General features: G+C 48.1%; 4 protein-coding genes across 8 annotated transcripts in view; 2 read left to right on the forward strand and 2 right to left on the reverse strand.

Annotated features, from left to right (window-relative positions):
• The window catches only part of IGFALS (insulin like growth factor binding protein acid labile subunit), an 8458-nt gene extending 3734 nt beyond the window's left edge, over positions 1–4724 (forward strand). Inside the window, exon 1 of the mRNA XM_030545568.1 lies at positions 1–4724. This exon is cut by the window's left edge and continues 3734 nt beyond it. Within this exon, the coding sequence (XP_030401428.1) occupies positions 1716–3704 (1989 nt within the window). The 5' untranslated portion in view covers positions 1–1715 and the 3' untranslated portion in view covers positions 3705–4724.
• Positions 4725–11032: 6308 nt separating this feature from the next.
• On the reverse strand, positions 11033–22644 carry NUBP2 (nucleotide binding protein 2). Of its 2 annotated transcripts, XM_030545573.1 has the most exons (7): positions 22552–22644; positions 16978–17096; positions 15459–15657; positions 13725–13879; positions 13313–13423; positions 12782–12851; positions 11033–12048 (listed from the first exon to the last, which is right to left on the reverse strand). In XM_030545573.1, exons 1-7 carry the CDS (start codon positions 22565–22567, stop codon positions 11903–11905), a joined length of 816 nt encoding a protein of 271 aa, XP_030401433.1. In that variant the 5' UTR covers positions 22568–22644; the 3' UTR covers positions 11033–11902. The 2 variants fall into 2 exon arrangements, with proteins under 2 accessions (XP_030401433.1, XP_030401434.1); XM_030545574.1 differs by lacking the exon at positions 13313–13423.
• Positions 22645–22760: 116 nt separating this feature from the next.
• On the forward strand, positions 22761–40568 carry SPSB3 (splA/ryanodine receptor domain and SOCS box containing 3). Of its 4 annotated transcripts, none has more exons than XM_030545572.1 (7): positions 22761–22841; positions 30563–30711; positions 33479–33656; positions 34889–35076; positions 37780–37882; positions 38710–38835; positions 39535–40568. In XM_030545572.1, the coding sequence occupies exons 2-7, from the start codon at positions 30583–30585 to the stop codon at positions 39885–39887; spliced, it is 1077 nt and encodes a 358-aa protein (XP_030401432.1). In that variant the 5' UTR covers positions 22761–22841; positions 30563–30582; the 3' UTR covers positions 39888–40568. The 4 variants fall into 4 exon arrangements, with proteins under 4 accessions (XP_030401432.1, XP_030401429.1, XP_030401430.1 ...); XM_030545569.1 differs by lacking the exon at positions 22761–22841 and adding an exon at positions 22874–23058; XM_030545570.1 differs by lacking the exon at positions 22761–22841 and adding an exon at positions 23021–23065.
• A 7109-nt stretch (positions 40569–47677) lies between these two features.
• EME2 (essential meiotic structure-specific endonuclease subunit 2) lies at positions 47678–60320 on the reverse strand. The gene is given in 6 exon segments (XM_030545567.1): positions 47678–47848; positions 49514–49534; positions 49536–49565; positions 49567–49708; positions 50727–50840; positions 60232–60320. Coding segments are annotated over 6 exon segments (567 nt in total).
• Between the last annotated feature and the right edge of the window lie 10060 nt (positions 60321–70380).

The following is a 70380-nucleotide window of genomic DNA, read 5'->3' on the forward strand; positions in this document are numbered from 1 at the left end:
GAAGTAAGCTCCTCTGAAAAGAGTGTTTTCTAAAAGAAATGAGATAGCCTCAATGCCCAGGACTGTGATGCTACAGCACAACATGGTGTGTGCTCATGTGAATTGTACTGAACAATTTATCTTTATTATGCACTGCTTCCTGCACTAGCCTATATTTTTTCCTCCTTCATTACACTTAAGTGTGAAGCATGAACTAGGTGCAGAAGCAATCAGACCAGGAAGCGCAGGGTAGGAAAGGAGCTTCAGAAATGGAGTTTGCTGCTTAGCAGTGGGGGGGTAGAGAGAGGGAGGAGTTGATGATGAAGATCAAGTTCAGACCTTGCTCAAAATGGTTGCAACTGTGTTGACCTCAGTGGCTGTATCTCCACTGACACCAGGTCTGAATTTGGCACTTTGTCTTGTATAAGCTTTGCTCACTTTCCAGGACATACCCATGGCCTTCCATGCTGATAAAGCCACCACTATTTCCCCCTGTAAGCGCAATGGCTGCAGCTAAGGGAGCAGTTCTTTCTCTTTGCTGAATTACGTGTCCTTGAACAGAAAAAGGCGGCTGGTTGAGAAAACAGATTAGGGTGCTTGTCAGCCAGTGTCAGTGTTCTGGGCTTGGATCTACAGCAGGTTGAGTTACTCATAAAAGATTTCCTAGTGCCAGCCTAAACTCTTGACAGACAACTGACAGCCTCTGTTAAAGAGTCCAGCCCTGTAGGCACAGCTCCCACTGACATCGAAGAAGGGTTTGTGACCACCTGCTCCAGTCCTGAATTGGTCAGGAAAAGAGGGGGGCTGCAGGTCCAGATTGAGCTGTGCTGGCAGAGCTGCTTGGGGGCCCAAGAATAGTACAGCAAGGATGATGGTGAGGACTGAGATGCTTTGGCAGACATGCCTGGAATGGAATCCCCGTAGGCAACACTTTCCACTCCACAGTGCAGGAGGAGAGATGAACCACTAAGTGCACTGGTCTGTTATTGGCTAGTCAAAGGAGATGCATTGATCAAGCTCTAGAAACCATGTCCTGTCCTCTTAGAGGATGTGAGCCTGTATGAGGGCAGAGCAAGGACAGCTTTAATGAAAGTCATTGTCACTGGTCCTCCAGGAATTGTTTCTAGGGTGTAAAAGAAATGGCAGACTCTTGTTTTAAAAGCTCAGTGGAGTAGGGAGAGGAAACCAGCCTCTGGTCACAGACTGATTCTCTGAGTCAGCAATTTGCCCATGTCTGGGGGGGAAGCAATTACCTGACATACCAAAAGGGAATATTACCCAGACATTGCAATCCCACTCTTGTCAAGGTGAAGAGTCAATTCAGCCAAATGATAACAGATTGTAAATAGATACAGACAGAAGGACGTGAACAACCTGACTAAGTTAGCCCAGACACACAACATGCTCCTAAAGGTGCACTTCTCGGCTTACGTGCTAAGAATGTCACTCCCACATTTCAAAATGATGGCCCCAATTCACTGTTGCCTTGCCCCTTGTGCAGTCATTTATACCAGTACAAAGAGGGTCAAGAAAGTCTGTGCTGGTGTAAATGAGTACACAAGTTCAGGGCAATGGTGAGTCTGGCCTATATAACTGAACAGAGAGAAAATCCAAGTCACTCTACAGATCCTTGACCTAACTCTGCTCTTAGTGAGATCAATGGCAAAACATTCACCAACTTCAGCAGGATTAGTTCCCGCAACCATCAGCAGGCATTGAAGAAAGACAATAATACAATGTTCTTCCATGCTATGGTTGCTCAGTCTCCAAGATTGTGCCTTACATGGTACTGTATTTGGGGCACATTGAGTATACCTAGCCATGTCATCTTTCCATCGTTTCCTCTTGCTGTGTGTTGTCAGCTAATGATTTCCATTTGTTTTGTCTTAATCTCCTCCTCCACTCTCCCAGCAGACACTGCCCTCTTGTTTCTCTTGGTCTTGGTGCTGGCAGCAGGGTCCCAATCTCCCAGCAGAGAAGCGCCCAAGGAGCAGCCTGACACAGAGCTCCTAAAATGCCCCAGCTCATGTGCCTGCAGCTATGATGACTACAGCGAGGAGCTCAACATCTTCTGCAGCTCCCGGAACCTCACGCACCTCCCAGAAGACATTCCTAGCAACGTTAAGTCATTATGGCTGGATGGGAACAACTTCCTTTCTCTGCCAGCTATGGCCTTCAGGAACCTTTCCAACCTGGACTTCCTTAACCTGCAGAGCAGTCAGCTGGCAAGCATTGAGCAGCATGCCTTCCATGGCTTAAAGGGCCTCTACCACCTGCACCTGGAACGGAACAGGCTGAAGCATTTGGCACCAAACACTTTCCTTCACACACAGAACCTCGCCTCCTTGAGCCTCAACAACAACCACTTCAACAAGATCGAGGAAGGCCTGTTTGCTGGGCTCTCCAATCTCTGGTACCTGAACCTCGGGTGGAACTCACTCGTGGTGCTGCCTGACAGAGTGTTCCATAACCTGCCTAACCTGAGGGAACTGATCCTGGCTGGGAACAAGCTGCCCTACTTGCAGCACCAAATCTTCTGCAGTCTCAGTGAGCTGAAGGAGCTGGATTTGAGTGGGAACTTGCTCAAGGGCATCAAGCTCAATATCTTTGTCAAGCTGCAGAAACTACAGAAGCTCTACCTGAACCACAACCAGATCAATGCAATCGCCCCACGTGCATTCATGGGAATGAAGTCCCTCAGGTGGCTAGACCTCTCCCACAATCGTCTCATCTTGCTCTTTGAAGAAACATTCCTGGGCCTTTTGAGCCTGCACGTGTTGCGTTTATCCAGTAATTCGATCACCAGCCTGAGGCCAAGGACTTTCAAAGATCTCCAGTTCCTGGAGGAGCTGCAACTGGGACACAACAGGATCAGGAGCCTGGCAGAAAGGACTTTTGATGGGCTAGGCCAGCTGGAGGTCCTTACGCTGAACAACAACCAGATTCAAGAGATCAGGGTCGGAGCATTCCTTGGACTCTTTAATGTCGCAGTGATGAACTTGTCTGGTAACTGCCTCAAGGCACTTCCCGACTATGTCTTTAAGAGCCTAACCAAACTACATAGTCTTCACCTGGAAAACAGCTGTCTCAGCAGAATCAGGCCACAAACTTTCTCCAGCCTTTCCTGCCTCCGGAGGCTCTTCTTGCAGCACAACACCATATCCATGATTGAAGACCAGAGTTTGAATGACCTGCATGATCTTTTGGAGCTGGACCTTAAGCACAACAGGCTAACCCATCTCTCCCCCAACATGTTTATAGGCCTGAATAACCTGGAATACCTTCTCCTTTCCTCCAACCAGCTCCTGGAGATCTCTCACAACGCTTTCAGCCCACTTCAGCGTCTCTTCTGGCTTGACCTCTCCAACAACCATTTGGAGATGCTGGACAACACCACAATTACCCCCTTAGCAAACTTGCGGTATCTTAGCATCAGAAACAATTCTCTGGAAACCTTCTCAGTTGGTTCTCTGGGCCCTTCACCTGTGCTGGAGCAGCTGTGGTTGGAAGGAAACAAGTGGCACTGTAATTGCTCACTGAAGGAACTGAGAGACTTTTCCTTGCAGCATCCCACAGTGGTTCCACGTTTTGTACAGTCCCTTACGGAGGTGGACGATTCCCACACACCCGTGTACGTGTACAACAACCTGACCTGCCTAAGCCCACCAGACCTGGCAGGCCTTGACCTGAGGGAAATCAGTGAAGATCACTTTGCTCACTGCTAACTAACACGCTTCCTCTTTACAGAGGACTTTCTGCTTTCTATAGTTGGCAGCATTAGATACATATTTGCACAAATTCAGGTAGAATCTGGAGAACTACTTTCCTACAGCTAATAAGTAAAAACATATAGCTATCTGGCATCTCAACCACCTTCCCTGAACTCTTTAGCAAGCTCATCAGGGTAGCAGTCCAAAATAGTGTGTTCCACCATTCACCATTACTCAAAGAGACCAGTACGATTGCACACCACTCTTTAGCTTTCTCTCCCTATGCTGTACCATTACTATATTTGTATAGCTGCAGTTTTCAACAGAACCAGCATACTAGCTTTGGCTGAACAGCCAGGGTAAACAGGTTCTTTGGACTTTGCAATTACCTTTGGGCTATTTGAACTTAGCATTGTGATTCAGAGCCAGCATTCCTTTGGCCAGCTCTGAAAAGTGAAGGAAAGAATGGGTGTGTGAGAAGGTATGAGTGGACAGGAGCCTTCTCCGAGGACTGTCTTTTCCAATTCCAAAATTAAAACTGATTTTAAAAAACCCAAACGATCATAGTACAATAAGAGTCGGACTGAAAAGCCAACCTGAAAGGGTATTGCCCACTAAGGACCAGCATTTGGGTCTCACTCCTGAGCTGGGAGCAAAGGATAGGCACTCTGTCTAGCCACCAAGGAGCGAGGAACATCTCATATCAGTTTTTTTTTTAGCAACCACTCTTGGTTAGCAGAGGTGCTGTTGTCAATGGATCATGGAGACAACCCTCAATAATGGAAAGAATATCACTGCAAAATAAGGACCTCAGGCTGGGGAGAGCAAATGGAGAAACCAAGATCCTCTTGAGCTAGGGGAGGAAAGTCTGGGCCACAGTGCTCATTAGTGGGAATGCTGATAAAGTTAAGTATCATTGCCCCAGAATCACCCCAGCTGTGACTAGGTAATGCAAGCAGGGACTTCATCCCATCTGTACTGCAATAGCTTGGATCAGTGGTTGTCAACCTCTTCCATTCTGTGTGACCCTGCGCTGCAATGCAAAAAAGTTTCATTAACCCATAAAGCATTCTGTGATTGTACAACACCAAACACAATGGGACCTGATCCATAACTAGGGCCCCAGGTGCTAACATAATGGAAATAATAAAGGGAGGATGACCATGACCCCCAAAAACCTGTTCTTGAATTTCCATTGAGAACCCACGGCTCACACGAGAGGAAGTTAAGGGCAGAGCCTCATCTGTAATATCTGGTCACTGAAGCCAGGTATCGTGTAAAGCTTAGGGAAAAGGCTTGGAAAACAGACACCCGACCTGTAGTTTTAGGAGAGCAGAGCACACACGACAAGCTTTTAACAAGCAATGGCAGATTTAGACAGGTTTAAGAAAAACCATGCACATCAACTCCCTGATAAACCACAGCAGGCAAATAAACCTTTGGAGCTACTGCAGCTCATCTTGTAAGTGATTTTTTTTTTTGATTTTGTGCCTCACCTAGTTAGAATTCTTATAAAAGACAGACTTGTGCTCGTGAGCAGCAGACACTGTTTAAAGTCTCAGTCTCTTGCCATTTTCTGCCTACCTTAAAAACCTCCATCCTAAGCAAAGCTAGAGCTTGTTACAGAGAAACTGCTTTCAGACTTCATTATTTAAGTTTGATAGATGGTTTTTTTCAAAGTGGCAAAGTGACTTAGGTGCCCAAATCCTATTGATTTTAGTGGGACTTGTGTTCACAAGTCATTTAGGCATTTCTGAGAATCCTATCCTGAGTTCAACTGCAAACAAAAAGATGAGTGGTCTGATCCTGCTCCCACTGGAGTCCATGAGAGTTTGCAAAATCAGCTTCTCAAGGAATCACACTTGCAGATTGCCAGGCAGATACCAGATCACCTTGGTTGCACCCGACGGGCTATAAAAAGGTGGAAACTGTTATGAAATTAACTCAGCCAACCAGAGCATAGGGATACTTGTCTCATTACTGCCCACAGGTGTTTAATTATGCAAATCCCTGCACTTTGATTGGTTAAGGAAGGTGCGAGTTGCAATAATAGGTTTTTTTTTTATAACTGCAATGTGCTCTAATAGAGTGCAGGTATCTGCAATGCTGTTTCTCCTAGCTGCTCACAGAACTCCACCTGCACATACTCTACACAAATGGCTGGCTCACCCCTGTAAACAAGTACCCTGCCCCCTTCACTCAGCTGCTTCTTACTCCTGACAAAAGCTAAACCCACTCCCCAGTCCTTTACCCTGTTGGTTTATTTCAGGGAGTGCTCATTATGTACTTGGCCCTTTTTACGCAGCAGGCCCAGGTCACGCCCCAAGAACAAAGATGTACAACATACTGAATAAGCAAAGTGGTCAAGGTGGTGGCTTGACAATCTCTTGGTAATAGAAAGAAATGCCCACTATTGACATGTGCAGGATTCTGAAGGAGATGAGAAACTTGTACCTAATGGAGTGGGAGACAATGGGAATATTCACAAAGGGAGCAACATACACAGAACAAATAAAGAGGAGGATCTTAGCAGCAGTGTTTTGTCTAGAACAGAGGGAACCATGTGTGTGCCAGGAAAGCCAGAGAGGTTTCAGTAGACAAGGCAAAAGATGGCAAGGCATGGACTAGAATTTTAGTGACATGGACAGAAAGAATAGGCTGGATCTTAGCGATATTACAGAGGAACGAGGGATGATTCAGACCCAGCCTGGCTGTGTAGAGCAGGGTAAAAGGAGGAAGCAAAGAGAACCAGAGATCATAGGCTTGAGTTAGCAGAGGATGGTGGTAGAGAATGGGGTAGCAGAGAGGAGCTGGAAGAAGGTAAAGTTCAGTTTAAGCTAGCAATGAAACAGTCAGATGACAGATATGCAGATTTAGGATCCGTCTTCACAAACATTTAATTCACCGCAAGCTGAGGTGTAAATCTATCCTACTAGCCTGCCACATTTTTGCAGTCTGTGCGAACCCCAGTGACATGCACTTTGGTCTAGTCCTGTTTCAAAGAGGACCAAATCAAAGCACATTAACAAACTGTTACCAGGCAGCAGCAGGGTCCATGTGGTCAGTTAGTCCACGGCCGGCGAGTGTGGTGGAGAGTCACTCTAGACCCCTTCCTGGGACTATTTTTTTAATCCTGCTCCCGTACTCACTCCCACCAGATCAAGTTTTGTTTCTTGTATTTTTATCCCACTCCTACCCACAAAAACCTTAGATCCCACAAATCCTGCAAGAGAGAGATTCCCTCAGGCTTAAAAAAAATAAAATAATTTTTTATTATATATTAGGGCTGTGGAGTGATTAAAAAAATTAATCGTGATTAATCATGAGATTAATTGCACTGTTAAAAGAATACCATTTACTTAAATATTTTGGGATGTTTTCTACATTTTCAAATATATTGATTTCAATTACAACACAGAATACAAAGTGTACAGTGCTCACTTTATATTTATTTTTATTACAAATATTTGCACTGAAAAAAACGAAAGAAATAGTATTTTTCAATTCACCTAAGTACTGTAATGCAATCTCTTTATTGTCAAAGTTGAACTTACAAATGTAAATTTATTTACAAAAAATAACTGCATTCAAAAATAAAACAATGTAAAAAACTTTAGAGCCTACAAGTCCACTCAGTCCTCCTTCAGCCAGTTACTCAGACAAACAAATTAGGTTACAATTTGCAAGAGATAATGCTGCCCACTTCTAGTTTACAATGTCACCTGGAAGTGAGAACAGGCGTTCGCATGGCAGTGCTGTAGCCAGCATCACAAGACATTTACATGCCAGATGCGCTTAAGATTCATATGTCCCTTCATGCTTCAACCGCCATTCCATGCTGATGACGGGCTCTGCTCAATAACGATCCAAAGCAGTGCGAACCAATGCATGCTCATTTTCGGCATCTGACTCAGATGCCACCAGCAGAAGGTTGATTTTCTTTTTTGGTGGTTTGGGTTCTGTAGTTTCCACATCTGAGTGTTGCTCTTTTAAGACTTCTGAAAGCATAACTCCACACTTTGTCCCTCTCAGATTTAGGAAGGCACTTCAGATTCTTAAATCTTGGGTCAAGTGCTGTAGCTATTTTTAGAAATCTCATATTGGTACCTGTCTTTGAGTTTTGTCAAATCTGCTGAAAGTGTTCTTAAAACAAACATGTGCTGGGTCATCATCCAAGACTGCTATAACATGAAATATATGGCAGAATGCCGGTAAAACAGAACAGGAGACATACAATTCTCCCTCAAAGAGTTCAGTCCAATGTTCCCTCTATTTTTTTCCAACCACATGCAAAATAAATTTTGTTATCTGCACCAAGATATGTGTAGATTGTGCCACCAGTAAAAACAAAAAACCCAGATATCATATATATATATTTTTAAAAAGTTACCATAGAGTTAATTACTCCAGCCAGGACAGGTTAGGCAATTTAGAACTCACTACTCAAAGAATTAAATTTAAGTATAAGAGAAATAAAAATTATGAAAAGCATAGACCAGTCAAAAAACTCAAACAACACACTTTGAAAGAATAAAATTACAGAGAATAAATGTGCATTGCAGGAAGTACCACAATGTAACAACAATAATACAAATATGTGCTGGAAGTTGTGTGTGACACAGAGACAGTGTGTGTATGTGAGAGTGACACAGACAGTGTATGTGCTGGCTGCTGGGGAAGTTTCTGAGCGACGCCATGCACTGTCTCTTTAAGGTATTCACTGAAAGCTCTCCTGCTCTGTCCTAAGCCCTGTCTCCCCTCCTGGGCAGGAGGGAGTGGGACAGGGAGGGAGAGAGCAAGCAGGGCTAGGGAAGTCTCAAGAGACTGTGTGCTGTCTCTTAAGGCACTCTCTGAGAAGAGAAGGCTTCAAGGCTTGTTCAGACCTCAGACCACAGCAGCTCTCCTGCGGAGTCCTGAGCAGGGATGAAAGTGGGCCCGTACGGTGTATTGATAAGAAGCTGATACTGGCCCATACGTAGCCCAAGTTAAAGCGCTGCTGTGGCAGCATTTTAACGTCACTGCTCCTTTTGCCTCCCTCATTGGCAGCCCTGCTGGTAGAGTCCCTGCCAGCAGGGCCGCCAACAGGTGGAGGGGCAGTGACGTTACAGCGCTACTGCGTCAGTGGCTGGAGTCCTGGGTCTTTTTAAATTGCTGCTGGAGTCCCAGGGGCCAGGAAGCACAGATGGGCTGGCTTGGGGAAGGCTGACCCCCAGCCCTGCCCTTTCTGCCTGAGCCCTGCCATTTCTGAGGGCTGGAGCTGGCCCCCATACCGGTAAGAACATAATATTACTTTCATCTCTGGTCCTGAGCCAGGATGTCCCCTCTCCCCTGCTCTGTGGAGATGGGGTACAGGGGCGGGTAGAAGGGGACATCCTGACATCAGCCCCCCTCCACCTCATTCTGTACACCCAGAAGGAGTATCCTGGGAGCAACTTGGCTGCAAAGCAGCAGGGTGAGGGGCACCTGAACACACTCTGCCGGATGTGTATGGCACCTGAATCCCTCCTGGGCAGCTGCCCAACAGCACTTAGAGGGAACACAGGTTCAGTCACATATTTAATCAACGCATTATTTTTTAACGAGCATCAGCAGCATAGAAGCATATCCTCTGGAATGGTGGCAAAAGCATGAAGGGGCATACGAATGTTTAGCATATCTGGCATGTAAATACTTTGCAACGCCAGCTACAAAAAGTGCCATGCAAATGTCTGGTCTCACTTTCAGGTGACATTGTAAGTAAGAAGCGGGCAGCATTATCTCCCGTAAATGTAAACAAACTTGTTTGTCTTAGTGGTGGCTGAACAAGAAGTAGGACTGAGTGGATTTATAGGCTCTAAAGTTTTAGATTTTTTTTGTTACATAACTGTACTCAAAAACAAAACAATCTACATTTGTTAAAAGTTACACTTTCAAAATAAAGAGATTGCACTACAGTACTTGTATGAGGTGAATTGAAAAATACTATTTCTTTTGCTATCACTTTTACAGTACAAATATTTGTAATAAAAAATAATATAAAATGAACACTGTACACTTTGTATTCTGTGTTCTAATAGAAATCAATATATTTGAAAATGTAGAAAAACATTCAAAATATTTAATAAATTTCAATTGGTATTCTATTGCTTAACAGTGTGATTAATCGTGATTAACTTTTTGAGTTAATCGTGAGTTAATTGCGATTAAATCGATAGCCCTAATATACATATAAACAAACAGAATTGAGCCATATTTTTACCACTAAAAATATAGAATAAATCTTGCTTAAACCATGTAAAAAAAGACTATCTCCTGTTATAATAATAGACATCAAATCTCTTTCTATCCCTTGCTTACATTTAAGTTTTAAAGGGTTTTCCTGCAACTTACCAGAGTCTGGCTTTTTTGCCGACCCTATCCCACCCACAAAGTACATTTTGGCAGTGCTATTTTGCCCTATTATGGCAGTGGGTCCTGTGGGATCCCAGTCCTGCTGCAAGGCTTTGATTCACACACCAGCTTGCCACGAACTAAATGTTTGTGTAGACAAGCCCTGAGAAACAACCTCTGACAGTCACCAGCATTTGACAGCAGCTTCCTGCCCTGCCCTCTCAGATTCTTACTCCAAATATCCTCAAGGGGACATACTTATCATGGAAATCCATCCACTGATGCTCAGTATATGCCTCAATGCAGTCCATTTCCTGTGACCCTGTACTTCCTTCTCATCAGAGGAATTCCCACCCCTGCTGGAGGAGGGGGAATGGCTCCCTTCAGAGCCCCTCAATACAGATTTCATTGGCTGTCACAAAGGGAAGCCTGATCTGCAAGGCACAACAGAGCTTGCTGCTTGCCTTTGCAGCACTTCTAGTGAGAAGGCAAGCTGGGATCAATGATATGAGTTCCACACCTGCACACTCATCATTTTGTTCCCAGGAGCACTACAGTGGGTAAGTCACCAGCCTCTGGAACATCCATCCTGACAGGGAGAGGAGGATGCTGTTCAGAGATTCTATGGAGGCAATGACTCAAGACCTCCCTTGCACTTAGACCAATGACCGTTTTGATTGGGTAGCCCAGATGCATCCTGAGACTAAGACAGAAGTGATGCTAGACTTGATTTAGAGAGGACCACCTTCTCTAGCTATAAAGGCCAATGTAGCAGCACTTCCTTAATCTTAAAAAAAAAAAAAACAAATGGCCAACAGAGGGGAACCATTATTTGCTACCAAACAGAGACAGATTCGGAAGAGTGTAAGAAGGAAAGCAGGATTCAGTTGGGGGCAAGAGGACAAACCCCCCCCTCCACACAAAAAAAAAATAAAAAAACCACACCACACACAAAATGCAACAAGACATTTAGATGGTAAGAACACATTATTTAATGTCTGTAGCCTTTACAAATATTCCTGAGCCCTGACACTTCCAGGGAGCCAAAAGACAGTGTGTTCCTTAGGTTAGGCATGATAAGATACAGACTCGGTAAACAGACTTCAGAGCTCTTGCAGAGACTTTATGTCATCACACATGCCTTCATAGGCATATTCTGTACCAATTACTTATGGCTTCAGAGTGAGATGGCTCAGCTAGGATCCAGGGTCAGAGGATCTGGCATGAAGCCAACAGCAGTCACTGCGAACTAGGAAGTACCGTGTGTGCAGCACTACAGAAGCAATTGGGGGAAGGTAGCAGCAGCAGGAGTTGGGGGTGGAGATAACTGGTGCTATTCAGTTCAATAAGGGAAGGGTTTCCTGTCCTGGACCACTACCAATATTTGCCGCAGAGACCAAAGGCTACACACAATTTACAGTGCCAAGAAATGAGCAGGAGCATCACAGCACGAGGGGGGCCATCTTCGCAGTGTACTAACGTGGCAGGAGTTCATGGGCAAATTAAACATTCTCTGTGTGACTAGAAAAAGCTGCACCACCTGTGCCCCTCGTAGCCCATTCCAGGACAGCCATAGTGCTCATCTATTCAGAAGGCAAATGGTGTTGCAAACGCACACTCCCCCTTAGATAGCAATGGTAAGCTCTAGCAAGGTCTCTTCAAGGCTTTAGTAGTGACAGTGTCACTTCCCTTTCCCAGATCTCTGCAAACTGGTCCTAAGGACACCCTTTCCCCTGAAAAATGCTTTAAAATAGCTCTGACATTCCACATTGCCCATCGGCTTGGTCCACGACTGACAGTGCTGCAAAGATGTGGTCAACGAGAGTCCAGCCTTAGAAATACGCTCAGGAGCCCTGAGGGGATGTCCTGTCCAAGATCTGCTGGGCGATGTGAGCAAGGGCAGGGAAGGCAGAGCTCTTGGGAAACTCCTGGATGAAATCTCTGCCTTCCTCCAAGCTCTGAGTGAGCTGGGGATCAAGGGGAACACACCCTGTGTGGGAGGGCAAAGGGAGAGAATGACTGTGAGACCACTGGGACAAGTTACAAAGATGAGAGTATACACATGCAAGTCGGAGAGACAGAAAGATGGGAGTGAGACACCCACATCAACCGAAAAAGAGAGAGAATAAGACAAGACCGACAGGACTGAGCATTATTAACCTCCTTACTGCTCAACTGCAAGACAATGTTCTAGACATGCGGCACCATACCAGACATTTTCTGGGTAGAAAGGAGCTATAAGTGCTTCTAGCACCACAATCAGCAGAGATTTACCCTGGCATCATTATCGAGACTATTGCTCCTTGGTTAGGGGGAGGAATAAATAATTAAGGAAGTTTAAATAAATTCCTCATTTCTCTCACAGGAGTTCTGCTGGACTCTCAGTGATGCTGCCTGTGTTTGCCGTTACCTGACGGCAGGCAACTAGGATCACTCCAAATCTCCCACCATATCCAAAACCAGACTGGACTGTCAGGTTCTCTGCCTCTGTTCTCTACTGGCCAGACATACAATGACCACATCCTTTTGGCAGCTCTATGATCCTCTCCCAAACCAGACTCTCTTCAGACCTCAACTGGAGATGCCTCTCCTTAGCTTGCAGTTTGATTTCTGGACCTCATTCCATGCTCCTTGTGGCACTGTGTTCTCACCACTCACCAACCATTTGTTCTTTTGATCTACCCCTCCCTTTAGGGAGGGCTCTGTATTCAAAAGGCATTCACCTAGGAATGGGACTCCAGCATGCCTGGCCAGCTCTTCACCACCCCCTTTGGAAAAGAGGTTTGTGCATTCCTGGAAGAGCAGAAAAAACAGCATTTAGTCACCACAAACTTCCCGAAGCAGAAGCTCTGCAGACCGCCGGGCATCAGAGATGGGCAACATGACTGTTTATCTGGATACATTTCATGCAGAGAATGATACCGTTATCTGAGCAAGCAACACTCATTTGCCTCTGGCAGCTGCTGATCCCTCCACTTCATGCACTTCCTCAAAGACATTCTTATCCTTCATCACCCACTAGGAAGACAAAAGAGATGCCTCTCCTGAACCTACAGCCAGCCAATGAAGGAGGGCAGGGTTCACAAAGTGGTCGCCTCCAGAGACCTACCACATTACCTTCATGGCATTCCCTGGTCTCTCAGCAGCCAAGGGACCACAGTAAAGAAAAGTCAATTCAAACCTAGGCCTCAAGCACAATGTAGCAGATTGAGGCAGGGGAGTGCTCAGCTGTGGGTCAGTTTTAAAGGGCTCACCAAACAGTGCGGGCAGACGAAACCACTCATGTTCTCTACAATCCCGATCACTTGCAATCCTGTCTTCTTACAGAACGTCAGCTCTCGCCTGACATCCCCTACAGAAACCGCCTGTGGGCACAGAGTCACGGGGTATCAGTGATAAAGGGCCAGCAAAATCAGAGAGGTGAATGTCTGTCTTTCTGCCCATTCATCCAGTGCTGCCAATCCTTGAGATTAAGGCAAGGTACACAGACACGGATTGGAGGGATGAAGGGAGTAGAAATGCTGAACTAATACCACAGAGAGACATTGAAACTCATACAGGGTCATGTAAACACAAACCTAAAGGCATAATGGAGTCGATAAAAAATTAGTTTGGCATGACCCAGGGCAGGGTGTGAAAACATCTGCCCCAGCAAGCATCACATACCTGTGGCGTCGTGACCAGGACTGCCCCAAGAGGCTTATATGGGCGAAGGGATTCTACCGTAGAGATGTGCTCATCCGAGGTCCCTGGAGGCGTATCCACAATGAGGAAGTCGAGATCTCCCCAGGTCACGTCGGAGATAAATTGCTTTATCAAAGCTGCCAAAACAAAATGGAGGAAAATCTTTGCTTTCAGTTGAGGTGTGGTCTGTAATCTCAACAGTGTGGTAGCATCAGTTGTTAGATATCAGATCCCCACATTGTGTGAACAGAGAGGTGCAAAAGAATAGACTTAAGTAGGAAGAGAAGCCCTGCATCAACAGAAGCAGTGGCAGTGCTATCTTCCCTCAGGGTCTCTATCCTGCCCTACAGGGAATGCATATAGGTGGCAAGGGGATAGTTCAGTCTCCAAGGCCATCGAGATTTTGTTCTGTGTGCCTACAACAGCGATCATTATAGACAACTGTTCAGAGAGCACAGGACAGATCTACCATCTCATTCCCCAGGGCTGATTTACACTACACAGTTAGATCAACATAAGGCAGCTTATGTCAACCTAATTTTCACACTACAGCCATGCTCCTGCAGATGCAAGAGCCCCACTACACCGACATAATAGCTTAACCTCCACGAGAGGCATAAGGCTTATGTCAGTGTAGTTAGGGCAACGCAGTGTCTCTGTAGACCAGGGGTCCCCAACGCAGTGCCTGCAGGTGCCATTGCGCCCGCCGGGGCGTCTAAGTGTGCCCACATACCAGCCGGCAGACGAGCATCTGCCGAAATGCTGCCCACAAGCATCATCATCCAGAGGCGTCGCTGCCGAAATGCCGCCCAAAATCAGTGGCATTTCGGCAGCGACGTCTCTGGCTGACACTGTTTGTCAGCAGTATTTTGGCGGTGACGCCTACTGACATTGCCGCTTGTCAGCGGCATTTCGGCAGATGCTCATCTGCCGCAACGATCCTCCGTGGCTCATTATCTGGTGCCTGCCAGACAAAAAACATTGGGTACCACTGTTGTAGACACTGCATCCCTTACATTGGCTGTCTTGTCAATTTCACGGCAGAAGCCATCCTCCTGGCAGAGAGTTGAGGTAAAAAGCCCAGGACGGCTTCGGACCCCAATCCCAGCTGGGAGCCAGGGGAAGAAGCCAGAAAGGGAATGGGAGCTTCAGATGATGACCAGGCCTAGACTGAAAGCAACAACTTAGAGGTCAAAGGCTACCTACATCTAGTCTGTTATCCAGCTCTAGTTCGCCTGCTCAAATGTGGCAAGAACTACAGACTGCAACCCATGCCTAAGCACAAGGGGATAATGAGCCATATGCAAGATGAGACCAGCCTGTAAATAAGGCAAGCAGGTGTTTCAATGAGTTTCATCTTTGCACGAGGTGCTCGTGCTGTAGGACAGTGGTCCCCAAACTGTGTGGTCTGCCCCTCCAAGCCGGGCCTGGAGCCCTGTTCCACCCCCAGCCACAGCTTCACTCTGCCCCCTGCTCTGCCCCCAGACCAGCTCTGGTCCCAGCTGCAGCTCCACCCTGCCCCCAGGCCAGTTCGACCTCTTGCCCCAGCTTTCTCCCCACGTCTCCCACCAAGTTCTGCCCCCAGCTCTGCTTCAGCCCAAGCTCCTTCACTGAGGATGGAAGCCTTGGCTGTGCAGTAATGGAGAGGGGACACAACAGGAAAAGTTTGGGCACCATTGCTGTAAGGTCACTACCAAGAGTAAAAGCATTCTGTACCATTTTTCTTGGGTCCTCTCCAAACCACAGCATCATCTGGCTTCTCCAGCAAGAAGCCAATCGACATGAGAGAGATGCTTTTGTCCTGGTCGACGAAGACAGGCACCCAGCCACTGTCACACTGGTGCACGCCTTTGCCCTGGACTTTGAGCATTTGAGGGATGCTGGGGCCACAAAGGTCCACATCCAGGATTCCCACCTGCCAGTGAATACGAGGAACCATTCAGACAATCCCTTACACTAAGACAGCACAAGAGGGCCACCACAGTGGCAAAACATAACTCTTCACTGATTTCTATAGCCCAGATATGGAAAGGATGGCTTAGAAGCCTACACCTCATATTTGAAATACACAGGAATCACATGTTCAAATCCCAGATGAGTTCACACAGCCTTTCCCCTTTCCAAGGGAGATCAGTGTGTTGTCACTGAACTTCTGGACAGAGATCTTTCAAATGAGACCTTAAAAATCATGGCCCATCTACTCTGCAGGACTTCAAAGAGCCTTTTGGGCATTTTGTTTGCCCTGTGTCCTCAGCCACAATTCCCTACTACCACTATTGTTGTGCTGAGTGGCTGTCCCTCACTTCTCCATAGGCAAAGCCCAATGTCTTCTCAGACCCCTAGAAACCTTTAGAGGGATTTTGCCTCCCCTTTCTTTTTCCTACTCATACTCATGCCCTATAACTCGGCATTGCCCACACAACAGCTGTCCTGAAACAGGACAGGTAAGACAAAAGGAAGCTTTGGAGAGCAATGACAGCAAAGGTCAAGGACCCAATCCTCATGGTCTCCATCCACACAGCAAGTGAGAATATCCCAGTAGCTTTTAACACAGAGCATAGTATACTAAAGCCTGCCAAGCCCAGGGCAGACATTACTTAGGAAAGGGAGGCAATATAGCCTAGCAATTCCACTGAGGTGTCAAGGAACCTGAGTTTTTTTGTTGTTTTTTTTAAATAGAATATCAGAGTTGGAAGGGACCTCAGGAGGCACCTAGTCCAACCCCCGGCTCAAAGCAGGACCAATCCCCAGACAGATTTTTGCTCCAGATCCCTAAAAGGCCCCCCTCAAGGACTGAACTCACAACCCTGGGTTTAGCAGGCCAATGCTCAAACAACTGAGCTATCTACTCCAGGTTCTTCCACTGTCTCATTGTGTGACTTTAGACAAGTCATTTCTCCACTCTGTGCCTATTTCCCTATTAGCATAAGGTGGACAATTATAATGAACAAGTTTTGCACAGCGCTTTCATAATATTTTGCATATATATAGTATCTTAATTGGTGGACCTTAAAGCTGGACATTGCAGCTTTTTTGGTCAAATAAATGCATAAAAATCAGAAATCTTATAGTAAAAATAACTTTTGCTCAATCTTAGCAGGATCTTAATGACTAAATAAAAAATGCTACAAGATGCTTAATGCCTAGATTATGAGCGTAAAACCCCAGACTAGAATCTTGGGTGCACATGGGGAAGGAGAATACACTCATGACTGCCACATGGAAGCTTGCTCACCTTCTTCCCAACATGCCGTAAAGCCAAAGCCAGCTCGGTGGAGATGGTGCTTTTTCCCACGCCTCCTTTTCCTGAGAGCACTAGAAGGATGTGTCCAACTCCAGCCAGGTTACCTCTCTCTGTGAAGGACAACAGAACAACGTTGAGGCATCCCTGCACCTCTACACAGCACCACGCTGCACTGAGGATGTATGAATAGCAATGCCATAGGCTGCCAGCTGAGTGAATCCTCACATTTCACAGCTAAGACATCATTCCCACTAAAAGAGCTATCACCATGTAACGTGCAGAAAAGACATTTTGGCTAAGGTGTTGCAGAGTGTTTAAAAATAGTGGGGCAACCTGAGTCAAAATGTGGTTGATTTTGAGTAGACAACTATCCACTACGAACACGACTGTGACTCATCAGCTCAACATACAGCCAGTGGATGGTAAAGACTTTAGCTCTGATTCAGCAAAGCACTTAAACTGACCTCAGTGGGACTTAAGCACATGCTTAAATGCTTTTGTCACTACTGCTCTGGGCCAGATTGCAATTTGGGACCTAGTGAAAAGCTCTGGGCCTTCCCTCTCCTCAGCCGTCCAGTCCCCTAGGAGTTTCCTCCTTTCTGTGCTATGTAGATCTGGTTTTTCTGGATGTGTTAGTGTCTTGTTTTAAATTTTCTTCAGTTTACTTGCTGCACAGTCTGTGTTTGCTCTGGTCTAAACAACTTCTGTATATGACTCATATACAGTGTGCTTTCAGTCCCCAGGGAAGGGCTATGAACACATTCTTCTGAGATTCTTTAAATGGAGTATAGCTAGAGGGCCTCAAGGGGTACTGGCAGAGGTGGGAGAAAATCTGAAATCTGTGATCTAAAGATCTGTCTAGAGACAAGAACTACACAGCTCTGAATGCAAGAAAAATTCAAAATCGAGATAAAACCCTTGAAAGCCCCAGCAGACCTGCATTAACACACTCATTTCACTACTTTAATGACACGGGGGGCAGGGGGATGGGGAGGATTACACCTTTGAACCATCATGAGACTGAAGTTCTGTATTGAGTCACAGCACAGATAAGTGGCAGTGCGAGATTCCTCACCAATGGAATTCAACTTTGACCCAAGGGGACCAGCTTTATGCATGAGGGAGGAGGAGGATGGGTATTGTTACAAGGTTCTGGAGCTCAGGGCAAATGACGCTGCCTCGTGGCAAATTAGGGACCTTGGTTAGTTTCTGAACTCACATGCTATATTTAGCAGAGGGCTGGAACTTGCTGTACCTCCAGGACCAAAGATCGCTGACAATTTTAAGGACCAATGTCTCACGAACCACCAGAAACAAAGCTTATACATCACAGGTTTTCAATAAACCCATCTTTCCAAAGGCAGATAAAATTCATCTCTGGGATCTTGTGTTCCAGCAAAGGCCTTTACTGCTAAAAATCAAATCTGGATTGTTATGTGGGAGCAGGGGAAAGAAGCAAGGGATCAATGAGAGTAACCTGATTTTACAGCAAGAGTGTCACCTAATTTTGCTTTAGGGATGTTTTGTTATGGATTGTTACTTTAAGTGTTTCATAAACAAAGTTAATATCAGCATCTCTGCTGTGATTTGCAAATCTGGCACAACTTCCTGAAGATTTTTTCTAAGGCCCTAATTATAGCTAAACCATCTCCATGAATCTTTACATCATCTGTACTTTTGCACTAGTGGGACCAGGTGTCCAATGGAGAACTCCCTCACCTGACTCAGAGATAACAGAGGACTATTTGAATTCCAATGGCTCCTCACATTCCTGAATGGTCAGTAACACATCCTGGAAACCCTAAGGACTCAGACATAAAGGTAAACACAATCCTTATTAAGTCCAGGATAAAACAGGAATAGCTAGGAATAGTTAACATTGAGTCATCAAGGAATTTTCCAAAGCTTCACATATCAAAGTGGGGTGTACCTCACACTGCTTCTGTTCCCTGAATCTGAACCATCAGAAGCAGCACCTGAGAGAAGATGTGGTCTCCTGCTTTGGAGGGGTTTTCCAGTGTTTCAGGGAATATAAAATAGCAATCAAGGAAGAGGAAGACTCCATTTTACTGAAGAACAAGCTGAGTGAGAAAAACAGACTTCATCTTGAGATGGAACCTGTTTTTACCATGGGAGAAGTAATCAGGAACTCAATCAAAGGTAAGTCATAGCACAGATCTCTGCTTTCTTTCTCCTTTGTAATGAAAGGAAGAAATTGCAAGACATTTCCATAGGTGTTTAATATCTAACATCCTTTTATGTAGGTTCTCTCTCCCCCATAATTTTTAAAACCTCTTTGGTTGTATACAGATTGATTGTCTGATTGTCATATTGTTGGGAAGCATATTAGGTAGCATTTACAAGGATAGCATTGTTATTGTCCTCTAGAAGGAGCCAAGGACGAGAGAAAGCAGTGAGTTCCAAAGATCCACAAAAGGACATAACTGCCATTTTAGGCACCTAAAGCTAACATGTGGGAGGACTCTGAGATCCTCAAACCCTCTATTCAGCTGCTGTCTAATCCCATAGGTGCCTACATCCCTCCTGGGGGACACACACAAACCCACTGCGGTCCTGACATTGCCAAGCTGCTCAGTGCCCTAGGTCATACTTAAGCCCTGTCAAAGCTGAATCCCCATTCTGGCACTTCGCGTGCAGAAGGTGGGGGCCCGCAAGGATTCTAAAAATTAATACTGGCCACTCCAGGCTTGCATTAAACTCCCAAGGTCACAACTTTTCTCTGACTTTGGATGGGTAGATGCTGCCACCACCCAAGTGCAAACCCCACTTTTTGAGAACCCAGAAAGGCACACTTGAGAATTCTTTCCTCTGGAGTATTCTCAAGCCCCCCTCGAGGAAGAGCTGAGAAAGAAAAACAAAGGAAATCAGAGGTTGCCACCGGCTAATTAAACAACAAAAATCCTAATCCTGTTCTTAAAAAAGGTAAATTTTATTAAAAACAAAAAGAAAGAAAATACATCTGGAACTTAGGCTATTGCTAGATTTTAAAAGAGCAAATATAATAATTAAGCATCAAGAATAGTTTTCTTGAGGTCCAGCTTAACGGTTACATGCAAAACAAAAGCATTTGGGGGTTAGCACAGACAAGTCCACAAGCCATAAAGAAATAAGAGAGATAAACCTAATCACATCTTCCTAGACATTTCCTGATCTACTTGCATATCTGGGGTTTCAAGTGAGTAGTTTCTAGGTATGATCTGATGATTTTTCATACCTGGCGCAAGCTTTTACAGCACAGTCCAGCCCTGTCCCTGCTCTCCAGGACACCCACCACAGACAGACAAAAGGGCAATCTTGTTTCAATTTTAAAAAGCTCTAGCCTTCTCATTAGCTCTTTTAGCCAAGTGTTCACTCACTTCTTTTTACCTATGCATGCAGTCAAACTTTTTAACCCTTTACAGATAAAGCAAGTAGAGAACAGCTACCAAGAGGGATTTAATAGCTAACTGGCTGTCCATAAAAGGGAGCTACCCCCTCCGCCCGTCCTTCCTTTATAGAATCATAGATTATTAGGGCTGGAAGGGACCTCAAGAAATCATCTTATCACAAGCCCCAATGGAATTCACAAGCTAGGTGCCCTTCCCTCCCATCTCACTTGCAGGGCCTGATCCAGCAGGCATTCTCTGAAGCCCTCAAACAAGAGACACGTGGGTAGCATGCAGGAGAATGCCCGATAACCCAGTGGTCAGGACTCTCACCTGGGAAATGGCAAGGACCTGAATTGGGATCACTCATATTCCAGGAAAGTGCCCATCTGCATGTGATGGAGTGTTCTGGGGCAGGTCTCCCAGTGCGACTCCTGTTGGAACTGGACCACTTTGTATGGATAATTAACTATTCACTGGGCCAGAAAGAGATTGATTCTACAACCTAGTGGTTAGGTCACGCACCCAGGATGTGGGAGTCCCAAATTTCAGTTCCTGCTCCAATGAATATTTAATGATTTATACAAAATGGAACAGTTCCAACCAGAGAGATTGAGAGAGACCCACCCCAAACCACACAGTAGCATGGGGGTCAATCCTCCCCAGGGATGGATACCTAAATCCGTCAGAACAGGGATTTGAAAATGGGTCCTCCACCTTCAAAGCGAGTGCCCTAACCTCTGGACTATTGGTTATAATAGGGCGACGATCAATCTCCATCTCTCATGCAAGTACACCTGAGCAAAACAGAGACAGGGGGCTGACCTGACTTAGAGCTTATCTATACTTGAAATGCTGCAGCGATGCAGCCATAACACTATATTGTAGACACTACCTTCACCAATGAAAGGGGTTCTCCCATCAGCGTATGTAATCCACTTCCTTTCTAGAGTACGCAATCCAGCATATGTAATCTATTTCTTCCGTCAACCTGTCTACATAGGAACTTAGGCTAGTTTAACTACGTCACTCAGGAATGTGGATTTTTGACACCCCTTGGGAATGTAGCTGGATCCTTCTAGATTTTCTAGTGTAGACTAGCCCTTAGGTGCCTAAGTCCAGGAGCAGGAAGACAGCTGTGAATCCCAAGTGGAGATCCGTGCCTCCCTCTGGACCAGAGTAGGTACCTATTGATGTTTTGTTTACATCCCACCCCTTTGCTTTGCATTTTTGATTGGTTTATTTATTCAGTTTCAAGTTTAGCATGCTAAGCCCCATTCTGTCAGTCCTAGTCTTAGGTGCCTAACTTTCCCCATAGCGAGGCACCTAACTCTGGGCTGAGGATTCCACTGGGCAACAGGACACCTAAAGGTTAGGTACTGCAATGCTCAATGTTGCAACATCTAAGCCCTTTTGTGGATTTAACCCCAAGTTGCGGGTCACAGGAGAAGAGAAAATGTAGCAGGAGTAGGACTGAGCTAGGTTATGTCACACCACAAATTCTTGGCAGTTTCATCATTTTCTGCAAAGTCCATGTGGTAGGGTTGAGAAAGATAGCCTTCCACATGGGAACTGGTGCTGTGCCGTTTTAGGTACTGTCTACACTACAAAAACCCACCAAACACCTACTGCGTTAGACTACGATATAATTGTCCCCAAGATACAGTTAGGCACAATCTGCTCTGAAAGGCTCAGTTGTAACTATACTGGGGACCAAACTCGCTGACACGGGGAAGCGCTGAACCCCGGCTGGGAGCCACCCCCCGTCCTAGCGTGGCCAAAGCCCCGCCCCACCCTTGGCTGGCGAAGGAGAGCACGGCAGGCTTGGTCAGTAGCGGCTCCGAGTCACGCATGCGGCCGCTGGGTGCCGCAGAGACACGGTCCAAGCAGCAGCTGTTCAGCGATGCCCCTTGCGTTGGGGGCGGCTCCCGAGAGCCCATCGCTCCCCGCGCATGGTGCCGGGCAGAGACCAGGGATCATCGTGAGCGGCTGAGCCTCGCAGTCCCCACGGCGCGGGGCTTTCCCAGCCTGGTGAGGCTCGTGCGCTCCGTCTCGGCACTGAGCTCCAGCAGCGAGGCGCTGGCAGCAGCTAGGGAGGGGGGTCGGGAAGCCGCCGCGGGAGCCCTCCCTACAATCCCCCGCAGAGTAACCTCGATCCTTCTGTCCCTGCTCTACTCACCCCCCACAGCCTCCATGCTGCCTCAAGCACTGCTCCTGCACTTCCGCCTGCCCCGGGGTCACGCGCAGAGGAGCGCCGCGGCCAATGGGAAGCCGAGTTCTGGTTGTAATCCCGCCCCTTGAACTAATTTTGGCCCCACCTGACCTAGTTGACTGACGTTCCTCTCAGCCAATGGCCTGTGTGATTTTTACCTGTGACGTGACCATGCTGTAAAGAGTGTCGGTGGCTGCGTTTGAAACTTTCCTCCAATGGCGCAGCCCTCTAAGGACTGACAGCCCAAGTGGCCAATGGTATGAGAAATTAATGATTTTATCCCCGACCCCTGATCTGTGAGTGAGGGGAGCACGGTCCAACTGAGGATGTCAGATGAGGCGAGGCCCCGTCTCGCTCAGAAGGCGCGACCAATGGGCGCGGAAGGGGCGGTGCGGAGCGTGGATTGTTTATATCTTGGGAGGGGAGAAGTAGGTCAGAGGGAGAGCCAGGGTCCCGGTAGACGCTGCGGAGCAGGTAAGAGGTAGGCGGGGTGAGGTTGCGGTCTGTTCCGGGGCGGGGGAATCTGCGAAGAGCGCGGGGGGTGGATGCATTTGCCACCTGTCCCCGGGCTGGGGAGGGGGATCTGTGCCGGGGAGATAAGCTGCGGCCGGTCCCTGGGTGGCGGGGAGGAGGGGAATCTGTGCAGGGAGAGTGAGCCAGCAGCCTGTTTCTGGGCGGGAGATCCGTGCTCTGTTAAAGGGCTGCTGCCTGGGAGGAGCAGTACATTTGTGCAGGAAGGGGTGTGGATCTGTAGCCTTTAAAACCTGTTCCCCCCTGTGGGGTCAGTCTTTGTCCTGTGTGGGACGACGGGGAGCCCATACTGCTCGCTAGCCACCCCTATTCCCCTCCCCTGGCATATGGGCTCAGTCCCTGGTTCTCTGAATGCCTGCTGGGTTTGTATTGGGGTCAGTCGTGTTCTCTGGCCAGGCTGGGCTTCCTTGAGCATAAGGGAGTGGGGTGTGGAACGGGTCTGGTTCTAGCCATCTCTAGCAGACAGGAGCCAGTCCGTACTGCTGGCCTCTGTGTCATCACTGAGGGATTGACATGCTGCCTTGGATGCTGTGGATAAGAGTCTGGTGTAGGGACTTTAGGAATACAGAATTGCTGTCTGTGGTGCTGGTCTGTACTTGAGAGCTCTAGGCAAAGTCTCTCTTAAAACCCACAGGCTTGAGTGCCAGTTGCACACTAGTGACACCACCCTCCCCCTCTTGTGCCCCAGTGTCATAAACAGATAGCTAAGGGTTAATGTTCTTTTACCTGTAAAGGGTTAACACAGGGAACCAAACACCTGACCAGAGGACCAATCAGGAAACAAGACTTTTTCAAATTTGGGGGGGAGGTAAAAAGGGTAAAATCCCTTTGTTTAAATTCACAGAGCTTGAATCTGTATATCTCTCCAGGAACCCAGGGAGGGAACACCTGGAGGGAAAGAGGGAGAAGGGAAGTGGGTTATTTCCCTTTGTGGTGAGACTCAGGGCATCTGAGTCTTGGGGGTTCCCCAGGGAAGGTTTTGGAGAGACCAGAGTGAGCCAGACACTGGAATTCTGGCTGGTGGCAGCGATATCAGATTCAAGCTGGTAATTAAGTTTGAAGGTTTCATGCTAGCTTCTCCTGTTCTGAACTCTAAGGTTCAGATCTGAGTAGAACAGTTATGACACCTCACCCAGGAATTCTGCAGTTAGAGCCCTAGCCTGGACAAATGGCTGATTCTGCCAGCTGCAGCCCCGTGGCTTTCTTGTTTGCATCCTGAGGGAACAGAATCTGTGTAGCTAGGTAGAAGGGGTCATTGTTATTGAGCTGCTCTTTCTTCCTTAGTGTCCCTGCACATTTGGGCAACTTTCTCAGAGGTACTTTGCAGCCTGGCATCATTCTTTGCCCTCGCAGTGTGCTGAGTGTGTTGAATATGGCTCTTGTAGTTGTGCAGGCTGCTGCTTTCTTTATTCCATGCCGACCTCGCAGCAGCAGCATCACCAGTCCTCCTGACTATGAGCTCAGTTATTCTAATTCCTTCCTGACAGGGTAGCTCTGTCACTTACCTGCTGAGCAGATGTGCAGGAGATAATCTGCTTGCTGCTCTGAGCAACCATCATCATATTACATTGATCCTGTCATCTTTTGTTAACTGCCAATCAGGTGCCACATAGACCTGAAACTGGTACTGCTGAGCCTTGGCACATTGCATGCAATCAGCTAAAGCTTCATTCTAGACTTCCTCAGACCTTGTACAGTCCCAGATATCTGTGATCATGCGTGCCTGGCTTGTGGTGATCCCACTGTCTTGGGTCAGTGTGAGAATGGACCTGTTCTGTGATGGGCCCTCAACCATGGGACTTTCTCCTCCCTGAAATCGGTCTCAGTCCTTTGTGCATGACTTTTAAAAATGTGTCTAAACCTTTCTTCCTACCTCCTAGATGACTGAGTATAGCCACTTTTGAGTCTGTATTAACCTTTACCTGTCTTGTGCTGTTTACTGTTCACTTCTGCTTCTGAGATGCCTCAAATTGTTCTTATTTATCTCTTTTTATGACTATGGCTTTTAATGCTTTATACAGTGGCTTAAAATATATTGAGTTGCCCAGTATCTTTACAAGTACTATTTTTAGTCTCTTCCACTGGAATTAAAACTTTGCCCTTCCCTGTGGAGTATCACCCCACTCCAGTAACATTGTGTACCTCCTTGGGGTATATTTCCTCCACAGTTCTCCTTCACCTATAGGCTAAATCCTTGCCTCAGCGTTATTGGCCCTCTAACCTTACCCTAGTATCTTTCTTCTCCTTTTCACAGGCTCTGCTTTCAAACAGGTTTTACTTCTGATGAGTAAGATCAGACTAGCTTTTTTGTGTCAAGTTAACACTTTACTCTCTTATCAGCTTGGGCACCGATAATGAATGTTTTCCACTCTCCCCTGGAGATCTCTGATCTACTCTTCCTATGTAGTAGCAGTGTTTAAACAACTTGGCATTCTGCTGATGCTTGACAAGTAACCTGGGTGCAGGTTTTCCATTAATCTATTTAGGGTCCAATCCTGCTCCCACATGAACCACTGGCAAAACTTCTTGACCTCAGCAGCAACAGGTTTGGGCCTTTAATCTTTGCTCACTGACTGAGACTTGCTCTCCCTTCCCCATCACAGGTTAGATCCAATTATAACTTATGGAAAGGAAGGAGACTGGTTCTCAAGTGTCAGCTGCTGAATAAAGACTAAGCTGATTCTTGAGGTTGCTTGTCAATAATTAGGCTTTGTCTGACTCGTGTACTTCCTGCTGCCTGCAGTCTCCCTGAACTAGAAGTAAATCATATTTGGATATGGACATTCTCTTCTTTCTTCCCTCCTTCAAAGGAACCTGATTGACTCAATCTGTACCTCTAGACAGACACCCAATCTCCTTTTCTATGTTCCTACTCCTCCCTAGGGTATGTGTTCTTTTATGCCCCTTTCTAAGGTACTTTTCTTGCCAGGTCTGTTCTTCTGTAATGTTAACTGGAGTGGGGGGCAGGACACTAAGAAACCCTCCCTCTTGCCCACCTCTGCTTTCCCTGTCTGCGAAATCCTGGGTAAGAGGAAGTCTAGCAAAGTCCCCGGAAGGCAATCAAATGCAGCCTCCTCTGCCCAAGGGAAGGAAGCCAGTTTCTGAGTTTAGTCCCCTCCTTCCACTTCAAGAACTCCAGGCTCCAGAAAGCATTATCACAAGGACTGCTGGCTCAGTTGTCCCAGCTGATCACAGCTGCTGGATTAAAGCAAAATGAGAATTGTGTAAAATATCCGGGACCCAACCCATGTCAAACTACACCCAGAGTGCATTAGGGAGCCAGGCTGACCTCTGAACCTTAGGGATATGTTCCATGCAAGAGATACTGGGAACCAAATAGTGCAGAATGTGTCTGTCAAAGTTTAGTATATTGGTGCAACCCCATTACAGTCATTCAGCTGGTGACAAAGGTGTGTGCCCTGCGCTGAGATCTCATGGCTGATGGGAAAAGTCGCAACCTCTGGCCAAGCACAGATGAAAAGAAACTCCCAGTAGCAGCTGCCAAGTAAGACTCCTAGAATATAGCAAACTTGAGTGGCAGATAGTTCGAGTAATTATTGATAATGAGACTACCCTTTTGGTTGAGGAATACATTTTTTTTATTTTTATTTTTTCCCCGAGCACCAAAAATGTACTGGGCTGTTTCCTTTGACTTCTCCCACCCCATTTTATCACTGTTATTGGTCTTATCCCAATTAAGCTTCAGCCAGTTCTTTCATCTTTGGCCCCCAGTCTTGGCTGGACCATGATAAAGCAGAACTGCACCATCCAGGTCTGAAAAGTGGAGACTTACTGTATGTCTACCCTACAGCAGCACAGCTTCCTACATCAATGGAAGAGATTTTTCCGTCAATGTAACTGATCTGCCTCTCCACAGCTGTGTTGATGGAAGAATGCTTCCATTGACCTATCTGTATCTACACAGGGGGTTAAGTCAGCCTAACTACTTTGCATGGGGTGCAAAATTCTTCACAGCTCTGAGTGACATAGCTAGGTCGATCTAATATTTAAGCCTTAGAGCTTGGTGGTACTACATTTTACTGTCTTCACTAGCAGGGTAATGTACAGATTGAACTGGTGGGCTACAAGATTAGTATCCTTTGACGCCAACATGAGAGCCCTTGGAGTGAAGGAGCAATCTCTGTACTGTCATCTGGGTCCTGTCAGGCAAATGGAGCAACTGGAGCCTGACTGCCTATCCTTAAGGGATTGTTGGTATCAAAGGCCGCTGCTGCTGAATCTAAAATAATTGGTATGGGCATTTTATCTTTATCCACTGCTAAAAGAAGACAGTTTGTTAATGAAACCAGCACAGTCTCCAAACCCGATATAAAATCTATTGAAAAGTGTCAAGGAAACAGAGGTCTTCATACTGGTGAGGCAGTACTGGCACTATCTATGGTATCTTCCCCCACCTGCCCTAAATGAACATATCTGTGCATCTTGTGATGTTCCACAGATAATCCCTTAACTGCTGCCAGAACATGTGCATGAGTCTCAGCAAAAGTTAACAGACTGGTATTTACACTTAGGAGTGATTTTCAGGAATAAAACATTGACCTCTGTGTCCCCTCCCATTTAGAACTGTGGTCACAGATTCCAAATCCATATGAGCTGCTCCTAAATCAGGTGTGTGTGGAAAGAGTAGGAAGCTGGTATTATACCATAAGGGTTTCCGCAGGGTCTTCTAGGGTAGGGCTGGTGTGTGATTCAGCACTTTCTTTCCTGCTTTAAGAATAGAATGAGGAATTAGAGTGTCTGTGTGTTTCAGAAGGGGTGCGCTGGGAATAGACTCACAGAATTGCAGGACTGGAAGGGACTTTGCAAGGTCATCTACTCCAGTCCCCTGCACTCATGTCAGGACTAACTATTATCTAAACTAATAGTTTTCAGTTCCCTCACTGTCAGCAGTGCCCTGAACCAAATCTCTGGGCATCCCACAGGGAGGTAGAAATGGATCATGGGGAAGAACAGAAAATCGCATGAATCTCAGATGTTTGTGTTGCATAAAATGCTGGTAAATGCCACTTATTCTTCTTTACTCCTTTCTTCTAACTCAAAACTGAGGAGTCTGTGGCAGTACAGTATACGGGCAGCACCCTGTCCACAGATATGTTAAAGAGGCTAAGAGATGGCTCTTTCTCTTTTAGAATTGGTGTAGGAGAGTACAGTGAATGATTAAGTGTCAGGCTTAGGCCAGTGCCTTTTTATTTTGTTAGCAAAAGATAATTAAGAGCTGCATAGGGCAGGGATACCGCCTCAACAGCGGGGCCGTGTGGGACAAGGCACTCTCTAGCATGTTTGCTCTAAGGGAACTTGGCATTTTCAGAATTAGAGGGATTTGCACATGAGTTTAAGGCAGTGGTTCTCAAACTTTTGTACTGGTGACCCCTTTCACATAGCAAGCCTCTGAGTCCGACACCCCCCCTTATAAATTAAAAACACATTTTTATATATTTAACACCTCATTATAAATGCTGGAGGAAACACAGGGTTTAGGGTGGAGGCTGACAGCTGGCAACCCCCCATGTAATGACCTCATGACCCCTTGAGGGGTCCCGACCCCCAGTTTGAGAAACCCTGGTTTAAGGGATGTTTGGAAGAGGTGTGGAACCCTAGTGGAAAGCTCTGAAGAGGAGGGAGGGTGTTTTTTGTGTATGACATACTAAAAGGAGATTCTAGGGGGGAAAGGAGGGGATTGAGCAGCAAGAATTGGCTCTTCTGTTTCTTTATGTGAGTTGTTGATGTAATGGCTAGAAACTTGTTCTGGTCTCTCTGGGGGAAATAGAACCTCCCCAAACTTGGTCTCTGAGACGCAGCTGGCTAGGATTCAGAAACACACAAGAAGTTTTTGTTCAGGACAAGCTGATGAAAAGATCATTTGCATCTGACGAAGTGGGTATTCACTCACGAAAGCTCATGCTCCAATACGTCTGTTAGTCTATAAGGTGCCACAGGACTCTTTGCTGCTTTTACAGATCTAGACTAACACGGCTACCCCTCTGATACTTGAAAAAGATCATTGTCCCTGCACAGCAAGAAGTTGGTCTATCTTCTCTTCCCATTATAGTAAATTAGTCAAAGATGAGCAGACAGCCGCACACAGATCAACTTGTGTAATGACTGTGGATCCAGGAGGCAATGCCATAGACAGCTATGAATGGGAGAGTTTAGCATCAGAACTTGGCTATGCACAGTGTAGTTACTGGACCCACAGGTGCGTGTATGTCAATTATTGTTAATCTTCATCTCTTTTCAGGACAAAGATGAGGGTGTTGGGTGGTTTGTGCAGTAGCAATTCTCCCTTATATGCCAGTGCAGGGTGGCACCACCTCCCCTTTGTGCTTCTAGGAGTATTTCTGGTAACCCAGTTCAAAGTGAAGTAAATCCTGGTATTTCTTTCAGCTAATTTGGGCTGGGAGTTCTGCAAAGGTGGTGAGCTTGGCTCCTGAGGGTAGGTTTATGCTTGTATTGCTCAGCAGCAACCCCTGCTGGCCAACAGGTATAGCATTGACCATGCTATGAAAGGTGTGTGTCTTACTAGTCTAGTCAGAGAGTAGTTTGTGAGGCATGGTTCCATAAGGTCGTGGTGAAGGTCCAGGTTTGACCTGACCTGGGCGATCCCAAACCTATTCACAAGGTGGCCAGGAGAGGGGGTTGGAGCCTGATGACAGCTGTAAGGAGTTGGGGAAACCTATCACTGGAAGGAGGTGGTACACAAAGAGATCCTTTCCAGTTAACTATGCTGCTCTGGGTAATCTTATAGACTCTAGGACTGGAAGGGACCTCGAGAGGTCATCGAGTCCAGTCCCCTGCCCTCATGGCAGGACCAAATACTGTTTAGACCATCCCTGATAGACATTTATCTAACCTACTCTTAAATATCTCCAGAGATGGAGATTCCACAACTTCCCTAGGCAATCTATTCCAGTGTCCAACTACCCTGACAGTTAGGAACTTTTTCCTAATGTCCAACCTAAATCTCCCTTGCTGCAGTTTAAGCCCATTGCTTCTTGTTCTATCATTGGAGGCTAAGGTGAACAAGTTTTCTCCCTCCTCCTGATGACACCCTTTTAGATACCTGAAAACTGCTATCATGTCCCCTCTCAGTCTTCTCTTTTCCAAACTAAACAAACCCAATTCCTTCAGCCTTCCTTCATAGGTCATGTTCTCAAGACCTTTAATCATTCTTGTTGCTCTTCTCTGGACCCTCTCCAGTTTCTCCACATCTTTCTTGAAATGCGGTGCCCAGAACTGGACACAATACTCCAGTTGAGGCCTAACCAGCGCAGAGTAAAGCGGAAGAATGACTTCTCGTGTCTTGTTTACAACACACCTGTTAATGCATCCCAGAATCACGTTTGCTTTTTTTGCAACAGTATCACACTGTTGACTCATATTAAGCTTGTGGTCCACTATCTTATTTTCTTCCCTTTCCGTTTTGCAGATTATCTGTCTCAAAACACCATGGCACGACGCACACGCAACAGCAGGGCCTGGCACTTTGTCCTGAGTGGGGTACGCCGGGAAGCAGATGCACGGGCGGTAGCTTTGGCTTCTGGAGCCCATGGGTGGAGCTATGACTCTGATGGGCAGGTAGGTTGGAATATTAAGGCTTCCAAAGTTAAAAAATGCTTTAGAAGAGGATATTTTAAACACTCATTGAGGAAACCTTTCCTCCTCTCAGAATGCAGGTGACTAGTGTCTTGAGGGCTAGGTGCCCAGTGTGGCAATAGCATGCACAATAAGCCATATTTGGACAGGAGGCTAGTAGCCTAAGCTTATAGGGCATCTAAGCTGATGCAAATTACTTTCTGCCCCCGGTGTATGTTATGAGAACTTGGACTCTCACCCAATTACCAGCCTGTAACTTACAAGTCCCCTTGATACACCACCTCTGAATTTGGCTCACTTGGTATAAATTGATGTAGAAGAGTTGGAAGGTGGGAATGAAGCAGGAAAAGAAATAGAACCATGTAAGAAGGGATACATTAAAATAGCTTGCTTTCCCCCAACTCCTAGTTATACAGCAGGAGTCTCAAACTCAAATGACCACAAGGGCCACGTGAGGACTAGTACATTGACCCGAGGGCTGCATTACTGACACCTCCCCCCTGCCCCGCCTCTTCCCACCCCTTCCCTGCCCCCATTCCAACCCCTTCCCTGAAATCCTCACCCCAACTCTGCCCCCAGGGGGTGCAGGAGGGGTGTGGTGGGGGCTCAGGGCAGGGAGTTGGAGTGAGAGGTGCGGCAGGGGGTTGGGGTGCGGCAGAGGGCTCAGGGCAGGGGGTTGAGGTATGGGAGGGGGCTTAGGGCAGGCGCTTGGGCTACAGGAGGGGTGCAGCAGGGGCCCAGGGAGGGGGTCAAGGTGCGGGGTGTGGCAGGGGGCTCAGGGCAGGGGTATTGGGTGTGGCAAGGGGTTGGGCTGCAAGAGGGGTGCAGCGGGGGCCCAGGGAAGGGTTCAAGGTGCGGGGTGCGGCAGGGGGCTAGGCAGGGCGTCAGGGTCTGTGGTGCAGCAGGGCGCTCAGGGCAGGGGGTCAAGGTGCAGGAGGGGTGTGGGGTGCGGCAAGGGCTCAGGGCAGGGGGTTGGGATGCAGGAGGGGTGCGGCAGGGGGCTCAGGGCAGGGGTTTTGGGCGTGGCAGGGGGTTGGGCTGCAAGAGGGGTGTGGCAGAGGGTCAGGGTGTGGCAGGGGGCTCAAGGCAGGGGTGCGGGGTGTGGCAGGGGGCTCAGGGCAGGGATGTGGGGTGCAGGAGGGGTGTGGGGTGCAGCAAGGGCTCAGGGCAGGGGGTCGGGGTGTGGCAGGGGGTTGGGCTGCAAGAGGCTCACGGCAGAGGGCTCACGGCAGGGGCTCAGGGTGTGGGGTGCTGCAGGGGGCTCAGGGCAGGGGGTCGGGGTGTGGTGGGGGCTCAGGGCAGGGAGTCAGGGTGCAGGAGGGGTACGGCAGGGGGTCGGGGTGCAGGAAGGGTGTGGGGTGCAGTAAGGGGTTCAGCTGCAGGAAGGGTTCAGGGGGGTGAGCTCTGGCCTGGTGCGCACTGGGGGCAGGGCAGGCTCCCTGCCTGTCCTGCACCATCCCACCCCCATACCACTCTGGGAAGCAGCTGGAACCTGGGGGAGGTGGGGCACAGGGCTCTGTGTGTTGCTTTTCCTTCAGGCTGCGCCCCCAGCAACTCCCATTGGCCAGGAATGGGGAACCGTGCCCAATGGGAGCTGCTGGGGGCGCAGCCTGAAGCAAAAGCAACACACAGACCCCTTTCCCCCCATTCCCCATGTTCCATCCGCTTCCCGGAGCGGCGCAGGGCAGGGAAGGCAGGGAGCCTGCCCTTCCTCCGGTGCACGTCAGGCCGGAGCCGCTCTAGGTAAACACTGGTGGAGGGCGGGGGGGTTGCGAGGAGCTCGTGGGCCACAGAAAATAACCCCTCAGGCCGTGTTTGATACCCCTGTTATACAGGCTAAACTCCCTTGCAAGGTCACTTCTGTGGAGAGGAAAGTAGAGGAAAATGAAGGGCAGAAATGTGTCTTTCTAGATGTTTGGCCTGAACATCAAAACAATTTGCTGAAGAGAGGAGAGCACTTGTGTGGGCTATGCACAAACGAGCCATTGTTGTACAAAATCCAAGTATCTCCAAGTGTCCTTGTAGCCTTTAAGTATGACATTCAATCTGGGCAATGGAGCAGGAATACATAGGAAAAATGGGCTAATTATCTAACACCAGTGTAAATCTAGAGTAATTTATTAAAGTCATTGAGATTAGAGTCGGGCCCTGCACCTTGAAATACAAATACTGCATAAAAGAAATCGGTTTAGGTTCAGCTGTTTGATCTGCTAGCATATTGGGATAGTAATGTTTAGGTGCTGTTGTAACTAAATGTCTTTAAGCAAAAGCTTTTTAATGAAAGTATGTGAGGCCTTCCAATCACCTGTTCCCTAGGACAGGACCAACATGGAGTGTTGTCCTCTCCTCCACATGAGGAGCGGCATCAGTTACTGCTTGAAGCCACCATTCCCTCACTTCTGAAATGCACTGTACGTTTTCCCCCTTGCTTGCTGTACTACTGTTGGTAGCATCCTAGCCCCTTTTTCCACGTCAATCTGTCAGCTGCCCAACCTCGCTCTCCCTTTGTAAAATCAAGACCTGGAATGCAATGTGCTTGTTGTCCGCCTCCTTCACTTTGCTTGAACTTTGCATCCTTCCCCATCCACTCATCTGTGTGGGCTTTTTTGGGCATGTACCCGCTGGGACCTTTGAGTATTGCTGTAATACAAGGAGTGTCAAGCCATGGCTTTGTAAAGCACTGCTGGAGCTATGGGATGGCCCTCAAATTTTAGCTTTCTGATGGTGTCCCTTTGCTTTTCCATGGCAGCACAGTGACTCTGACTCTGAGCCAGAGTTTCCTTCCCTTTCGCCCTCCATCCCCAGTGCCATTCCTGTAACAGGAGAGTCCTACTGCAACTGTGAGAACCAGAATGAGACTCCCTACTGCTCCAGTCTGCACACTATCCATCACATCAAGGACTGCCAGTGCGGTGAAGAGGATGAGTGTAAGGAAGCAGCTCTTAAACTGCTTTTACTATTCCTCTGGGTGTTGAACTGTGCTGCTTTCTCTTTGCCTGTATGTTTCAGGTTCCCCTCATGTTATGCAGATGATGATGCCCCTTGCTCATCTGTAGAGAAGTGTGGGGAGGGGGATCACCGCTGCATTCTTAGTGGGGAAAATATAATCTGGGCTATTCCTGCATGGGGTGCTATTTTGTTTTTATGACATAACCAGTATATTAAATCCTGTATGATTCACAGGCTAAACTTTAAAGATGTTAATGCACCAGATCTCACGTGTGGGGGCCTGGTTTCAAATCTGGCTTAGGTCACAAGTGAAATTGAACTTCATGTTTACATCCCAGGGCATATCTGCACTACCCCGCCATGAACTTCTGGGGTGTGAATAGCAGTGCACACCAATTTGCTGTAACTCCCCATGTGGATGCTGCAGGTACAAACAAAATGGTTCCTACTTCACATTAATGTAATCCAGTGCATGTTGCTGTTCATACACCTGTAGTCTGAACTGTGGGGCAGTGGACATGTAATGAGGATCAAACTCGGCTCACTACCTGACCAGTTTGCTAATTGTACTGAATTAAGGAGTATTGAAGATCAGGCTTATTGTGCATTAGGAGAGCTAGATAAAATCTGGGCCTGGCCAGATGGTGGGGGTGCTCATAGATGAGGAATGAGAAGCCAGCACACTGCTTATCCTCCGGCTGTAATTCCATGAGCCTAAGGGGAATAAAAATGGGATTCTCCAAAAATCAAGGATGCTCTAGAAGTCTCTTAAATTCTCATTTTCCCAGCTTAGATGTCATCTGGGTCGTTTCTTGCTTGTCTTTCAGATTGACATTGCTTTTTATAATGAACACTGAAGGCAACATTACTCTGTCTCATTCATGGCCTGGATTCCATCCCAACCTCACATGCTAACTGACAGCAGTTATATATGCAACAGTGTTGGGTAACTGCAGTTGTAAGACAAGTTGCTTTCATATCTGAGCTCTGATGTTACCTCTAAAGGAGAACCATTGTTTGTTGATGGTGACAGATGTGGTTAAGGATGGACCATGCTGGTATGACATCCCCAGTCAGAATACAAGCTGACTGTTCAACTAACCCAGCTTGGTATTTAAAAAATCTTAAAGGCTGTTAAACTGTTCTGTTTCTGGGTTGGTGCTGTCTCATATAGCCCCATCTCCTAAAGATATTGTTGTCTTCTGAACAGACTTTGAGTGGGTGTGGGATGACATGAACAAATCGACTGCAACCCTCCTGACCTGTGACAACCGCAAAGTGAACTTCCACACAGAGTACAGCTGTGGCACTGCTGCTATCCGTGGGAACAAGGAGCTGGCAGAGGGGCAGCACTTCTGGGAGATCAAGATGACCTCGCCAGTCTATGGCACTGACATGGTATGTTGAGACAAGCTGTTTAGGAACAAGTAGGTGCACAGAGATAGACGAGCTTTTAACAGAACAGTACATGCCTCATCAATAGCTCTCAAAGTACTTCACGAAAATTGGAATCCTCCTCAGCTACCAGACAGGGAAACTAACCGTTTAATGTCTGAAGGGACCATTAGATCATCTGCTCTGACCTGTGTGGCACAGGCCATTCAATTTCACCACAATACCCCTATATTGAGCCCAAGAACTTCAATTAGACTGAAGCAAAGAAGTTAAGTGACTTACTTGAGATCTCTGAGTCAGTGGAGGTCATGTATAGGACCCACATCTCCTGGCTCTCTTTCATGCCTTTTGTTACATTATTATTTGTAGGTCAGCTGTGGTTGTCTCAACATGACAAAATAGAGAGATGGGCCCTGTCACACAGCGCTTGAAGTGACAGAATGCAGAGAAATGCCAGATTCCTGTCCAGTCAGAGCTGCACCTTTTTCTGACTAGTTCCTAACGTGTGGTGAATGCTGGAACAGCACTGAAGCATGTAGATAAAGAAGTTACTATAGTAACACCTCACTTAATGTTGTAGTTTTTCCTGCAAAATGCAACTTTAAGTTAAATAAATCTAATTTTCCCATAAGATTTCATGCAGGAGGTTAGGTTCCAAGGAAATTTTTTTGGGGCAGACAAAAGGTATTATTTACTGTACTGTGGTTGGGAAGTGCCCCAGGCTTACGTCACACAGGCACAGCCCTCTGCAGGCAAGGATGCTAGGAAGCACCTTCGCAGCAGCAGCTTCCCTGGAGAAGAACAGGTGCTGACTTTGCTGGGGGATGTTGCAGGCCCGCCTCTTCCCGTCCCCACTCCACTCCAGGCCCACCTCTTCCCACTCCAACTTCAACTTCATCTCCTCTCCGGAGCACGCCGCATCCTCGTTCCTCCCCCCCCCCCCCCGAAAGATCTAAGACTTTCTGGGAGAGAGGGGCTGGAGCAGAGATGTGGCACTTCCCTGCTCCTCCCCCTCCCTCCCAGCGCTTCGCGCTTAGGACTTTCTGGGAGGGAGAGAGTGGGAGGAGTGGAGACGCAGTGGGGGAAGCGCTGGGAGGGAGGGAGAAGAGGCGGAGAAGAGGAACTTGTGCAATGCTCCCTTGTAAAGTCTCTGCTTTTCCGCAGAATCTTACAAGCAGTGGACAGAGCAGGCAGCCAAACGACGTTATAAGGGAGCATTGTACAACTTTAAAAGAGCATGTTCCCTAATTGAGCAGCGATGTAACTTTGAAACACTGTTAAGCGGGAGGATGTTAAGTGAAGAGTTGCTATATTTAGCTAACAATACCATTTTCCAATCCCCCTTTGGAGTTGTAATGCTGGCTTTTGATGTGACCATCTCCTGATTTACTATTTTTGCCTGAGTGAGGTGGGCAAACTCCTAGAACGCAGTAACTTGCCCAGAAAGTCCGATGGAGCCTACTGGGACATGCTAATAAAAGTAGCAGAGGGAGAGACCCAAAGGTGCAACTCCTTGTGACGTTCCCCTCTGGTGTTGTCTGGACCAGTGATCTGCTAGGTCACTCCAATCCTTGACTCTTTGAGCCAGCCTTACCCTGCTCTGCTGTGAGAACCCCTGCTCCTGGGCTGTTCGCACACAGCCTCTGGCGTGTAAGCTGCTCCCAGCTACTTACAAGCTAATGACACTAGCCAATATTTCTGGTCCCAGACACAACCCTAGGAACCTCTGTCTTGCAGTCTCCAGTTATGCCCATTGGAGGCTGCAAGCTTATATGATTTGGTCAGTTTAACAAAAAATTGATATGCACCAGGCTTGTTATCCCCAGAGGAGTCTCTGACACGCTTCAAACCAAACACACTGCTTCAGGTAGAATAAAGAAACAGATTTATTAACTATAAAGATAGATTTTAAGTGATTATAAGTCAAAGCATAACAAGTCAGATTTGGTCAAATGAAATAAAAGCAAAACATGTTCTAAGCTGATCTCAACACTTTCAGTGTCCTTACAAACTTAGATGTTTCTCACCTCAGGCTGGCTGGTTGCTCTTCAGCCAGGCTCTCCCCTTTGATCATCACTTCAGTTGCTTAGTGTGGTGTCTGTAGATGAAGTTGGAAGAGAGAGGGAGGAAGAGCATGGCAAATGTCTCTCCCTTTTATCATGTCCTTTCTTCCCTCTTGGCTTTGCCCCCTTCAGAGTCAGGTGAGCATTACCTCATCGCAGTCCCAGACTGACCAAAGGAAGGTTGGTTACTCACTCAGAGTCTGACAGATTCTTTTGTTGCTGCCTAGGCCAGCGTCCTTTGTTCCTGTGAGGTTGGGCTGGGTTTGTCCCATACCTGCCTGATGAGGTGTGAACTCCCTCTCTGCTCTTGGAGAGTTTTTACCTGGGCTTATTTTAAGCCATGAGGATACATTTTCAGCCTCCTACCTCCATACATGAAGTTATAACCTATAACATTACTATAAGAGCAATGCTCAGTGCATCATGAGCCTGCCGAAGACACCCAACGTGATAAACTTTGCATTGGATACCACACAATCATTTTATAAAGATGAACATGGGGGTGTAGAGTGTCCCCTCGAGGTACAGAGCATCACACTCCTGTATTGCATCTCACTGCTATGCTGTGCTTAATGCCCTGAGTGGTTCCATGGCAGAAACAAAGGTCTTGTTTTCTTCTTTGGCATGGGCTACCTCTGTCCAGATGGTGGGAATTGGGACTTCAGAGGTGAATCTCGACAAGTACCGCCACACATTCTGTAGTCTGCTGGGCAAGGATGAAGACAGCTGGGGACTCTCATACACAGGTAATGCAGGATAGGAAGGGGGACTGCTGTCTTTTGAGTTCATGGGGGAAGGCTCATGGATATGAAGAAACCTAATCCTAGCAATTGTGGAAGTGCTCTGAGGGATGGGAATAAGACTGAAATGGGTACCTGGACTGTGAATCTGCTCTGATATCCCTAATGGACTTGGACTGAAACTGCTGGCCACAGCCAGCCTTTCATTTGGGCAGTGGAGAGAATCCATACATATTGCCAGTGTTGCTGTTTTCCCATCAGGATTGCCTCTGTCATTTAAAGTCTTTTTAATACAGTGAAGTAACTCCTGTAACTGGATACATAGACTGACCTAGAGGCTGAACTTTGTCCATGCCCCACCTCCTCTGTAGATAACAGCATAAACTCCCCCCTGCCGCCACCGCCAAAGTTTATCAACCTGAAAAAGGAGTGAAGGAAGTCCAATCTCCGTTTTTCTGTATTTGCTCCATGGCTGAGGCTGCCAATGAGGCTCCCTCCCCACCGCCTTAAGAGACACCTAGCTCATTTCACTTAGGCTGTCACACCAGAAAGGGGCAATAACTTTCAGACTTCTAACACGTTTAGCCTATACTTGACCATGGATCTAGAGGCGAGAGTGTATGCCACCATTGGCTGTCTCCTGACCTGCTAAAGACCCTTCACATGCTCTGGGATCAAGGGCAGCAAATGGTGGTCATGGGGAAATCCAGGGTTTTTTAATTAAATGGCTGACTCCTTCAGTCTGTACAAACTAGGAGGAGATTGTGGAAGATGGGATGGATCTAAAGAGTATAGAATTGCTTCTTAATCTGCTGTCTGTCTGTCTGTCTAAGGATTACTCCATCACAGGGGAGATAAAATGAACTTCTCCTCAAGGTTTGGCCAAGGCTCCATCATTGGGGTTCATTTGGACACATGGCATGGAACTCTCACTTTCTTCAAAAACAGGAAATGCATAGGTAAGAGTTGGGACAAGATGGCCTTCATCCAGCCAAACCCACCCTTAAGCACAGTGGTTCTCAAACTTTTGTACTGGTGATCCCTTTCACATAGCAAGCCTCTGAGTGAGACCCCCCTTATCAACTATAAGCGCTCTTTTTTAATATATTTAACACTATTATAAATGCTGGAGGCAAAGTGCGGTTTGGGGTGGAGGCTCACAGCTCACGACCCTCCATGTAATAACCTTGCAACCCCCTGAGGGGTCCTGACCCCCAGTTTGAGAACCCCTGCTTAAGCACAACAACGTGATGAGACAAACATGAAGGGAGGGAGGGGTGTATGAATTATGGAACATTGACCCTTTGGGTGGGTCTTCAGATTGTTGCTGCCTCTTGGAAGTCTCAGTGCCATCTGACTGTTTGGAGATGGGGATAGTTAGTGGGCTTCCTTAAATGGCAAACTATAGGAAGATTAAATGCATAAAGCAGAGTATCTCTAAAACACCTATTTACTCCTTCAACGGGCCTGACTTCAAAAATCTCCTGCTTTCCAGATCTCTATCCATAAGTTTGTAGACCCCACAATTAGGTGGGAGAAGGGGTGACAGTTCAGATCACAGGGCATCCTAGGAACTGTATCCCTGCATTATAGGCAATTACCTAATTGTGCCCTTGCCTATGACTAACACCAGCCTCCTTATCTGTATTTCCTCCCAGGAGTTGCAGCTACCAAACTGCAGAACAAGAAATTCTACCCCATGGTGTGTTCCACTGCAGCCAAAAGCAGCATGAAGGTGATCCGCTCATGCACCAGCTACACATCCCTCCAGTACCTCTGCTGTTATCGCCTCCGCCAGCTGTTACCCAACTATGTGGATACGCTGGAAGTGCTGCCATTGCCCCCAGGACTTAAGCAAGTTCTACACAACAAACTAGGCTGGGTGCTGAGTATGAACTATAGCACATTGAAGCCTTCCACCTCTTCTTCCTCCTTGTCGGGAAGTGACTCAGATAGCTCCTGTGGCTCAGATGCAGAGGCATGCCAAAGGAAGAGGTGCAGGAGGACATAAGTTATTTCAAACAAACTGCCTTGGGCGGTGGTCTCCTTCATTATCTCTGAGGGTGATCCAGGCCAGACACCTGATCAGAAGTTGGTGTCCCCACAAACAAGTTTGCAAAGACTTCTACCCTCTTGAAATCTTTTAAGCTACAAGCATCAGCCATTGCATTGAATACCTATCCCAACTGAGGAGAGTGACTTCTTTGAAATAGGCATCCCAGATAACCTGCAGCAAAATTTCCTAGCTTCATCTCCTACTCATGGCCACCATCACTAGCTGATCTCTAGGGCATAGACTGTTCCAGCAGAGATGCAAGCTTTCAAACCAGCTTCCTGGCTTCAGAATGTGTGTCTCTTCTACCAGGCTTTATGGTCCAATAAATGACCTGGCTCCCATCAAAAGACAATCGGTTACCACTCCATCTGTCTTCTGTTATGCCTGCAATGAAGGCATCGGGTCAGTGGGATGTGATCTAGAGCAGCAGAGTTTAGAGAAGGGCTCTTAAAATTGTATCTATATGCTTTACTGTTGGCATTGTTGTGAACGAGCAGTTACTTGCTAGAGCTGATTGTAAATGATCTCATTTGAGTCCTGTGACTTCTTTAATTGCTTTGCATGTTGGCTACTGCTGCTTTTCCTGTATCAAAGACTATTAAATGGTAATAAACATACTGTTTAACTGCCCGTGAAGGTACGAGCTAAAGTGTGGCTCAAGAATATTGACAGTATCATAATGAGTCTTGAAAGGGCTATTAAACCTCATGCTTCAGGGCTTAAGCTAATCTCTATTAGAGACCAGGAGGAGACTGTGACAGGTTGGACCCCCCTTTCGGTATGCCACTGTATGTGCTGGGGTCCCACTTAGGCCACCTGTCCTACCAGCCTGGGTTTCCCTTGCATTGTGTTGCTGTCATGGGTCCCTCAAGCCCCTTTATTAACTACAAAAGATAAATTTTAAGGGATTATAAGGGCTAGCAAACATATCAAAGCAGAACACTGAGCAAATAAAACAACACACAAACTAGGCTTAATAAAATAGTAATTTCTCACTGTAAATATTGTTTTATGCAGGTTGCAGAGTTTCTTGAAGGTAAACTGCACTGTTGGCAGCTTAAATCTCCAGGAATATCCTTCAGAGGCTGACCTTTCTGAGCCTCGGTCCTAATCCTTCTCCCCTGATCAGTCTTTACAGCAGTCATCCTGTGCAGGGATTCAGTGAAGAACCAGTGACCATGATTAACTCACTCTCCAGCCTTAAACAGAATTTACATATGGTGGGGAATTTTTTGTTTCTCAGTCTGACCCCCCCCCCCACACACACACACACACCCTCTTAGTGGAAAAATACTAAAAGTCCAAGATGGGCATCTAGTACCAGGTGACACAATCACCTGACCCTGTAGTGTCAAAGCAGCAACCCAGGAAGCTTTGCAGGAAAGCAGGAGATTAGTATCTTCAAAGTATTATTGTTCTTCCTAATGAGCCATTCAGGCTGATTGCATACTGTCTGTTGAATGTTCCCCAAGTACACACACTACTGTGATAGGAATATTGACTATGTAACAAACTTCAGATACAGAAATGATACATGCATACAACTAGGATAACCAGCAAATCATAACCTTTCCAATGATACCTTATATGACCCATCTTGCATAAAATATCTGTTATGCCATATTCATATAACTAATTTTATTAAGAATATGGGGTGTAGTGTCACAGACACATTGGGGAGCAGATTATCCCACAGCTGCCTTGTGGAGTTCTTCCTCTGAAGCATCTAATACTGGCTACTGTCAGGATACTGGATTAGATGGAGCTCAGGGCTGATACCCTATGGCAGTTACATGGGAGAGGATAAAGGTGGGATCTGACTTGCTACCTCCTTTGTTAATCAAATTAATAACTGAGACTCTGGTTTTATTGCCCCAAAGAATGGATGAGTAATGCAGGGCTCCTAGTAAGTCAGACAGTGGTATCCACACAGCTCTCACTTGATCTATTACTGTGACAGGCCTGGTGCCAGGCACCTGATTTGAAACTCAACACCACTTTATCAGCAGTTATTTTGCATAATGATCATGCAAGACTTGCATGCCGATTGTAGCAAGCCAGAAAGTCTCTTCCTCTCCTGGGTTTCAGAAAGAAATAAGGGGCTGGATCCTTTGGCAGAAAATAATCCATCTGGGGCCTGAAACTGCTCTCACTGACCTTCAGTTAGGGAAGAACCTATTTCCCAGCTCAGAAGTGACCCTAATCTATAAGACTTTAAACATCACTGATGAAAAAGTATCCTGTTACCTTGTAACTGTAGGCACAGTCTTGGTAACTAGCAAGTCAGGACACAACGTGGTGGGAGCAGGTATTGAAACAGATACACCTGGTAAAACACCAGGCATGTCCTGTAACAGTAATATGCCTAGTTGTAAGGACTGACTGGCTCAGGGTACTAAGATAGCAAAGCTGGAGCTATCACTGAAGTGAAGTAGTTTACATGCATATGGTGGAGGCTGAGACCTTCAGCTTTCAATATCAACTGCTGAACTGTCGGGAAAGCACTACAGCGTGCCCTTTAACATTCTAAGAACAGCTGTGAGAGGAAACGCAGGAAGTAGCCACATGTCTATTTGGAAATACTCTCACTGGGAGAGATGATGCTCCTCTAAAACTTCCCACACTAGCTACATGTATTCTCTGAGATGAGCCCAATACCATCCAATGTGATGAAATCATTATGAGAACTGAACTTGCTTTTACAGTCACAGGACCTGGAACATCTGTTAGGGCTTGGCTACACTGGAGAGTTGCAGCGCTGGTGGTGGGTTTACAGCGCTGCAACTTACCATCCACACTTGCAAGGCACATACAGCGCTGCATCTCCCTGGCTGCAATGCTGGTTGTACTCCTGCTCTGCCTGGGGTGTAACGATTGCAGCGCTGGTGATGCAGCGCTGCTCCGCCAGTGTGGCCACCAAAAGCGCTGTAATTGGCCTCCAGTGGTATTCGGAGGTATCCCAGAATGCCTGTTCAGCCACTCTGCTTATCAGTTAGCACTCTACTGCCCTGGCCTCAGGTGACCCGCCTTTTAAATGCCCTGGGAATTTTAAAAATCCCCTTCCTGTTTGCTTAGCCAGGTGTGGAGTGCAATCAGTGAATCTTTCCAGGTGACTATGCCTCCACGCGCCAAACGAGCCCCAGCTTGGAGCAATGGCAAGTTGCTGGACCTCATCAGTGTTTGGGGTGAGGAAGCTGTGCAGTTACATCTGCGCTCCAGCCATAGGAATTACGATACTTATGGGCAGATACCAAGGGCCATGCTGGAAAGGGGCCATGACTGGGACACGGTGCAGTGCAGGGTTAAAGTGAAGGAGCTGTGGAGTGCCTATTGCAAAGCCCACAAGGGAAACCGCCGCTCAGGTGCTGCCCCCATGACCTGCCGTTTTTACAAGGAGCTGGACTCGATACTTGGGGGTGACCCCACTACCAATCCAACGACCCTGATGGACACTTCAGATTTGGGGGGGGAACCAAGACTGAGAGTACCGGGGTGGGGAGAGACACCCCGGAGTCCCAGGAGGCATGCAGCCAGGAACTCTTCTCAAGCCAGGAGGAAGGTAGCCAGTCACAGCAGCCGGTACTTGGTGAAGGACAAGCAGAGGAGCAGGTTGCCGGTAAATGGCTTTTATTTTCAGGATGGAAATGTTTCGGGAGAGGAGCGGGGGTTGAGGCTGCATGCATGCATGCCTAGACGTGGAATAGCCCATTGATGTGATCTATCACATCGCGGTAATTGGCCTCGGTAATCTCTTCAAAAGTTTCAGCCAGAGTGTGGGCAATGCACTTGCGCAAGTTTATAGGGAGAACCACTGTGGTCCTTGTCACAATCAGGCTAACACGTCTGTGCCACTGTGCTGTGAGGGGTGGGGGGGACCATTGCTGCACACAGGCAAGCTGCATAGGGGCCAGGGCGGAATCCACATTGCTGTAGAAGACCCTCCCGCTCTTCCCAGGTGACCCACAGCAGCGAGATATCTTCCAGGATTAACTCCTGTGGAAAATGTTGGGAGACTGTTCACTGTAGGTGCTCCCTGCAGCACTTTGCTTTCCCCAACTCACAGTCCCCCTTACTCACCATTTCGTGGTTCCTGTGGGTTATGTGTGCTCTATTTGGTATGGGAAAAGTATGCTAAACAGAAGACTGTAAACTCCTTCACTGTGTGGGAATAACTGTCTGGGTGAGATTATAAACAATGCTTCCTCTGTTAACTGTTGCCATTTTTGCCTTTCGAAAAGTGTCCTTGACTACTCGACTGCCTGTATCATCAACTGCTCAGAGGCTACAAAACCTCAGGAAGAAGCCACGAAAAAGCAAAGAAGACATGCTGAAAGCAGTTATGGATCACTCTGCCAGAGAGAGTAAAAAACTGCAGGACTGGAGAAAAAGGGAAAGCAGGATCTGCCAGAGAAACGCAGTGGCTAAGAAGAAAAGCACAAAGCAGCTCATAAGCATCCTGGCTCGCCAAGCGGACTCTATCCAGTCACTCGTAGCCATGCAGGCAGAGCACTGCCGTGCCGGTCCCCCCCAGCCCCCGTCCCAAAGCTCTTTCCCTTGTGCCCCAATGTCAACTCCAAACCCCCTTCCCCAGCATCCAGGTTCTTACCACCACCAGCTGCCCCCAACACCTGTACGTTCACCAACCAGCCCTGAGAACTACGACTCTTACCCTCTGCACTCAACCCCCATCACCATGCAGTATAGGCATCCTGAAGTGCAGCACTCATTGCACAGCACTCCAGACAGGACATATTCAAACCTGTGACTGTACAGTTCCCCACCACCTCCCCCTGCCCTTTTAGGTTCCCAAAATGTTGTGTGTCTGTCAAGAAAGTTATTTTCTTTTCAATAAATGAATTCTTGGCTTTGAAAACAGTCTTTATTATTGCAGAAAGTGAAAGATACCGTAGCACAGGAAAGAAACAGGCACTGCAAATCATTTTAGGAAAAACAGATTCCTAACATTGTAATCACTGCACTTCACTCCCATGCAAGGCACCAAACATTACTGTTGGTTTTCAGCCTCAAATTCCTCCCTCAAGGCATCCTTAATCCTTGTAGCCCTGTGCTTGGCCTCTCTAGTAGCCCTGCTCTCTTGCTGTGCAAATTCAGCCTCCAGGCGTTGAACCTCGGAGGTCCATTCCTGACTGAATTTTTCACCCTTCCCTTCACAAATATTATGGAGGGTACAACACGCGGATATAACCGCAGGGATGCTGCTTTCCCCCAAGTCTAGCTTCCCATACAGAGATCTCCAGCGCCCTTTTAAATGGCCAAAAGCACACTCCACAGTCATTCGGCACCAGCTCAGCCTGTAGTTGAACCGTTCCTTGCTGCTGTCAAGCTACCCTGTATATGGTTTCATGAGCCAAGGCATTAATGGGTAAGCAGGGTCTCCAAGGATCCCAATGGGCATTTCGACATCCCCTATTGTGATCTTCCGGTCTGGGAAAAAGTCCCGGCCTGCATCTTCCTGAACAGGCCAGTGTTCTGAAAGATGCGTGCATCATGGACCTTTCCAGGCCAGCCTGTGTTAATGTCAATGAAACACCCACGGTGATCCACAAGTGCCTGAAGAACCATAGAGAAATACCCCTTCCGATTAATGTACTCGGATGCGTCCCATCTATGCATCCCATCTATCACCCCTCCACAGTTAGGGAAAGCCATTTGTGCAAAGCCATCCACAATGTCCTGCACATTCCCCAGAGTCACGGTTCTTCTTAGCAGGATGCGATTAATGGCCCTGCAAACTTGCATCAACACAATTCCAACAGTCGACTTTCCCACTCCAAACTGGTTCGCGACCGATCGGTAGCTATCTGGAGTTGCCAGCTTCAAGATTGCAATAGCCACCCGCTTCTCCACCGGCAGGGCAGCTCTCAATCTCGTGTCCTTGCACCGCAGGGAGGGGGCGAGCTCGGCACACAGTCCCATGAAAGTGGCTTTTCTCATCCGAAAGTTCTGCAGCCACTGGACATCATCCCAGACTTCCATGACGATGTGATTCCACCACTCAGTGCTTGTTTCCCAAGCCCAAAAGCGGCATACCACAGTGCTGAGCATTTCCATGAATGCCACAAGCAATTTAGTGTCATACGCAGCAGGCGACTCGATGTCATCGTCAGACTCCTCACTGTCACTTTGGAGCTGAAGGAATAGCTCAACTGCCAAATGTGATGTGCTGGCGAGACTTGTCAGCATACTCCTCAGCAGCTCAGGCTCCATTTCCCATAGAAATCGCGCTGCACAGAAACCGTTGGGAGAGTCACAATGGTGCCAAACATGGACGGAAAAACAGTGACTGCTGGGATGTGAAGCAATGCATCATGGGGCGTTGGGACAGGAAGCGGAATGACCCGCACCCTACCGTCCCCTTCCCACAACCCATGGCACCAAAATGGGAAGAGGTGCTCTGTGGGATAGCTGCCCACAATGCACCACTTTTAACAGCGCTGCAAATGCTGCAAATGTGGCCACACTGCAGCACTGGTAGTTGTCAGTGTGGCCACACTGCAGCGCTTTCCCTACACAGCTGTACAAAGACAGCTGTAACTCCCAGCGCTGTACAGCTGCAAGTGTAGCCATACCACTAGATGAGAAGCTTAACCATTTGCTCTTCTGTATTAGGACGCCTCATTACTGTGGTTGAACAAGGAATTTCTCTGGCAACACAATGACCTGGCTGGCTTGTTTATTTAAATTAGTTTACTGGAAGAATGTATCCCCATTGAACAGCCATTGAAAACAAGGATTTTTATTCATCTGCTGTCCCTTCCTAGTTTCCCTCCTCCAAGTACATGAGCAATGCCACCTGGAGACTCACTGAAGCAAGAAAGGATTCTCATTTCAACACAGAGACCCAAACTTAAAGAGTTAGGGCTTTATTTTCAGACGCATTCAAAACCCACAGTTCCTAGAGTCAAGGGGAGCTGGGAGTACCAAGTACCTATCAAAATTCAAACATTAGTGGTCAAAGTTTGGGAATGCAGCGAGAGGCCATTTTTAAAGTTGTTTACCTTAACATCTCTGGGGTGGGAAGTGAGAGAATAATACACACTCCCTTTTTGTTCAAGAGTTTTCTCTAGCTCGTCTGGCATTAGTTGGGCTGGGAAGCCCAGCTATCGAGGTGCAGATTATTTTAGTCGGTCTGCTCTCTCACAGCTAAGCTACTCCCCTCTAGGCCAGCAGGTAGTCAAGACCACTGGTTAATTCCCCTTTAAAGTAGTTCTACCACACTCAGGAGACAACAGCCTGGGTGATGGTGCTGGGAGGCAGGAGCCTAACCATACCATCTCCCACAAGGACCTGTGGGGAGCAGGGAGGTTACAGATCAGGTCTATAAAAGCAGCCAAGGGAGGCTAAGCCTGCCAAGGTCTTGCTGCATGACTAACACAGGAGTATGACTAACCTCATTCATCTCCCACAGCAAAGGAGATGATCTCATGTTGCCCAGGGAGAGATCACTGTACTCCTGGCTGCACTGTTGTGTTCTGAGACTGCCAGCTTTTACTCTGCTCTGCCCATGGATGCACAAGGACGGGCATTTAAATAGCAAAACTGGAGCCATGGGGCTGTAGCAAGCATCTGTAATGAGAAATGTCTTGAAGTAGAAGTCTCATTCTGAAGCAGAATCCACTGTCTCAAGAGGCTGGACTCATAGCAGCACTGCTAAGTTAATGATAGCCCAGGCAATGCTAGATTTAACATCTGGACAGACCAACCCCATCATTTCCCAAAATCCACTACACACTTAAGTCCAAAACAAGGTCTTGATTAGTGGATGTCAAGAAGAGAGAGAGTCGGCAGGATAAGTCTGGTCCAAGCCATCTTTCTCTCCTGCTATCCTCTGCTTTTACCCAAATGTCACTCAGCAGAAGGAGTCTGTCCTTCTCTCTGCTGCACTATTGATAGGCCTTAGACGAAACAGGAGAACAAATTGGTGTGGACTCCATACAACTAAAATTCAATCTCCAGCACAGGACTTAGATCCACCTGTAGCTGAAGGTGCAGTGCTTCTTCTGCCATGCTGGGTTAAAAGGATAAAGTCAGAAGTAAGAATTTCTGCTCACAAATCACTCCCACCTCCCACACAACTGATGTGTATTCCATCCTCCCTGTTCCCAAGGAAATGGGTACATCTCCATGGAGGGAATGCTAACCATGGCGATCTGAGCAGGGGAGAGGGAGTATGCATTTGGCCAAAGGACTAGTGAGGCTTTTATTTGTAAGCTCTGCCTCACTGGATGACAAAGGGACAAAGCTTGTGTGTGATTAGTTCTGAACTGCCGAGGAAACCATATTTCCTGGTAGAAAGTGTTTGTCTCCCACCAGAAATAACCGCAGAAGTCTAACATTTCACACCATGCATTTTACCAGTGAGAAACATCCACTAACTCTACTGCTATCTTCTCCTCCTCCACAACTCCCTGATTGTCTGACAGGTCTATATTGATTCCTGCTATCTCCTTTGCTTGGGATTAAGCCATTTAAAATCAGCCCAGACAAAGGCATTGGATATACCACAGGAAGATTCCCTGAGCAAGCCAGGCCAAAGTGGGGGACTAGACAAAAGGCAGGGGAGCCCTGGGCTAGCTGGGCCACAGGGGGACTAGACAAGCTAATAGATCTTATAGTAGAAATTACTGAAATGTCTCCCTAGTGTGACCATGAAACTCTGTTATTTGCAGGCAGCTACAGATATTTTATACAAGGGCAGCTTGTCCATTGATGATGGTCCCATTCCATCAGACAGGGCTTTTCTACAGGAAGGGAGTAGATCTTGGAGTCATTGTGGACAGTTCTCTGAAAACATCCACTCAATGTGCAGTGGCAGTCAAAAAAGGTAACAGAATGTTGGGAACCATTAGGGAAGGGATAGATAATAAGACAGAAAATATCATATTCCCTCTATATAAATCCATGGTAAGCCCACATCTTGAATACTGCATGCAGATATGGTAGCCCCATCTCAAAAAAAATATACACCTCTTTCCCGATATAATGCGACCTGATATAACACAGTAAAGCTGTGCTCCCGAGGGCGGGGCTGTGCACTCCAATGGATCAAAGCAAGTTTGATATAAACTGGTTTCGCCTATAACGCAATAAGATTTTTTGGCTCTCAAGGACAGCGTTATATCAAGGTAGAGGTGTATTGGAATTGGAAAAGGTTCAGAAAAGGGTGACTAAAATCATTAGGGGTATGGAACAGCTTCTATATGAGGACAAATTAATAAGACAGGGACTTTTCAGCTTGGAAAAGAGACAACTAAGGGGGATATAATAGAGGTCTATAAAATCATGACTGGTGTGGAGAAAGTAATTAACGAAGTGTTATTTACCCCTCAAAACACAAGAATGGGCAGGGATGGTGTCCCTAGCCTCTGTTTGCCAGAAGCTGGGAATGGGCGATGGGGGATGGATCACTTGATGATTACCTGTTCTGTTCATTCCCTCTGAGGCATCTGGCATTGGCCACTGTCTGAAGACAGGATACTGGGCTAGATGGACCTTTGATCTGACCCAGTATGGCCATTCTTATATATGTTCTTATGTTGCTGAGTGGCTCAAGGGCTGACCTGAAGCAGTAGGCTTGGGGAAAGGGTATGCTGCTGCTATGGCTGCTGCCGCCCGCAACAGGGCTGACTCTGTTAAACTGCTGGATTTGTCTCTTCCACACCTGTTGCAGTCCCATCCCATCCTTCTCCACACATATGCCACTGGACCAGCCCCCATCAGCGCAGAAGGAGAATAGTTGGGTCTCCAGCTGTTTCCTGCAGGAAGCCAGATGCAAGGATAGGACATGCAGTGGTGCATGTTTGGGAGATCACATCTTACCTGCAGCCTCTGTAATAGGGTTTCTGGCTAGTCCACCTCTGTTCCTCCAGGACCAGCATTTTTCCTCCATTAGCTCACATCCCTCTCCATCTTCAGAAAGGTCACCTCCATTCTGCTGCTAAGGTGGCATGTCCTACTGTCACCTAACATTCCTCGCCGGCAGGACCGGACCTAGTGTTTTTAGTGCCCTAAGCGCACGGCCATTTCGCCACCCCGCTTGCAGGTCCTGTGGCTCCGGTGGACCTGCCGCAGGCATTCCTGCGAAGGGTCTGCTGGTCTGCGGCTCCGGTGGAGCTGCAGCAGGCATGCCTGCGGGAGGTCCACAGGAGTGGCGGGAGCAGCGGACCGTCTGCGGGAATGCCTGCGGCAGGTCCACTGGAGCCGCGGGACCAGGGGACCCTCCGCAGGCACGCCTGAGGCATGTCCACCGGAGCCACCTGCCGCCCCCACCCCCGGCAAAATGCCGCTCCCCCCCGCAATAATCCTGGCACCCTAGGCGATTGCCTAGGCCACCTAAATGGAAGTGCCGGCCCTGCTCGCCGGATCTTATTTCCCAGCCTACACCTCTTATCCCACAAACACTGTTATTCCTAGATGGCAGAGCACAGCATACTGAGAGTGTCAATGGCAGTGGGGGAGGGGAAAGAGCCGAATAACCATACAGGGCCAGTTATGAAATGAACATTCCTACATCCAGTCTATTCTGAATACCCTGACAGGAGACAAACTGGGTCTCCCCACACCCCCTCCACATGGAGCCCCCTGAAATACCATGGCACTGAGTTCAGGGTGTGAGGCTTTCTCTATAAGGATCTGCCACGGGAGCAGCATAAACCCTGCTCCCACAATGTGTCAGAGTCACAACCAGAACAAAGAGTGATGCTGATGTTCTGGGCTTTGGATTCAGCTGGGGGATAAGAGTTGGGAGCACCTGCCTAGGTGACACAAGCTCACTTGTATGGGCAGTTTGCTGTTGCCTTGGTCAGTGCAGAAACATGCTGGCTCAACTCATGCCATGTGTCCAGGAACCAGACCTCACTGTACACCAGAGCTGTAGCACCACCAGCCCTGGAGGAGGAGAACTAAAATGAGCAAAACATGCAAGAGTTGCAGCTAGCAAGGGATGTGAAGGGTAACAAGAAGGGTTTTTACAGATATGTTAGCAACAAGAAGGTGGTCAGGAAAGTGGGGACCCTTACTGAATAGGGGAGGTAACATAGTGACAGATGATGTGGAAAAAGCTGAAGTACTCAATGCTTTTTTTGCTTCCGTCTTCACAGACAAGGTCAGCTCCCAGACTGCTGCACTGGGCAACACAGTATGGGGAGGAGGTGAGCAACCCTAAGTGGTGAAAGAACAGGTTAAGGACTATTTACAAAAGCTGGACATGCACAAGTCCATGGGTCCAGATCTAATGCATCCAAGGGTGCTGAGGGAGGTGGCTGATGTGATTGCAGAGCCACTGGCCATTATCTTTGAAAACTTGTGGCGATCGGGGGAGGTCCCAGATGTTTGGGAACAGGCAAATATAGTGCCCATATTTAAAAAAGAGAAGAAAGAGAACCCAGGGACATACAGTCTCACTTCAGTCCCTGGCAAAATCATGAAGCAGGTCCTCAAGGATTCCATTTTGAAGCATTCAGAATCATAGAATATCACGGTTGCAAGGGACCTCAAGAGGTCATCTAGTCCAACCTCCTGCTCAAAGTAGGACCAATCCCCAACCAAATCATCCCAGCCAGGGCTTTGTCAAGCCTGATCTTAAAAACTTCTAAGGAAGGAGATTCCACCACCACCCTAGGTAACCCATTCCAGTGCTTCACCACCCTCCAAATGAAATTTTTTTTCCTAATATCCAACCTAAATCTCCCCCACTGCAACTTGAGACCCTTACTCCTTGTTCTGCTATCTGTTACCACTGAGAACAGTCTAGATCCATCCTCTTTGGAACTCCCTTTCAGGTAGCTGAAAGCATCCCCTCAAAGTTGAATCCCCCTCATTCTTCTCTTCTGCAGACAAAATAATCCCAGTTCCCTCAGCCTCTCCTCATAAATCATGTGCTTCAGCCCCCTAATCATTTTTGTTGCCCTCCGCTGGACTCTTTCAAATTTTTCCACATCCTTTTTGTAGTGTGGGGCCCAAAACTGGACACAATACTCCAGATGAGGCCTTACAAATGTCAAATAGAGGGATGATCACATCCCTCGATCTGCAGGCAATGCTCCTACTTATACGGCCCAAAATGCCATTAGCCTTCTTGGCAACAAGGGCACACTGTTGACTCATATCCAGCTTCTCATCCACTGTAACCCCTAGGTCCTTTTCTGCAGAACTGCTGCTTAGCCACTCAGTCCCTAGTCTGTAACAGTGGATTGGATTCTTCCATCCTCAGTGCAGGACTCTGTACTTGTCCTTGTTGAACCTCATCAGATTTCTTTTGGCCCTATCTTCTAATTTGTATTGGTCCCTCTGTATCCTATCTCTACTCTCCAATGTATCTACCACTCCCTCCAATTTAATGTCATCTGCAAACTTGGTGAGGGTGCAATTAATTAATCCCTTCATCCAGATCATTAATGAAGATATCAAACAAAACCAACCCCGGGACTGACCCTTGGGGCACTCCGCTTGATACCAGTTGCCAAGTAGACATGGAGCTGTTGATCACTACCCGTTGAGCCCGATGATCTAGCCAGCTTTCTATCCACCTTATAGTCCATTCATCCAGCCCATACTTCTTTAACTTCATGGCAAGAATAAGGTGGGAGACTGTATCAAAAGCTTTGCTAAAGTCAAGGAATAACACGTCCACTGCTTTCCCCTCATCCACAGACCCAGTTATCTCATGATAGAAGTAAATTAGTTTAGTGAGGCATGACTTGCCCTTGGTGAATCCATGCTGACTGTTCCTAATCACTTTCCTCTCCTCTAAGTACTTCAAAATAGATTCCTTGTGGACCTGCTGCATAATTTTTCCAGGGACTGAGGTGAGGCTGACTGGCCTGTAGTTCCCCGGATCCTCCTCCTTCCCTTTTTTAAAGATAGGCACTACATTAGCCTTTTTCCAGTCATCCAGGGCTTCCCCTGTTCGCCATGAGTTTTCAAAGATAATGGCCAATGGCTCTGCAATCACATCTGCCAACTCCTTTAGCACTCTCAGATGCAGTGCATTCAGCCCCTTGGACTTGTGCTCATCCAGCTTTTCTTAATAGCCCCGAACCACTTCTTTCTCCACACTGGGCTGGTCACCACCTCCCCATACTGTGCTGCCCAGTGCAATAGTCTTGGAGCTGACCTTGTTCATGAAGACAGAGGCAAAAAAAGCATTGAGTACATTAGCTTTTTCCACATCTTCTGTCACTAGTTTGCCTCCCTCATTCAGTAAGGGGCCCACACTTCCCCGACCTTCTTCTGGTTGCTAACATACCTGTAGAAACTCTTCTTGTTACTCTTAACATCCCTTGCTAGTTGCAACTCCAAGTGTGATTTGGCCTTCCTGATTTCACACCTACATGCCTGAGCAATATTTTTATCCTCCTCCCTGGTCATTTGTCCAGTCTTCCACTTCTTGTAAGCTTCTTTTTTTGTGTTTAAGATCAGCAAGGATTTCACTGTTAAGTCACTGTTACATTGTTTCACTGTTAAACTTTGAGGAGAGGAAGGTGACCAGGAACAGTCAACATGGATTCATCAATGGCAAGTCATGCCTGACCAACCTGATTGCCTTCTATGAGATAACTGACTCTGTGGATATGGGGAAAGCAGTGAATGTGATATATTTTGACTTTAGCAAAGCTTTTGATACGGTCTCCCACAGTATTCTTGCCAGCAAGTTAAAGAAGTATGAATTGGATGAATGGACTATAAGGTGGATAGAAAGCTGGCTAGATCATCAGGCTCAATGGGTAGAGATCAACGTCTCGATGTCTAGTTGGCAGCCAATATCAAGTGGAGTGCCCCGGGGTCAGTCCTTGGACCAGTTTTGTTCAACATCTTTATTAATGATCTGGATGACGGGATGAATTACACCCTCAGCAAGTTCGCAGATGACACTAAACTGTGGAGAGAGGTAGATATGTGTGAGGGTAGAGATAGGGTCCAGAGTGACCTAGACAAGTTGGAGGAATGGGTGAAAAGAAATCTGATGAGGTTCAACAAAGACAAGTGCAGAGTCCTGCACTTAGGAAGGAAGAATTCCATGCACCGCTACTGGCTGGGGACTGAGTGGCTAAGGAGCAGTTCTGCAGAAAAGGATTTAGGGATTACAGTGGATGAGAAGCTGGATAGGAGTCAGCAATGTGCTCTTGTTGCCAAGAAGGCCAATGGCATATTGGGCTGTATTAGTAGGAGCATTGCCAGCTGATCAATGGAAGTGATTATTCCCTTTTATTCAGCACTAGTGAGGCCACACCTGGAGTATTGTGTCCAGTTTTGGGCCCCACACTACAGAAGGGATGTGGACAAATTGGAGAGAGCTCAGTGGAGGGCAACAAAAATGATTAGGGGCTGGGGCACATGATTTACATGGAGAGGTTGAGGGAACTGGGGGTTATTTAGTCTGCAGAAGAGAAGAGTGAGGAGGGATTTGATAGCAGCCTTCAACTACCTAAAGGGGGGGTGGGGTTCCAAAGAAGATGTAGCTAGTTTGTTCTCAGTGGTGGCAGATGACAGAACAAGGAGCAATGGTTTCAAGTTGCAATGGGGGAGGTCTAGGTTGGATATTAGGAAATACTATTTCACTAGAAGGGTGGTGAAGCGCTGGAATGGGTTACCTAGGGAGGTGGTGGAATCTCCATCCTTAGAGGTTTTTAAAGCTTGGCTTGCCAAAGCCCGGGCGGGGCTGATGTAGTTGGTGTTGGTCCTTCTTTGAGCAGGGGATTGAACTAGATGACCTCCTGAGATCTCTTCCAACCCTAATATTCTATGATTCTATGACACAGAGGAAAGCAATCCCCAGGTGAGAGCAGTCTTGTCCATGCCAGACACAGGCACTTCACCACACCTCACCAAAGGCACTCACCCTGCTCAGATTTCCAGCTGGCAGGGGTCAGCCTCTCAGAGGCCCCTCTCTGACCCTGAGAAAGAGGAGCAAGGAAGGAAAACATACATCTGGGCACAACAAAGGCCTCCACCAGCTTATGCTGGAAAGGATGGGCTAAGTGCATTATCTCTGTTTACACAGCACAGCAGTAAAACCTGCTCATCCCCTTAGTTCCCAGTAAACCAGTGAGTCATAACCCCCTCCAGGGCATATTCCAGCAGGGCTGGAATTCATTTCAAGGGACACTGACAAGTGCCCCAGGAATGACAAGGTTTTGTGAGGAACCTTCAGATGTGGCCCACAGGGCCGGTGCAAGGATATTTTGTGCCCTAAGTGAAACTTCCACCTTGCGCCCCCTGCTCCCACCTTTTCCCCCGGAGCATCGTTTATTATAAATTTTCAAAAATGAATACGCATAATGTGACATTGTTCATTAGAATTAATACACGTTCGGCTTGAACATTTATTAATCTAATTATTTAGTCTACATATTTAATTAAAATAAATGAATAACCTGACAGGGTGTGGGGCTGGCTGGCTTTGGGCACTGGGGTGCAGCAGCAGCTGGCTAAAGACAGGGGAGTGCAGAGCTGGCTGGCTTTGGGCAGGGGGATGCAGCAGGGGCTGGCTGGAGACAGGGGAGTGTGGGGCTAAGTGACTTCGGGCACAGGGGTGTGGCAGGGGTTGGCTGGAGATGAGAGTGTGAGGATGGCTGGCTTCGGGCAGGGCAGGGGATGCGGAGCTGGTTGGAGATGGGGTGCGGGGTTGGCTGGAGACAGGGAGTGTGGGGCTGGCTGCGGGCAGGGCAGAGGGTGAGGCAGTGATTGGCTGGAGACAGTGGGTGTGGGGCTGGCTGGCTTCAGGCTGGGGGGTGCGGCAGGGGTCAGCTGGAGACAGGGGATGTGGGGCTGTCTGGCTTTGGGCAGGGGGTGCAGCATGGGCTAGCTGGAGATGGGGTGTGGGGCTAGCTGGAGGCAGGGCAGGGGGCTGTGGCAGGGGTTGGTTGGAGATGGGGGTGTGGGGCTAGCTGCAGGCAGGGCAGCGGGTGTGGGGTTGGCTGGATACAAGGGGGTGTGGGGCCAGCTGTGGGCAGGGCAGGAAATGTGGGGCTGGCTGCAGGCAGGGGGTGTGGGGCTGGCTGGAGACAGGGGGTGTGGGGTTGGCTTCGGGCAAGGCAGGGGGTGTGGGGCTCGCTGCAGGCAGGGCAAGGGGTGCAGCAGGGGCTGGCTGCGGGTAGGGTGGTGGGTACCAGGGCTGTCCCTAGCTATTCTGGGGCCCTATGCAGCACCCCCGTGGGGCGGTGGTGGTTCCCCAGGCCTCTGTGTGTTGGGGGCGGGAGTGGGGGGGCAGGCCTCCAGGGGATGGGGCTGGCTTAGAGGGCAGGGGGGAACCACCCTCCAGCACTCGCCGGTGGCGTGGCTGGGGCCGGGTCTCTGCACTTCCCCCCACTGGTGAGTGCAAGCCCAGCCCTGTTTCAGAGCTCTGGGGAGTGGGGGCAGGGCAGGGCTGAGCAGGGGTGGGGGCCCTGTGTCAGAGCCAGAGCAGCAGGGAGCAGCATAGTGCTCCCCTAGCGGCCAGAGGAGGAATGACATCGCTTCCCATCCTGACGGCCAGAGCTGATCAAAGCTGCAGCGCCCCCTTGCACAGTGGCAGGAAGAGGGTTACATGTTTAGCTGGTGCCAGGTGAGCAAGCCAGACATTTTGGGCACCACTTTTTGGCACCCTCAAATCTTGGCGCCCTAGGTGGCCGCCTAGTTTGCCTAGTGGTTGCACCGGCCCTGGTGGCCCGCAGGTCGTAGTTTGCCCACCTCTGGTTTAGATTGTATGCTCGCTGGAGCAGGAACTGACTGTTGCTCTGTATATGTCCAGGGTGCAATGGGGCGCTCATCCCCTCTGGGGCCTGGAGGCGTTAATGAAAGAATCACAAGCTCCAGTCACAAAATATCTTCCTAGACACCGTATTATCTGACCTTGCACCTCAATAACATGGCACAGGTACAAAGAAGTATAGCAAGGGCCATCACAGAATTAACATTTGCCAACAATTACCATAGCTATCTCCAATTGTAAGCACTGGCGAAAGGTTTTGGTTGTCTTAGATACAAGCATGCTATCACCAAAAGACAGATGAATGCTGACTTCTGCTCCATTACAGACATGGCTGGGGAATAGGGGAAAATACATTTGTGACGTTGCACTCATTATGATTTTATGAAAACATGCTAATGAGTGTGAATATAATGTAACTGAAATATGCTTCATTCAAAAGATCTCTTGTAATGTATCATTAGAAAGCTTATAATCTATTGAGTGTGGTCATCGTATTTGCATAAATGTATCTTTCTTGTATCTGAAACTAGAAATATAAACTATAACTCTGAGGTTCTATTGTAATTATGCAAAGTGGGGCTCATTAATGGTGGTTTGGACTCTTGATGGCTCCCATCAACTAGGACAATTGGTTGTAAAGGGCTCTGTTTACTTGCAAGCCTTTCTGTGAGTCAAGCCAGAAAGAATGAAGGCTTGGGGTCTCACAAGACATGGGACAATGTCACCTGGTACTAGGGTGACCAGATCACCCAGGTCAAATATTGGGACGCGCCGGGAGGGGCGGGGGCAAGGGGAATAAAATGGTGGCAGAGCAAAAAAAAAAAAAAATTCCCCACCCCCGATTCCTACTCCCTTTGCAAGCGCTGGAGGGAGGCCCTGGAGACTCAGGAGAGCGTGGGGCTGGGGTGAGTGAGAGTCCGGCCTGGCCTCGAGCAGGCAGGACTCGGGTGCAGTACCTGGAGGGAGAGTAAGGGGGTGGCCTGAGGGGCCAGGCGGTGGCTGTTCTCCCCACCTGGGCAGCAGGACTCAGGAGCAGCCGTTGCTGCAGCTCCCACTGCCGCGGGGGGAGGAAGCCGCCGCTGGCCAAGCTCGGCGACTGCGGCTCTAGCACCCACGAACCCCCTGAGGCCGGGCCTGCTGCGGGGACCCAGCGCGCACGCTGCGCCCAGCCCCTGGCTAGTCGCGTCTGGCCTGGCTGCCCAGTTGGTGCAATCCCGCGGGCGGCCCCGGAGTGGAGGCAGCAGGCCCCAGACTCCACATCCCGCTCTGGTCCTGCAGGGGAACGAACGAGGCTGGGCTGCCGATGCCTCCGCCCTGGGATTGCACCAGCTGAGCAGCCAGCCCAGACGTGACTGGCCAGAGGTTGGGCACGCGCAGCATGCGCGCTGCTGGGTCCCCACCCCAGGCCCGGGCTCAGAGGGTTCGGGCCCGGGCGCCAAAGCTGCAGCTGCCAAGCGCCACGTGCTTGGCCACTTCCTCCCCCCACGGCAGTGGGAGCTGCGGCTGCTCCCAAGTCCTGCTGCCCAGGTGGGGAGAACAGCCGCCGCCTGGCCCCGCGGGCTGCCCCCTACTCTCCCTCCAGGTACTGCACCCAAATCCTGCCTGCTCAAGGCCAAGTCGGACTCACACGCATCTCCTGGGCATGGTGTGCGTGGCAAGAGGCGGGGATTTGGGGAGGGAGGCAATGGGGGAGTGAGGGGGCAGGAATAGGGGCGGGGATTTGGGGAGAGAGCCAATGGGGGAAGGTGGGGGCGGAGTCGGAGTAGGGGAGGTAACGAGCCCTTCCGGGTTCTGGAGCCTTTGCTTGTTTGTCCAGTGTCCCAACCTAGCATTGGTCAGGGCACGGGACAAACAAGCAAATATTGGGACAATCCCAATAAAATCGGGACGCCTAGTCACCCTACCTGGTACTGAAATCCATCTTAACCTGGTGCTTTTCCATTTAGAAGGAGGGGTGGTGACCCAGAGAGACAAAAGATTCCTGCCTTGTGCCAAAGCTGTATAAGGGGGTGGAACAGAACAAAGGGGGTTTCAGTCATGAGAAATCCTCTAGTTACCACCTGAGCTGGAGCTAACAAGAATTGTACCCGGGGAAAGGATTGAGATCAGACTAGGAAGGAGCCCAGTCTGTGAAAGAAGCTTATTGGAACATCTCTGAGGGTGAGATTTTATCTGTAATCAGTTTCTTAATGTATTAGGATTAGACTTGCGTGTTTTGTTTTATTTTGCTTGGTAACTTACTTTGTTCTGTCTGGTATTACTTGGAACCACTTAAATCCTACTTTTTATACTTAATAAAATCAATTTTGCTTATTAATTAACCCAAAGTAAGTAAGTAATACCTGGGGGAGCTGTGCATATCTCTCTCTCAGTGTTATAGAGGGCAGACAATTTATGAGTTTACCCTGTATAAGCTTTATACAGAGTAAAACAGATTCATTTGCGGTTTGGATCCCACTGGGAGCTGGGTGCTGGAGACAGGAGCACTTCTTAAGCTGTTTTCAATTAAGTCTGCAGCTTTGGGGCACGTGGTTCAGACCCTGGGCCTGTGTTGGAGCAGACTGCTGTGTCTGGCTCAACAAGGCAGGGTTCTGGAGGCCCAAACTGGCAGAGAAAACAGGCTCAGAGGTAGTCTCAGCACATCAGTTGACAGTCCCAAGGGGATTACTGTGATCGAACCCATCACAATGTCTATCAGAGAAAAGGAAACAAGCAGTGGGGAAAAAAATACTTCCTCCTCACCTGCACAGGATGATGGCCAGCGTTCACCCCTACTTCCTCCCTCCACCATTCGGCCAACAGCAAAACTGAGCCACACACCATTTCTAGGCACTCTCTGCGTGTATGTCCTGGCCACTCACATGGCCAGCAGACCAACTGTCCTGGGCAATTAGGGGCCCCCTTAATCTCCTCCTTTCTTTTCTTGGGACTTCTTGGGGTTTCTTCCCCCAGTCTAGGTCCCAGCCTGTTCAACCCTCCTTTCGAGGAACATCTGCTTCTGCATATTCTTTGGTCAATCTGACAGCGGCCTCTACCATATTTGGCTATTGTTGCAGGACCCAGACTCACATGTTTTCTGGGAGGCCATGCACAAATTGTTCCAGAATCACCCTGTCCATCATCTCTCCCACCATCTAGGTATCAGGCCTCAACCACTGCTTGGCCCAGTCCGTGAGCTTCTGGGCAAAAGCTCGGAGCTGCAAACCCCCAGTCAACCAGGCCGCCCAAAACTTCTGTCTGTACTTTTCCACCAACAGTCCCATCTGGTCTAGGACAGCCACTTTCACTGAGTCATAATCTTTGCCCTGTTTGTCACTTCTGGCCATATAGGCAGCCTGTGCCTTGCTGGCCAGATAGGGGGTCAGTCTTAGGGCCCACCTCACCTTGTCCCATCCAGTGCCACCCACTCAAACATACACAGGAAGGCGTCGAGGTCATTGGCAGAGCCTATCTTATACAGCCCCAACTCTAGTGCGCAGCTGCCATCACCTCCAGGGGGGCTACTGACTGGTGCAGGAGCTGCTGCTGTACACTGGCCTGCTCCAGGATAAAGTCTGTTGTTCAGCCTGCAAGGCAAGTAGAGCCTACAGCTCTGCCTGGTGGGACTGCTGGAAGGCCTGCAGGGTTTTCTGCAGCTCCTCTTGCTGTTTAGCTAGCCACTGCACAGTTCCCTCCATCCTCAGGGAGCCAGGCACTGGCTGTGGCCTTGGATCCCGGACGAGCCCCCACATGTAATGGGACGCATGCAGTGCTCCTCTGGTTCGGCCCTTCTCCCCCTCTTTTCAAAGACTCAGGGAAACTTCAGGCTGGTGCAACACCTGTGCTCTTTATTTGTGATCAAGTCCCCACCACCAGTTTCCAGCTATATACTGGCTTTTTACAACAGTTTGGCCTACCATGGGGCTGGCCAGCAACAGAGTAGGAGACTCCCACCTCCCTCTGAATCTGAACCTGACCTTCCCCTCCTGGTCTCTGCCCTCCCTTTGCTCTCACTTCCTCCCAGCCTTATAGCTCCTGCTACCAAGACTAGCAGATGTGGTCAGTTACCAGGCAAGCATCAGGCTATCTACCCAGCCCCAGTCCAATCCTCCTGACTGGAGCCTCACTAGCAGCACTCTGTCACACCTGACCACTAGGCAATGGGCTGAGCCCAACAATTCCTTTCACACAGGCCACTGCATACCATTTGGGGGGGAGGGCAGGTGCGCTCCACCAACTTGGGCTAGATCTGAGCCAGCATCTTAGGACTCAGAAGCTCCAAATTCTCACTACCAATCTCCTGAGTATCCCTGTTCCTCCCTAACCCCTTTGCCGATAACACCTAAGGGCTTTCTAAGGGGGAGAAGAATGTCTGTTTCAGGTGAGCTGTCACATCCCCTAGCATGCAATGTGCCTGGGTGCTCATCCACAGGCGCCTCCTCTCCCCATAGCTGCAGCTCCCTTGCCCTCAAGCAACATTAGAGTCAAGGCCTGTAGTCAGGGTATGGGTACACGTGCAGCTGTACAGCGCTGGGAGTTAAACCTGTCTTTGTACAGCTGTGTAGGGAAAGCGCTGCAGTCTGACCACAGTGACAGCTACCAGTGCACTGTCATGGCCACATTTGCAGCATTTGCAGCAGTGTTGGAAGTGGTGCATTATGGACAGCTATCCCACAGAGCACCTCTTCCCATTCTGGCACCGTGGGTTGTGGGAAGGGGGCAGAGGATGCAAGGCATTCTGGTTCCTTTCCCAACGCCCCGTGATGCCTCGCTTCACATCCCAGCAATCCCTGTTTCCATCCACATTTAGCGCCATCTTTCAATGGTTTCTGTGCAGCACAATTCTGTGTTCCATTTCGGTCTGCGGGAAATGGAGCCCGAACTGCTGAGGAGTATGCTGACGAGTCTCGCCAGCACAACACGATTGGCAGTTGAGCTATTCCTTAAGATCCAAAGTGACAGTGAGGAGTCTGACAATGATAGTGAGTCATGTAATGCGTATAACACGAAATTGCTTGTGGCTTTCAAGACATGCTCAGCACCGTGGAACACTGTTTTTGGGCTTGGGAAACAAGCACTGAATGGTGGGATCACATCGTCATGCAAGTCTGGGATGACAAGCAGTGGTTGCAGAACTTTCGGATGAGAAAAGCCACTTTCATGGGACTGTGTGAGGAGCTCGCCCCCACTCTGCAGCGCAAGGACACGAGATTGAGAGCTAGCCAGCCAATGGAGAAGTGGGTGGCTATTGCAATCTGGAAGCTGGCAACTCCAGACATCTACCAATCGATTGGGAACCAGTTTGGATTAGGAAAGTCGACCATTGGAATTGTGTTGATGCAAGTTTGCAGGGTCATTAATTGCATCCTGCTAAGAAGAACCGTGACTCTGGGGAACGTGCAGGACATTGTGGATGGCTTTGCACAAATGGGTTTCCCTAACTGTGGAGGGGCGATAGATGGGATGCATATTCCTATTCTAGTACCATCCCACCTACCATCTGAGTAAGTTAATCCGTAGGGGTATTTCTCTATGGTTCTCCAGGCGCTGATGGATCACTGTGGGCGTTTCATTGGCATTAACACAGGCTGGCCTGGAAAGGTGCATGATGCACACATCTTTCGGAACACTGGCCTGTTCAGGAAGCTGCAGGCCAGAACTTTTTTCCAGAGTGGAAGATCACAACAGGGGATGTCAAAATGCCCATTGTGATCCTTGGAGACCCTGCTTACCCGTTAATGCCATGGCTCATGAAACCGTACACAGAGAGCCTTGACATCAGCAAGGAACGGTTCAACTACAGGCTGAACCGGTGCCGAATGACTGTGGAGTGTGCATTTGGGCGTTTAAAGGGCCGCTGGTGATCTCTGTGTGGGAAGCTGGACTTGGGTGAAAACAGCATCCTTGCGGTTATATCCGTGTGCTGTACCCTCCCTAATTTTTGTGACGGGAAGGGTGAAAGATTCAGTCAGGCAAGGACCTCTGCGGTTCAATGCCTGGAGACTGAATTTGCCCAGCCAGAGAGCAGGGCTACTAGAGAGGCCCAGCACACGACTGCAAGGATTAGGGATGCCTTGAGGGAGGAATTTGAGGCTGAAAACCAACAGTAATGTTTGGTGCCCTGCATGGGAGTGAAGTGCAGTGGTTACAATGTTAGTAGCAATCTGTGTTTGCTAAGCTTATTTGCAGTGCCTGTTTCTTTCCTGGGCTAAGGTATCTTTCACTTTCTGCAATAATAAAGACTGTTTTCAAAGCCAAAAATTCATTTATTGAAAAGAAAATTACTTTATTGAAAGAAACACAACTTTTTGGGAATCTGAAAGGGCAAGGGGGTAGGGTGGGGAACTATACAATCACAGATTTGCATTTGTCCTGTCTGGAGTGCTGTGCAATGAGTGCTGCACTTCAGGATGGCTATACTGCATGGTGATGGGGGTTGAGTGCAGAGGGGAAGGGGCGTAGTTCTCAGGGCTGGTTGGTGAACATACAGGTGTTGGAGGCAGCTGGTGCTGGTAAGAACCCGGATGTTGGGGAAGGGGGGTTGGAGCTGACATTGGGGCACAAGGGAAAGAGCTTTGGGACAAAAGGTGCAGGAGGGGCGGTAGTGCCTCGCCTGCATGGCTACGAGCGCCTGGATAGACTCCGCTTGGCGCTCCAGGATGCTTATCAGCCGCTCCATGCTTTGCTTCTGGTGCGCTGCATTTTCCTTGCGGATCATCTCCCTCCACTCCTGCGCTTTTTGATTCTGTGTAAGAGATTGATTCATCACTTTGTGCAGCATGTCATCTTTGCTTTTTTGCAGTCTCTTCCAGAGGTTTTGCAGTCTCTCAGCCGGTGATAACACGGACAGCCGAGATCTCAAGGTTGCATCTGTAAAGGCAAAATGCAACACTTAACAGAGGCAGCATTGTTTATACCAGACAGAGTAATTCCCCCACACTTAAGGAGGGCACATACAGTCTTCACAATAGCATAATTTTCCCATCCCAAAGAGAGTGCACATAACCCCCAGGAGCCCTGAAATGATGAGTAAGGGTCAGGGCCGGCTTTAGGAAGTGTGGGACCCAATTCGAACAGTTTCGACAGGGCCCTGGCAGGGATGACTTAAAAAAAAAAACACATATACATGTAATAAAAGAAAGATGTGGGGCTTGTACTCACCGAGCAGTGCTCTGAGTCTTTGGTGGCGCTTCAGCAGTGGGTCCTTCACTCGCTCCAGGTCTTCGGTGGCACTGAAGGACCCGCTGCTGAAGTGTCACTGAAGACCCAGAGCAAGCGAAGGACCCACTGTTGAAGTGCCTCTGAAGACCCGGAGTGCCGCCAGGTGAGTAAAAATTAAAAAGGCACCTCTAGCCAGGGAAGGGATTCTCACTGGGTGCAGGGCCTTCTTAGGCGCAAGGCCCGATTCAGGGAAATTGGTGGAATAGGCTTAAAGCCGGCCCTGGTAAGGGAGACTGATTGATTGTTTCAGGGCTGTAGTGTCCTCTGGGTTTCTGAGCCTTGGGGAGAGCCAACAGCTGCAGGGGGCACCTACACTGAACACTGTCCCAACATTTTCCACAGGAGTAAATCCTAGAAGATATCTCGCTGCTGAGGGTCACCTGGGAAGAGCGGGAGGATCTTCTACTGCAATGCGGATTCCGTCCTGGCCCCTATGCAGCTTGCCTGTGTGCAGCAATGGTCCCCCCACCCCTTGCGGCACAGTGGCACGGATGTGTTAGCCTGACTGGGACAAGGACCACAGTGGCTCTCCCAATAAACCTGCGCAAGTGCATTACCCATGCTCAGGATGAGACTTTTGAAGAGATTACTGAGGCCAATTACTGCGACGTGATAGACCACATCAATGCATTATTCCGCATCTAGGCATGCATGCATGCAGCCCTAACCCTCCCTCCTCTCCCGAAACATTTCCATCCTGAAAAGAAAAGCTGCTTAACGGGAACCTGCTCCTCTGTTTGTCCTTCACAAAGTACCGGCTGCTGCAACTGGCTACCTTCCTCCTGGCTCAAGAAGAGCTCCTGGCTGCATGCCTCCAGGGAATCCAGGTTGTCTCCCCCCACCCCAGTACCCTCACTCTCGCTTTCTTCCTCCTCCTCCCCCCCTGCTCTGAAGTGTCCATGGTGGTCCTTGGAGTGGAGGTGGGGTCACCCCCAAGTATCACATCTGGCTCTTTGTAGAAACGGAAGGTCGTGGGGGCAGCACCGGAGCAGTGGTTTCCCTGCGGGCTTTGCAGTAGGCACTCCGCAGCTCCTTCATTTTAACCCTGCACTGTAGTGCATCCCTGTCACGACCCTTTCCATCACGGCCCTTGATACCTGCCCAAAGGTATCGTAATTCCTACGGCTGGAGCAGAGCTGGGACTGCATAGCTTCCTCTCCCTAAACACTGATGAGGGCGGGTCTAACGGTTGGTCACCTGAGGCCAGAGCAGTAGAGTTCGAACTGATGAGCAGAGTGGTTAGAACAGGCATTCTGGGATACTGCCGAATACTTCTGGAGGCCAATCACAGCGCTTTTGGTGGCCACACTTGTGGGGCAGTGCTGCATCAGCAGCGCTATAGTCTTTTATTCCTCTTGTGGAAGTGGAGTACAAGCAGCGCTGTAGCCAGGGAGATACAGGGCTGTATGTGCCTTGCCAGTGTGGATGGGGAGTGAGTTACAGCGCTGTAAAGCCACCACCAGTGCTGTAACTCTCAAGTGTAGCCAAGGCCTTAGTTTCACCTCCTCTATCTCTTGTTGTGTCGTAGACAGCTATGGGCTGGAATCTGGGATCCTCCTGTCTGCTCTGCTCTCCGGGTCTCAGTGTCCACTGCTTGTCCTGATTATGGTTATACCTAAGTAGAAGTGACACACATCACTCACTCACATTCTCCCCTAGCCCTCTCTCTCCAAGAGTCACCTCTTGATTATGTACTGACTAGCTGGACTGCTGGCAGGGTCAGAGTCCTGCTTTACCCTCCCACATCTGCCAGCTCCTTCTCCTGCCATAAGCTAGAGAGAGAGGAGGCTTTTTAGTTTGATTCAGGCCCCCTCACACACATGGTGACAACAGAAAAGATTTCCAGATTATTGTGTTCCTCTGCTAGGCTGTACATTAGGGGTGGGCAAATGTATTGGCTCAAGGGCCACATCTGGGTGTTGAAATTGTATGGTGTTCCATGAATGCTCACAAAATTGGGGTTGTAGTGCAAAAGAGGGTAAGTGCTCTGCCTGGGGGTAAGGGCTCTGAGGTGGGGCCAGGAATGAGGAGTTCAGGGTGCGAGAGGGGGCTCTGAGCTGTGACAGGTGGTTGGGGTGTAGGGGGCAGGTGAGGGCTCCGGCTGGGGGTGTGGGCTCTGGAGTGGGGCTGGGGATGAAAGGTTTGGGATGCAGGAGGGTACTCTGGGCTGGGAGGCATTCTGAGGGCAGGAGGAGGATCAGGGCTGGGGTAGGGGGTTGGGGCATAGGAGGGGGCCAGAGGTGCAGGCTCTGGGTGGCACTTACCTCAAACAGCTCCCAGAAGCAGTGGCACATCCCCCCTCCAGCTCCTACATGTAGGCATGGCCAGGAGGTTTTGTGTGCTGCCTTGTCTGTAGGCACCACCCCTGCAGCTCCCATTGGCTGCAGTTCCCATAGTCCCAAGTTTCTGCCTCTTGGTCATCTTTTTGTTTATGCTTCCATCACTGATCTATTCTTGGGCATTTCCTGCTCCAGCTTAATCTTTCATTTTCTATTGCTTCTGCAACTCCTCAGGGCAGGGGCCTTATCTTCCTAGGAGTAGATAAATAAAAGGCCATATAGAGCTGCATCAATAACTAGCTGCAAATCTCTTTACTTCCAAACATTTGTGCTTCTCCAAGCTGTGTTCTTTGAAGGTTTCCTTCATACAAATATTTGAAGTGCAACCCTGAGTGTTCAAACACTAACACACACAAAGTGATGGGTCTAGACTGCCCAAAAGCGCTAAAGCAAGGATTGGAAACCTTTCAGGAGTGATGTGCTGAGTCTTCATTTATTCACTCTAATATAAGGTTTTGCGTGCCAGTAATACATTTTAACATTTTTAGAAGGTCTTTTTCTATACATTTATAATATATAACTAAACTATTGTTGTATGTAAAGTAAATAAGGTTTATAAAATGTTTAAGAAGTTTAATTTAAAATTAAATTAAAACGCAGAGCCCCCCAGACCGGTAGCCAGGACCCGGGCAATGTGAGTGCCACTGAAAATCAGCTTGCCTGCCACAGGTTGCCTACCCCTGTGCTAAAGCAATGGTCTATCCCAGGTTTAAATCAAGAGTCAGAACTTCCACTACTCAGCCCAGGTGAGTGCACTATGCTCAGGCAGGCTTTGGCTATTCCCGGGGTGGATTAAAAACAATGATTTAAACAAAAATCGGATTTATTTAATTTAAATCGATTTTTGATAAAAAGTTTTTTGAGGAAAAAACCTATTTAAAGATAGTTTTAATTAAGACACCTTATAGCTCAAAGATATCTCATCATGGAACAGGGATTATAAATTCTAATTCTATATTATGAAACAATATATTCATGTAATATTTAAGATAAATTTTGTAAATGAGTTCCAATAGTTCATGGATTAAGGACCCAAACTAATGGGGTTCCAGGGGCTTCTGTATAGATTATTTAGGTTAATCTTCCTATCTACCCAATGGGACTCAGTGCTCAGTCTAGAAGATACCATCAGAGATGCTTAGTTTTGCAGTTCTCAAACTGTGGATTTGTGTCTCCAGAGATAACATGCTTGTTAACAGCAAAAATGTGTTTAAATAAATAAATAAATAAATAAATACATACATACATACATAAAATATAGAGGTGAGAAATAACAGACCTCAACCCTATTGTCCCTCTGCAAATTTGTGTACAGAGTCAATCCCTTACCCCTCTCTAAAAGTGCAAAGTTTCAAAAAGTTCAGTGAAACTTCTTGGGGCCAGAATAGATCTGGACAAGGAGAAGAAGTCTGGAGATAAGTGTGAGAAGGGAGGGACAGGCAGTAGAAACAAAAGTGAAACCATTTGAGCAGCATAGTCCAGAAGTCTTGAGGTCTTTGTAAGTATAGCCTTCACTAATTTGAGATCTACTATACCCAGCAGGCCGCAAAAGAGACCCAGTTTGGGAATATTTTAATGAAGTTCCTTACCTGTGGGTAACACAGGCATGCATGCAAAATGCAAACAGTGCAACAAAGAAATGCAAGGCCTTGTTTCCTGAATGAAACAACATCATGAGAAGTGTTCCTTCTCAGGAGGAAGCTGCGTTAAGATGATGAAAGGAACATGTCTGAACATGCAGGATCTTCAGGTTGGTAAACTTTTTTATTTCATATTTCTTTCTTAAGGACTGCCTGTCTTCCTTCTGGACTATTCTTGAATTCTCATGTTTGAGCAGTATCAGGGGGTAGCCGTGTTAGTCTGGATCTGTAAAAGCAGCAAAGAATCCTGTGGCACCTTATAGACTAACAGACGTTTTGGAGCATGAGCTTTCGTGGGTGAATACCCACTTCCTCAGATGCATGCATGCATCTGAGGAAGTGGGTATTCACCCACGAAAGCTCATGCTCCAAAACGTCTGTTAGTCTATAAGGTGCCACAGGATTCTTTGCTGCTTTTACATGTTTGAGCAAAAAATATAGTTGTTACTCTACGGTATTATCATTTTAGATGCAGTTGTGATAAAAAAAATAAATAGCTGAAATAGGCAGATCTTCCTTTTACAATTTCATCTTTAAAGTAGTACCGAGTGTCAGTGAATGCAATGAGTAATACTAAATGAGCAATATGGTAATAATAATTAAATAACTGCATTGACTTATTTTATTTAGAAGAATCCATCCTCAACATACAGGATTCTGAAGACTGTCCACCTTCAAGATCACCATCATTTTCTATAGTTTCAGAGTTATCTGCCAGTGATAGTGTTTCAGTCACATCATGTACAAGGTAGTACTTACCCATACGCAAAAAACGCAGTTGCGTAGGGCACCACGAAATTTGGGGCACCAAATTTCCTAGTGCCCTGTGCCGCTGCGTGCTGCTCCAGCCCCTGCTCCACCTCTTACCCATGGCCCCCGCCCCTGCTCCAACTCTTCCCATCCCTGCTCCACCTCAGCCCCAACCCCAGCCAAGCCCCCACTCCACCACTTCTCCAAAGCCCCTGCCTCTTCCCCCACACGCCCCGCCCCTTCCCTGCCCAAGCCCTGCCTTTTCTCACCCCTGAGGAGTTCAGCAGGGCTGGGCCTGCACTCACCGGCGGCGGGAAGTGCAGTGGCCTGGCCTCAGCCACGCCGTCAGTGAGTGCCGGGGGATGGTTCCCCCCGTCCCCCTAAGCCAGCCCCCTGTGGAGGTCTGCCCCCCCCCAAGGCTGCATAGGGCCCCAGAATAGCTAGGGATGGCCCTGATCATGTATATCATATAACCACCTGTAGCAAAAAGAAAAAAAATCTCCATCATCCAGAAACGACCATAGATAAATTTGTGATAAGAATCAGCAGATTACAAAAAGAGGTAATTGATGAAAAAATTGCCCAGTTTGTTTATGCAACAAATTCTCCTTTCTGTATGATTGAGAACCCAAACTTCATTAACATGGTTCAGTCATTAAGATCAGGATACAGTCCACCCAACAGAGCAGATGTCACAGGCAAATTGCTGGATAAGCGTATGAAAGGGAAATTGAGCAGTGTGCAAAAGGTCTAGAGGGTGAAATTGTTAACCTGAGTCTTGATGGGTGGAGCAATGTCCACAATGATCGTGTTGTATGTGCTTGTGTGAGAGCAGAAGAAGGGAATGTCTTCTTTACAGAAACAATTGATACATCAGGAAATGCACACACAGCAGAATACTTACAAGAAGTAGTAGTAAAAGCTATAACAAACTGAAAAGAAATTCAAACGTCTAGTATGCAGCTTGGTCACAGACAATGCTGCAAACGTATCCAAGATGAGAAGAAATTATTTAGAAGAGAGCCCCAAGCTAATAACATACAGTTGCAGTGGTTGTTTGATGCACCTCCTAGCCAAAGACTTCAGTGTTCCAGAAATAAAGGCTAATGTTGTTGAAATTGCAAAATATTTCCGTAACAACCATTTGCAGCAGCTGATCTGAAAAAAGTGGGAGGAACCAAGCTAACTCTCCCACAAGACATGCGATGGAACTCAGTAGTGGACTGTTTTGAGCACTATATCAAGAACTGGCCTAATGTGATTGTGATGTGATTGGAATAACAGACTTGGTGGGATAACTCACATGACTGGAGTACTGTCATGGATGGATATAAACTGGTCAGGAAGGACAGGCAGGGCAGAAAAAGTGGGGGAGTTGCATTGTATGTAAGAGAGCAGTATGACTGCTCAGAGTTCCGGTATGAAACTGCAGAAGAACCTGAAAGTCTCTGGATTAAGTTTAGAAATGTGAGCAACAAGGGTGATGTCGTGGTGGGAGTCTGCTATAGACCACCAGACCAGAGCGATGAGGTGGACGAGGCTTTCTTCTGGCAACTAGCTGAAGTCACTAGATCGCAGGCCCTGGTTCTCATTGGAGACTTTAATCACCCTGATATCTGTTGGGAGAGCAATACAGTGGTGCACAAACAATCCAGGAAGTTTTTAAAAAGTGTAGGGGACAATTTCCTGGTGCAAGTGCTGGAGGAACCAACTAGGGGCAGAGCTCTTCTAGACCTGCTCCTCACAAACCGTGAAGAATTAGTAGGGGAAGCAAAAGTGCATGGGAACCTGGGATGCAGTGACCATGA

Source organism: Gopherus evgoodei, unplaced genomic scaffold (assembly GCF_007399415.2).
Source record: "Gopherus evgoodei ecotype Sinaloan lineage unplaced genomic scaffold, rGopEvg1_v1.p scaffold_38_arrow_ctg1, whole genome shotgun sequence".
In the NCBI taxonomy this organism is placed as follows: domain Eukaryota; kingdom Metazoa; phylum Chordata; order Testudines; family Testudinidae; genus Gopherus; species Gopherus evgoodei.

Excerpts from the sequence above, each read along its gene's own strand:
- SPSB3 (XM_030545569.1), top strand. The coding sequence starts at position 22,911 with ATGTCAGATGAGGCGAGGCCCCGTCTCGCTCAGAAGGCGCGACCAATG. Across the intron at positions 33,657-34,888 it reads GTGCGGTGAAGAGGATGAGT|ACTTTGAGTGGGTGTGGGAT; the intron begins GTAAGGAAGCAG and ends TCTTCTGAACAG. Across the intron at positions 37,883-38,709 it reads CTGGGGACTCTCATACACAG|GATTACTCCATCACAGGGGA; the intron begins GTAATGCAGGAT and ends TGTCTGTCTAAG.
- NUBP2 (XM_030545573.1), bottom strand. Across the intron at positions 15,658-16,977 it reads TACGGCATGTTGGGAAGAAG|GTGGGAATCCTGGATGTGGA; the intron begins GTGAGCAAGCTT and ends ATTCACTGGCAG. Across the intron at positions 13,424-13,724 it reads TCCTGGTCACGACGCCACAG|GCGGTTTCTGTAGGGGATGT; the intron begins GTATGTGATGCT and ends CTGTGCCCACAG.